Source organism: Ursus maritimus, unplaced genomic scaffold (assembly GCF_017311325.1).
Source record: "Ursus maritimus isolate PB19 unplaced genomic scaffold, ASM1731132v1 scaffold_19, whole genome shotgun sequence".
NCBI lineage: Eukaryota > Metazoa > Chordata > Mammalia > Carnivora > Ursidae > Ursus > Ursus maritimus.
This window is the reverse complement of record NW_024424341.1, coordinates 44,908,154-44,976,853: the sequence shown is the minus strand read 5'-3', so window position 1 is coordinate 44,976,853 and position 68,700 is coordinate 44,908,154. Positions and strand designations below refer to the sequence as shown.

The 68,700-nt window shown below is 51.3% G+C and overlaps 4 protein-coding genes and 1 long non-coding RNA gene across 7 annotated transcripts in view; 2 read left to right on the top strand and 3 right to left on the bottom strand.

The window, feature by feature from the left end:
- Window positions 1-2,287: 2,287 nt before the first annotated feature.
- SBSN (suprabasin) lies at window positions 2,288-6,389 on the bottom strand. The gene is made up of 4 exons (XM_008712105.2): window positions 4,958-6,389; window positions 3,439-3,504; window positions 3,288-3,332; window positions 2,288-2,406 (listed from the first exon to the last, which is right to left on the bottom strand). Exons 1-4 carry the CDS (start codon window positions 6,386-6,388, stop codon window positions 2,383-2,385), a joined length of 1,566 nt encoding a protein of 521 aa, XP_008710327.1. The 5' UTR covers window position 6,389; the 3' UTR covers window positions 2,288-2,382.
- Window positions 6,390-10,884: 4,495 nt separating this feature from the next.
- GAPDHS (glyceraldehyde-3-phosphate dehydrogenase, spermatogenic) lies at window positions 10,885-20,042 on the top strand. The gene is made up of 11 exons (XM_008712221.2): window positions 10,885-10,951; window positions 13,353-13,509; window positions 14,262-14,358; window positions 14,535-14,641; window positions 17,033-17,123; window positions 17,216-17,334; window positions 17,684-17,765; window positions 18,073-18,224; window positions 18,384-18,546; window positions 19,593-19,690; window positions 19,775-20,042. The coding sequence occupies exons 1-11, from the start codon at window positions 10,885-10,887 to the stop codon at window positions 19,845-19,847; spliced, it is 1,206 nt and encodes a 401-aa protein (XP_008710443.2). The 3' UTR covers window positions 19,848-20,042.
- A 119-nt stretch (window positions 20,043-20,161) lies between these two features.
- On the top strand, window positions 20,162-21,928 carry TMEM147 (transmembrane protein 147). Its single transcript, XM_040632881.1, has 7 exons — window positions 20,162-20,358; window positions 20,427-20,496; window positions 20,933-20,992; window positions 21,078-21,214; window positions 21,353-21,437; window positions 21,525-21,646; window positions 21,730-21,928. Exons 1-7 carry the CDS (start codon window positions 20,282-20,284, stop codon window positions 21,851-21,853), a joined length of 675 nt encoding a protein of 224 aa, XP_040488815.1. The 5' UTR covers window positions 20,162-20,281; the 3' UTR covers window positions 21,854-21,928.
- Window positions 21,929-24,811: 2,883 nt separating this feature from the next.
- ATP4A (ATPase H+/K+ transporting subunit alpha) lies at window positions 24,812-37,012 on the bottom strand. Its single transcript, XM_040634385.1, has 22 exons — window positions 37,001-37,012; window positions 36,767-36,907; window positions 36,621-36,680; window positions 36,060-36,263; window positions 34,851-34,964; window positions 34,390-34,642; window positions 33,922-34,190; window positions 33,111-33,309; window positions 32,611-32,720; window positions 32,397-32,531; window positions 31,733-31,925; window positions 30,803-30,978; window positions 29,581-29,717; window positions 29,341-29,491; window positions 29,086-29,254; window positions 28,842-28,996; window positions 27,694-27,817; window positions 27,132-27,277; window positions 25,765-25,898; window positions 25,404-25,505; window positions 25,221-25,312; window positions 24,812-25,036 (listed from the first exon to the last, which is right to left on the bottom strand). Exons 1-22 carry the CDS (start codon window positions 37,010-37,012, stop codon window positions 25,008-25,010), a joined length of 3,105 nt encoding a protein of 1,034 aa, XP_040490319.1. The 3' UTR covers window positions 24,812-25,007.
- Window positions 37,013-66,100: 29,088 nt separating this feature from the next.
- LOC121103327 overlaps window positions 66,101-68,700 on the bottom strand; it is a 35,700-nt gene continuing 33,100 nt past the window's right edge. Inside the window, exons 3-4 of one of the 3 annotated variants that reach the window (XR_005835489.1) lie at window positions 67,120-67,206; window positions 66,101-66,683 (exon numbers count right to left, since the gene is read on the bottom strand). This is a non-coding gene — a long non-coding RNA (uncharacterized LOC121103327). Of the gene's footprint in view, window positions 66,684-66,846; window positions 67,207-68,700 lie in introns of those variants that run through there. The other 2 variants (XR_005835487.1, XR_005835485.1) reach the window with 2 other exon arrangements.

The following is a 68,700-nucleotide window of genomic DNA, read 5'->3' as shown; positions in this document are numbered from 1 at the left end:
GAAGGGGAAACCAAGTCTGCTCAAGGCAGTAGCCTCCCCTTTGTTAGTGGCCAGCCATCTGTGCCTGGCCTTGGCCTCTCCTCTTGAATATGTTAGTCTAGGGGGAAAATGGACATTAAATGAGTAAATACATAATTACACGTTGTCATAAGCACTGTGAAGAAAAAGATCAGCGTGCCAGGACAGAGAATAGCAAAGGCGGCCCTTCGTTTGGGTGGTGTGGTCAAGGTAGCTGCCACCTGCAGGGTAAGGAGGGGCCTGCGCAGGGGACAAGAGGGACAGGGAGACTATTCCTAGCAGAGGGAGGGGCACACCAGACCCCGAGGCAGGAGTGAGCCATGCCTCTTTTACCCTTGAAAAAGTTCTTTTCCAAAAGCCTCCCAAGATTGACAACCCCCAACACACGGAGGATTATCCCATATCTCTTTGGCACTTTCAGGAACCCCATGCAAGTAAACCCAGCAAGAAAATGTGCATACAAATAAAATCGGTGAAAGCTTTTACTTGAGAAAAGAAGGATTCCCTTGAATATGCCCTTTCCAGAAGGGACTCCTCCAGTTTGTATGAAACGAGTTCCAGCACAGAGCAGACCCTCAGTAAATGTGTGATATGAATGAATGCTTCCTGTTTATTAAAATGCGGGAGACAGACAATTGCCATTTACTTTGAAATGCATCAAAAATGTGCATGACTAGATGGATAGATACGTGACGTGAGATCAAGCAAGGAGAATAAATGTTAATGGTAGACTCTAAGTGGTGGCTACGCAGTATTCACTATAAAACTCATCTTTATGGTGCATTTGAAATAGTTTTAAGTTAAAATATTGTAGGGGAAGGGAAGGACCATAAGTCATAAAAATGATGGTATTCTACAAATCAGGAAAAATGCAGTAAATGTAACGTCTTGGGAGCATCACCTTTATTGTACACACGCAGCCCCCACCCCACCCCCTTCTGGTGGCAGTTCTCATCAATATATTGCTTCGTATTTGTTTTTATATTCTGTTTATGCGCCTTGTATCCCCTGGAAGCCTGTAAATTTCCCAAGGGCAATTTTTGGCCTCTTATTTTTGGTCCCACAATTGATGGAATTTTGGCGCTGGAAGCCATGTTTGTAGTCCTCTCCTGCATGTAGCCCTCCCCCCATATATAGATGGAAACTGTGGCCCCTAGAAGGGAACTGCCCACAGGTACATGGTCCTACTGGGAATCTCCCAGCACCCAGGCCAATGCTTGGCAAGCCTTCCAGAGACTCTTTAGGCAACTGTGAAGGTAAGGTTCTGGCGTGGACAGCCAGTGCCCTGGCCCCTCTGAGCCTCCATTTCCTCATCCATACAATGGGGATCACAAGAGGGCTTCTGCCTTTGGGTTGTGGGAGGCTTAAATGGTTTTAGCTCTTCACACAGTACTGGAAGCTAGCTAGTGCTTAGTGAACAGTCGCCGCTATTATGCATCTGAAAACCGGGCCTTCTGTGTCCCCATTCCTGTCGTTGTAGAGAGGCCCACCCTCCTGTCCTCAGGGTGCCGTCCCCCCCTCAGCCTTTGGTGCTCCTCCCCATGCAAGGACCTCCCACATGCATTTCTGTCCTCTCCCCTCTGCACGATTCCCCACTATGGGATGCCAAACAAAGACTGTACGTTCAGAATATGCTTTGTAGCTCTGAAGTCGTTTCTCCACTTTCTGACTGTGTGAACTTGGTCATGTTTCTTAACCTGCAGGAGCCTCCATGTGCTTCTCTGTAAAAAGGGGCAGTAGCGGAACCTCTTACCTAACTGGGGCGGGGGGCGGGGGGCGGTTGGGAGGATTCGGTGATGTCATGCGTGGAAAGCACCCAGCAGGGAGCCCAGCATTGTGCAACAAATACAAGTTACCATTGTTATTCCCTTGGTGCCACACCCCCCAGACGAGGATGCTACCCTCTTGGGCTGCGCCTAGGTTCCCGCCACTCTCTTTGCAGGTGCTTCTGCCCCCACTGCTGGCCTGAGGTGGCCTTCTCTGCACAGATGCTGCCCTTAGTGCTGAGCACGCATGGATTTTGCCCACTAGCGAAGCCTGGCTTGTCCCCGTGAGCGCTCTCTCGCCCTCTTACATCTTACATCTGACCTGCCTGAAATCTCCAGCTCGGCCCCCCTGTGCATCAGTCCGCGGCTCCTTCCGTAAAATAGAGAAAGAGAAGCCTCCCCCCGCCCACCCCTCCTCGGGGAGCAGAGTGGACCATGATGAGAGTATAAGGTGTCATATTTATTCACAAATCCCAGTACAGCCCGCTCCCGGGACTCAGGAATTCTGCCCCCCCGCCCCGGCCCCCAGCTCCTCTGGGTCATTTCAGCTAGTATGACAACAGGATGTCAGTCTGCTGAGCGAGGCCAGTGCATCAGTTTAGGGAATGATATCGGCGACGCTCTGGAAGAAAGGAGAGAGGGAATGAATGCAGGGAACACAGCCCTGAGGGGACCAAGACCTCTGCCTTCACGTCCCCTAGAGAAATGAGGGGGACATCGACATTAGCTTCTCGGGCCTAGGAATTGCTTATGTTCTGCAGAATGTCTTCAGGAAAGTGGCTCCTAGATTCAGGGAGAACAGGGCACCAGGCCTCCCAGGCAGAGGTGACAGCGGCCTGTGGAGGAGCCAAGAAGCCTCATCTGTTTTGTCTCAGAGGGTCCCCGGCACCCCCATTGCTCAGGAATAAACAAGGCTGTGCCTTTGGGTTCCGGGAACAGTCCACAGGGCTGTTTCACACCCTCATCCTTTTGCCCCAGGCTCATGCAGCCATGTGCTACATGCAAAGAGAAAAATGCAAAGCTAGGACTTTGGTCTGGGCCCAGAGTAGGGACCAGGGTCCCCCAGGAGCCTTTCTACTGGGGGTTCCTGTCAGCCAGGGAAAGGACAGAGCCCAGAGACTCAGGCTTCCTCCCCCCAGCATACCGCCCCGTAAGGCGGCCCATGGACCTCCCAGTGGACTGAGGTAGGGAGGGAATCGGAGGGAAGATGATGAGCAGTAGTGAGCACGTGGAGGGGATGGTTTCAGCAGCACCTCCCTCGCTGGCCCCTGGGGGTCGTTTTGCCAGCTTGTGTTTGCCTCCAAGGGAACGGAAAGCAGCCAGAAGAGGAGAGCAGGGTATGAGGGACAAAGAGCAGGTGAAGAAAGAGAAGGCCAGAGCTGGGAAACAGATTGGATGGTTTCTGCAAGGCCGAGAGTCTGTCCACAATGAGCTTGTCCGTGGGAAGGGAGTGTGAGACTATCTCCAGAGACAGCAGAAAGTTGAAACCTCCTGGGCACTCACCTTCCACAGAGCTGGAAAGCTGATGAAGGGCTTGTTGACCGAGGCCTGGAATTCAAGGACAAGAGGGTTGGTCACCAGCATCCGCCCCACCGCCATCCTAGGAGGGCCCCCCCACCCCCCACCCAGGCATTGCTGTGCTTGGGAGACTTACTCCAGATGTCAATGTTGTGGTTGCGCCCCCTCCGTGCTGGCCGGTGGAAACGCCTGGATGAGTGCCCTGCGGACCAAGCCCAGACTGTCATTACAACTCCTCAGCCCTGAGGGTCTCCCAAGTTCCTCTTCCCCAGTGACCTGCCACCCTCTAGGGTGACTGGAGCCAGGGTGGGAGGCAGAGGCTAACCTCCTACACCCTCATTATCCAGAAAGAAAACCCAAAGCCCATGTCGCTGTGGGAATTCTGTGAGATGGGAAGAAAAGCCTGGAAGGATGCCTGCCCCTACTGACTAGTCTTCCCCCAATTCCCTTTTATTTCAGTGAGTGAAATTCCCTTAGTCACTGAGAAGGGCCTGACTGGAAACTGGAAAGGGAACCCAGAGAACCCACGCAAATCCTAGGACCGTAGTTTAACCTCAGCCTGATCTCAGCTCTACCCCTGCTCTACACCCTCTGGCCTGGTCCCTAACTTCGGTTGATCCCTGTCCTCATTTTACCCCCCAGATACTCAGCCATGCCTCTGCTGCTGCCGTGGCCAGCTCTGAATCCCATAACAAACCTCCCCCTCCTGACTTCTTCGCAGTGAAGACTGCCCTCTGCCTCAGAGCCCATTCCTCTACTGTGCACACTTTCTGCAGAGTCCCTTCCTTCCCACCCACCCATCCCTGGTCCCTGCCTGTGGCCCAGGTGGCTCTCGGTTTCCAGGTCTGAGCCAGTCCTCAAGATGGTGTCCCAAAGACACCTCATGGAGATTGGAGCGTAGGGAACTGAGGCAGGCACGGGTCAGCCTTCTCCTAGTCCCCCTCCTTGGTGCCTGGTCCGCTGTGAATGGCACCCCTTGTCTCCGCCTGTCCTCCAGTATTTGTTCCCTCTACAGAAATGTTTCCTCTACAGAAGTCCTCCAGGAGACCTCCCCCAAAAGGGACAGTGTGGGGGAAGAAAAAGAACCCTGACCTGTGATTCACCAGACCTGCGCACCAGCCACCTGACCTTGACAAATCCCCTTAAAACTTCACTGGGCCTCTATCTCCTTATCTGAGAATCAGAGAGTCAGCATCCTCACCCTGACTACCTCAGAGGCTTGTTACGAAAATTAAACAGAACAGGGCTTATCTCCCAAAGCCATTCCTCATGCTTACTCTGATGCTCTGGGTTTTCTCAACACTCACTCTGTTTGCACTGCACAAGATCTTGACTCAGTAATTGTTTCCTGTTCCCCAGGAGAGGCTTCATGTTCCTCTCTTTACACCTCCTCAACGAGCAGAGCAGCTCCCTTAAGTGTGAAGGCTCTCTCTGTCTGATCTAGGGCTTTGTGGGCAAGATAGTTTGATCCATCTCACCAGCTGAGCACCAGCTCCTTTGTAAGGAGATGGAGAGGAGGAAAGGGAACATGGTCATAGAGCTCCCCAAGCTTCTTTCACTGAACAAAGGCTACATGGACTACCCAAATATCCCAAGGGCTTAACCTCTCCCTCCCCCAGCCCCTTCTTCCCATTTCCCCACCCCTGTTCACCTACATTCAGCAGCTGGTTGGCCTCCTTGCCGGCTTGGTTGACCCCATTATGAACATTCTGCGGCAACCTGTCCACCTCCTTCCCGGCCTGGCCAGCAGCATGGTGGACACCTTGGCCAAGTTTCTCCGCTTCCTTTCCAGCCTGGCCAGCAGCGTGGTTGACCCCTTGGCCAAATTTCTCTGCCTCCTTCCCGGCCTGGTTGACCCCATCGTGGACCCCTTGGACCACTTTGTCTGCCTCCTTTCCAGCCTGTTCAACAGCATGGTGAACTCCCTGGCCAAAGTGCTCCACCTCCTTCCCAGCCTGGTTGACCCCAGGATGGACCCCTTGGACTATTTTGTCTCCCTCTTTCCCAGCCTGCCCTGCAGCATAATGAACATCATGGCCAAACTTCTCCACCTCCTTCCCAGCCTGGTTAACTCCATGGTGGACCCCCTGACCAAACTTCTCTGCCTCCTTCCCAGCCTGGTTAACCCCATGGTGGACCCCTTGACCAAACTTCTCTGCTTCGTTCCCAGCTTGGTTAACCCCATGATGGACCCCTTGACCAAACTTCTCTGCCTCCTTCCCTGCCTGGTTAACTCCATGGTGGACCCCCTGACCAAACTTCTCTGCCTCCTTCCCAGCCTGGTTAACCCCATGGTGGACCCCCTGACCAAACTTCTCTGCCTCCTTCCCAGCCTGGTTAACCCCATGGTGGACCCCTTGACCAAACTTCTCCGCCTCCTTCCCAGCCTGGTTAACCCCATGATGGACCCCCTGACCAAACTTCTCCACCTCCTTCCCAGCTTGGTTAACCCCATGATGGACCCCCTGACCAAACTTCTCCGCCTCCTTCCCAGCCTGGTTAACCCCATGGTGGACCCCCTGACCAAACTTCTCTGCCTCCTTCCCAGCCTGGTTAACCCCATGATGGACCCCTTGACCAAATTTCTCCGCCTCCTTCCCAGCTTGGTTAACTCCATGATGGACCCCCTGGCCAAACCTCCCTGCCTCACTTCCCGCCTGGTTGACCCCATGATGGACCCCCTGAATCACTTTGTCTGCCTCCTTCCCAACCTGTCCAGCAGCGTTGTTGACCCCATGGGCAAACTTCTCTGCCTCCTTTCCTGCTTGTCCGATGCCATTGTTGATCCCATGGGCTACCTTGTCCAAGCCGCTGTTGAGCCCCTGGACGCCTTTGTCCAGTTCCTTGCCGGCCTGGCTCCCCATGTGGCTAAGTCCATTAAAAACTTTCTCCACTTCCCTTCCAGCGTGAGTGATTCCATTATTGATGCCTTCCAGGGCCTTGCCCACCTCTCTCTCTGCATTGCTCAGCCCTCGGTTGATTCCTTCAATGACCTTCTCAATGGGGTCATCATTGGCTGCCCATCCAGGAAGGGTCCCCAGTAGCAGTAGGAGGGAGCAGGAGCTGACCAAACTGGCAAGGTGCATGTTGTTGGCAGGGTGGGGAGGATGCAGAGAGGAGCCAGGGAAGCAAAGCTGCTATTTATACTCTACCTCCCTCTCTCTTCTCCACCCCTCATGACTCAATTACCCCTGTAAGGCACTGACTTGGTTCCATCAGGGAGGCATTTCCCAGGGAGCTTTGAGTTGAGCAATGAAGAGGAGGAGGAAGAGAAGGTGAGTCATGAATGGAGAACACTCACGTGGCATCTTTGCTTCTTGCCCAGCTCAGGCCCTCCACCCCAAAGCCCAGATGGATGCCCTTTCAACCACCTCCTCTTTTCATTCCTCATGCACTATCCAGGCCTCCTCTCTCCCAACCCCACCTTCAATCACCTCCATCCCCAGGACCCAGGCCTGGTTCTTTACTCCTCAGGGAATCAAGGATCCAGTTTCCCCAGCAGCAAGAGTCTGGGAAGATGGGAGGCTCAGTCAGGGGGAGGAGAGCACTCCCGGGGAGTTGAGGGAGTCATCAGACCTGGCTCTTACTGTTCTTGTTGACACTCCCCTACGCTTACCACCTCCCAGCCCCACAGGTCTTCGCCCTGGTCCTCAGACACACCAGGCTCATTCCTGCCTCATGGCCTTTGCACATGCTGTCCTCTCTGCCTGGAAGGCAGAACTCCCATCATCACATGGTAGTTTCTTTCTTATTCTGTTCTTGGTTCAAATGCCACCTCAAAAAACCTTCCCTGGCCATCCCTCAGTTATACTGGGTGATATCATCCTTTTGTTTTTATAAGCACTTACCATGATCCAAAATTATCTTTTATACTGTCTACCTCACCTATCGGATTGTAAACTTCCAGAGGACAGGGCTTTTGTGTTGGTCACTGCTATATCCCCAATTTTTAGAACATTGCCTGGGGTTCAATAAATATTTATATATTGAACAAATGGATGGATTAAAAGAAGCACTCCCAAAAAGTATGTGATGTAAGTAGTGTGCTTGCTAAGGAAAGCCCAGGGAAGACAGGCTAAGCCTGAGTCTCATAGAGTGCTGGAGAGAAGGGTGCCTGGGTCCCCAGAGCAGCCTGGGGCCCCTCGGGGAGGGTTACAGATTTTGGAGCCAGGACACATTTTCATAACAGAACCTGGGCCTCCTGCTTCCCAGCCCTGGGGCAAGGGCAGGGGACCGATTGCCATGAGCTGGGACAGGACGCAGTGTCTCCTGAAAAGCCGGTTGAGGCAGCCACGGGGAGGGGCTGAAGACCTGGGGCAGCAGGAGACTGTCAGCCAGAACCTGGGCTGGAGACCAGGGCCTCATCCTCCCTTTCCTCCTCCCCCTGAGGCCTCCTCCATCACAACCTAAAGCCCCGAGCATTGACATGGTGACACGGGATGAAGGGGAACAGCTGGGAGTCTACCCTGGGCGTGAAGAGGGTCATCAGAAGGAAGGGCAGGTGGTGGCTGGGCGGTCTGTGGCAGTGTAGCTATCTGGGGCTAGTTCAGAGGCAGGCAGAGACCAGAAGAACAAGAGCCAGTGGGTGGGTAAGTTGGGTGCAGGGGTGAAAGATATTTGGGTCTTGGTGCCAAGGGAAGAGACAGAGAGGGGGTGGGGGTGGGATTGCAGGTGGGAAGGCTGGCGGGAAGGAATGTGTAGGGTGTGAGCCAGTGGGGGTGGCAGAGTTATGTGTGTGGGCGCCCGGGTGTGGTGAGAATCTGCACGTGTTTTCAGGCTCTGCTCAAACGACGGTGACTAGGCCCACTCCCCTCGGTGGACCCATGCTTCCACCCCAGGTCCTGGACACCCAGGCCCAAAGACCTAGGAGCTTCTGCCATTTCTAGGCACTGCCTATGGAGGGTGACTAATCAGGCCACCTCTCCAAGCTTGAGCTCATTAAATCTGTTTCCCGGTTTCACGCTCTCGGGACAAAGCCAAATCCCTGGGCAGCCTCAGGTGTGGCTCTTCTGCGCTCGGCCAGTGCCTAAATGAGGGAGTTTCCCATGCAGGAGATTGCAGGGTGGGGAAGGGTGGGCGGTGAGCTGCAGAATCCTAATCCGCCCTGAGATGGAGAGGTGGGGTTTCTCCTTTTGAAACGTACTCCCATCTTCTCTTCCCACCCCTCTCTGCCCATCCCATCATCTTCCGTCAGTCGGCCCCAATCCCTCTCGGTCCCATTCCCATTGGCCACTAATTGATTCAGGACTTTGGCATCCATCCCCATAAGAGATTGGCCTGGAGTTGTCCTTTCTTTGCCGCCCTCCACTCGTTGGGGTAAAGTGAGCCTGCTGCTTTTCCAGAGGCGGCAGAGGTGGTCTCCGTGCCCCAGCGTCCGGCCCTCCCGCAGAGCACTCCCAGGTTGTGTGCTGGCCAGCTGCGGGGCCTTGGGGCCTCGGAGCACGTGCCCTGCCCAGAGCCTCTGTTCGAGGGAGCTGCCACCCAGCCTCCCTGCTCTGGTTGGGATCCGCACCAGTTCCTGCGGGCTGGCAAACATTAGCTCCCGGTGCTTTTTGGCAAATCCTGCCCATAAAGTCATCTGGATCTGAATCAGCCTTGGGGAGAATAGATCTTAATTCCGGTTCTTCTCTTGTTATTGGCCTACTCTGATTTGCAGAGCCTCTGTTCGAGGGAGCTGCCACCCAGCCTCCCTGCTCTGGTTGGGATCCGCACCAGTTCCTGCGGGCTGGCAAACATTAGCTCCCGGTGCTTTTTGGCAAATCCTGCCCATAAAGTCATCTGGATCTGAATCAGCCTTGGGGAGAATAGATCTTAATTCCGGTTCTTCTCTTGTTATTGGCCTACTCTGATTTGCACCTTTATATTTTCTTTTTTTTTTTTTTTATAAAGATTTTATTTATTTATTCGACAGAGATAGAGACAGCCAGCGAGAGAGGGAACACAAGCAGGGGGAGTGGGAGAAGCAGGCTCATAGCAGAGGAGCCTTGATGTGGGGCTCGATCCCAGAACGCCGGGATCACGCCCTGAGCTGAAGGCAGACGCTTAACCGCTGTGCCACCCAGGCGCCCCTGCACCTTTATATTTTCTAAGAAAATTTTTAATTGCATCTAGCTTTTCACATCTGTTATTATAAAGTTGTACAAAGTTGGCCTCTTTTCCGTCCTGGTTTTATTTGTGTGATCTTCCACACCCTGCATCCCCCCCCAACCCCCATCATATGTGTTAAGTTTGTCCCCCTTTGTTTAATTAATACCTGCATTTTGGTCTTGGGTCATTGAAATTCCCCATCTGTACACCCTTTATTTTCAGTTCCACCTCTCTGGACCATCTAAGCAGGAGCGCCTCACCCTCACCCTGTCCCATTGCAGGTGCTTAGCGAACTGAGTTCCCGTGAAGACTTAGGGAAGGAAGAGGTTACGTCATTCTGCTCCTTCTTGCTTCCACACCTCTGTCTGGGATGATGACTCCTTCCTGGCCCAAACCCCCACACCCCCAAAATCTTGGTCACAGCTGTGTGTCAGCCAGCCCTGCAGGTGAAGGCACCTATCTGTGAATCACAGATGTGCAAATAAGCCCCCACCCCCAGTGCGTTAGAGGAAAGGAGCCATCTGTCCTGTTCTTCCCCAGAAGCTGCTTTGTGCCAGGCGTAGTTCTAGGTGGCGGCGAAGGCCCCGCAGTGAACAACGGGACACCCTGAGCAAGTAAATCAATAAGTTGATCATGACAAACCACATGAAAAGCCACAAGGAGAAGAACGGGGTGCAGTGAGAGGGTCTGGCTTGGAGGTCACTTAAATTTAAGATTGGTGGTCAGAAGGAATGGGAGGCGGCCATATTTATGTTCGCATTCTGGCGTTCATTGAGTGAGCACCCGTAGACACCAAACCTTCTAGTCGATGGGATACAAAAGTGAAGGCAGACAAGCACTCCGCCCTCCGAGAGCTTACACTCTGGTGGGCAGAAACAACTGGCAAGAAAACGAATACACAGGATGATTTTTAAAGAGAGGCATATGCTGTGAGGAAAACAAAAAACGTAGAGAGCATAGCCATGGAGTAGCTTTGCACACTGAAGCATCTAACCCAGGAAGCGAAGTCACACGAAGCTTCTAGAAGATGAGTAGATTGAGGGGGTGAGGGCCATGGCGACAGTGACTGAGGAAGGAGAGAGCTTTACATGGAGAGTTAGGAGGGCCCCTCTTAAAGAGTGGCACCTGAAGGAAACCAGGACGCCCCCTGAGCAAGGACAGGGCAGGGCTTTCCAGGCAAGAGAGAACTGCTAGGGCAGCTAACTATCCAGAGGAGGGCCAAAGAGCAGCACAGAGCCAGGGAGAAGGAAGGGAAGGGGGAGAGACAAGGGCCTCGAGAACCAGTGTAGAAAGCTGGATTCTTTGCTAGATGCCAGTGGTGGCTGGGGACGGTGAGACTCGGCATGCAGACGTCACGCGCTTTGCCACCGCCTTTGTGACATCACTGGGCACTGTGACGTCCCGGCGAGAAGCTCCGGCCCCACTAGCCCGGGCGTCCCGCGCCGCAGTAACATCGCGGCGGTCCCCGAGCGGCTAGGCCATGAAACCTTAGGCCATGTCGAAACGTGACATCGTCCTCACCAATGTCACCGTTGTCCAGCTGCTGCGACAGCCGTGCCCGGGTGAGGGAGGCGACGGGGCAACCCCTGGGAAGGGGAGACAGGGCGGTTGGGAGCCCCTGCGGCCCACGTGCCCGCCTCGCCCTGCGCTCGAGTGAGGGGGCGGAGACGGACTGCCGCGCGCCTTCCCACCGGCCCCACCCTCCCTACCCCTGCTCTGGGAGTGGTTTCTANNGCAAGGGGGGGGGGCAGGAAGCGGGTCCCCACAGGCCTTGGCGCTGTGAAGCAGGGGCCGGAGCCGCATCTACGAGGGCACATTTCTGGGGATGGATGCTCCCATCGCCCAGAGCCAAAGGCCGTTTGGGGGTTGGTGGGCTTTGTCCTCTTGGGCGCTAGCAACCTGCCAGGGCCATGCCAAGCGCCTTCCAGGCGTGAGCGCACTGAAGCCTCACAACCGCCCCCCCTGCCCCGCCCCGGGGAGGCCAATGTGTTTACTGTCCCCACTCAGGAGCGGCCATCAGAGGTGGGAGAGCTTAAGCCGCCTCCCTAGGTCTCTCAGCACGGGAATAGCAGAGTTGGGACTCGGAGTCCCCTGCTCACTCCCACTGGGCAGCCCTACCCCATCCAGCCAATGGTGCACACACACTCCAGCCAGATGAACCCAGGTCGGCCCGAAGGGCAGCCCGCATTCCCGCGCTGCCTCCGCACAGGCCACGGGCCGGGGTGGGCGGGACGCCAGCGGCGGGTCAGTGGGAGGGACCCCCAAGAAGCCGCCCCGGGCAGGTTCTCTGCTGCCGCTGCGAACTTCCTCCCTGCTCAGCACTCGCTCTGCGACCTCGGGCCTCGGTCTCCCCTCTGTACGGTGGATTTATAGTGCATGCCTACAGCACTCAGCGCGCACAGGACCTAGCCCATGGCGGCGCCCAGGAAATGGGAGCGTCATCCTAATGAGGAGAGCGCGCGCCTGTGCCCTTGTTTCACCTACTAGGTGATGCTTCATCACAGAAGCTCCTTCAGGCTCTTCCTTCCTAGTGCAGCCTTCCTAGCCCAGGCACCCCACCCCTCGACTGGAGGGGAGGAGAAAGGAAGCCTGGGCGAAGATGGGAGAGGAGAACCACCTGAGTTTGCTTTTAAAAGGTCGAGGAGTGGGCTCAGATTCCCACTCAACCCCATGGACAGATCTCCCCCTCTCCTGATAGTGGAAGCAGAACCCCCAGGAAGGCAAATATCCTAGGGTCACCAAAACCACAGGGTCATTGCCGCAAATAAGCACTCATCATAACTTTAAGAACTGGTATTGCCACAGGAAACCCACAGCCCAGGCTCAGGCCACATGGTCTGCGGCAGCCCCTAGAGGTCAGGAGGACCACACACAGGCCAGCGGACCCATGGCTTCTAGCCCTACCACCTGTCTCTGTGCCTTTGACTCTGGCACCAAGAGCAACGGCCACCTACCTCCTCCAGCCCCACTCTAACCTCTTCTACCTTTCTTCACAAATACTCTTAGTAGCAACCTCCTTCCTCTGTTGACGTCAGCACCTGCTGGGTGGTGAGATCTGAGTCCTCCCAGAAGCCCCCAGACAGAAGGGCAGATGTGGCACCAGCAAACAGGCCAGAGAGGTCATTAACTTGCTCAGGACTACACAGCTGGCAGGCAGCTGAGCGGGGCAGGGGGGAGAGTCAGGCCTGATTCCCAGCTGGAAACCCTCTGCCAGCCTGGCCCCCTGACTGCGGCCTCCACATCTCCCCTCCTGAAGCCCTTATCGGCAGCCTGGCTCTCACACCCCCAGCATGGGGGTTTTCAAATGCAGTACGGGAGTGGGAGTGTGTGCCTTTGGAGAGGTGGAAGCTGGTGTGGGTTTCCAGCCATTTCATGTTATGATACACCTCGATTTCCTAACTACTCTGAGGATAAGAATCACCCAGAGTGCTTTTAGAACCAGGATTCCTGGGCCTCAGTGTAGACCCACTGAGTCAGATTTCCCTGGGAAGAGGCCTACCCCCAGGGTTCTTATCATAACAGCTTGGGGTCCGCTGGGTTAGAGCAATTATCAGACGAGTTTGGGAAACAATCTTTGAAATACTCATGTAAGTGGACTGTTTCCTAGACTCTCTCATAAGCCTTACATCTATCACCTTACTTAATCATCACAGGGACTCTCAGAGAGACATACTATCATCTTCCTTTTACAGAGGAGGAAACTGAGGCACAGACAATATCACCCCAAGTGATTGTTAAAAAGACACGTGCACTGAGTTAGACTCTCCAGGGAAGGGGCCCTGACATTGATATTTTAAAGCAAGCCCATTCCCTGCTCATTGTGTGGATCAAGTAGGTTGGAGAAACAGCTAGATGGTTGGCCGCCAGGGGCCAGGAGCCAGCAACGGGTTCTGGGGGGCCAAAAGTGTTCATTCCCTCCCACCGGGCCCGCGCAGCTCATTGCCCCCACCCAACCCCCGACAGTGACCAGAGCACCACCCCCGCCGGAGCCCAAGGTTGAGACAGAGCCGGAGCCGCAGCCTGAGCCAGAGCCCAAACCTGAGCCAGTCAAGAATGAATCCCCACCTCCTCAACCTAAGAAGCCTTCTGTGGTTCGAAAGCTGACAGTGGGCATCAATGGGTGAGGTGGCCCCGGCCTGAGCCATTCCTGAAGTATTAGGGCCCAGCCTTTCCTCTGGTTGCTGCCTGGGGCATCTCCCCATTTCTCACCATCAGTGCTTTCATTCTGCCCACCCTTAGGTAACAGGGAAAATGTAGACAGGGCTCCACCCTCAGAGAGCTCACATTCCAGTGGGAAGGCAGCAATCGAAGAAGGAACGTGACAGTTGAATGATGTGTGTTGTGAACAGTGTGGAAGTCGGGTCCTGTGAGACTGGGGAGTAGGGCAGTAGCCAGCTCTGAGACAGGGGCAGCTCAGTGCGCTAAGAACACTAAGAACACGCAGGAAGTGGAGTCAGGGTGTGGAGCAAGCAAGGGAGGAAGGGGGAGGGAGGTGGGAAGCTGGCAGGGGCCTGGCAGGCCACAGCACGGTATGCAGTCTGGATCTGTTTTACTGACTGAGGGCCATGGAGGAGTTCAGGCCAAGTGACATACTCAGGCCTGCAGTTCTAGGGGATCCATCCAGCTACAAAGCCAGGAATAGGAGGGTGCGATGGGTGGGTAGAGGAAGCAGGAAAAGCAGTGAAGAGGTTGGAGAGGACATCTGGGCAAGAGAGGACAGTGCCCACACTTTGTCTTCTTTCCCCAGACTGAGGAGTCCCACCCAGCCCCCTAGAGTGCACCTCCTCTGTTATCCCTTTCCCTCCCATCCCCTCCTCTGCCTGCCACCCGAGGATTCTGAACACAACCCCCACCACCCTTGTCCCTGGACAGCTTTGGACGCATCGGTCGCTTGGTGCTCCGGGCCTGCATGGAGAAGGGTGTGAAGGTGGTAGCAGTGAACGATCCATTCATTGACCCGGAATATATGGTGAGCAGCAGGCAGAGGGGAGACCTGGGAAAGGCGGGACCACAGTGGGGAGGAGAGCTCCATGCAAGGCTCCCAGGTGCCATGTGGAACCCTCACCAAGGCGGGGACTCCCTAAGGATGCTCGCTTCTCCACCCTTGCCACCCGACACGGGAGCCATCCTGTCTGTCGCCCGCAGGTGTACATGTTTAAATATGACTCCACCCACGGCCGGTACAAGGGGAGCGTGGAGTACAGGAGCGGAAAGCTGGTCGTGGACAACCAGGAGATCAGTGTCTTCCAGTGGTAAGCGTGCTGTCTGACGCATGCCTGCGGCGTATTAACGCGGGAGCTGTGGTGAGGACCAGAATGGGAGTCCAACCTCCCCCACGGGCTCAGAACCCCCCCAAATTGTGTGTGTGCGTGCTTCTGGGTCCTGGGTCAGAGAAGTCCCTGACCCCTAAAATGGTTAAAAAGCACTGATCTAGAAAGGTGTCCCACTCTACTCAAAATATTTTTAACACACATTGACACGTTTTCTCACAGGCATGTCAACTCAGTATGTTTAACACTCAACCTCTGATTCTCCTTCAACCCCCAAACCTAGTCACCTCCCTCCGCAGGAAGTGGCACCGCCATCTAGCCAACGCTTTCCACTCGGTTCCTACACAGTAGCCACAGAGGCCTTTTAAAAACATCAACTGGACTCCGTGACTCCCCTACTTAAACCCTCCAAGGGCTTCCCAGCCCCCCATGAATAAAACCCCAGCTCCTGTTGGGGCCCCCAACACCATGCGCTGCCCCCCTGCCTTTCCATGTCATCCCAACCACTTGGCCATCCACCCCCGCCCCCGGGGGGGGATCCTAAACCAGTACCTCTTACCCTGCCCCCCCCAATGCTGACTACTTAGTACCCATTTCACATGGTTCATACTGATATTAATACCCTTTCTGTCCATCTAAGGATATGTTTCGAATCTGTAAATCAAAAGCAATAATGTTAGATGTTTTAAATGCTTCATATATAAACTGTTATGATAACAAAAAAACTTTAAAAATGTACAAAAGGGGAACCCGGAACCGTCCTTCAGCTTTCTAATGTGAATTAGCAGCTACCGCTGGCCCCGGGGGCGCCTTGAGACTTTCCCACGCACTCACCCTGCGCTCAGCCCTGGGGCACAGCCTCTCCCAGCCCCGCGGCTTGTTGGCTTGCACATGTGGGGCAGGAGGGCTTGTGATGCGGTGCTCAGCGCTGGGTGTGGGGGTGGGTGGGTGGGTGGGTAGAGGGGGGAACGGGAGACTTGGTGAGGATGAGAAGCTGCCGGACCCAAGCTGGGAACCCTAACACCAAACACAATCCCAGCGGAGCAGTTGCTGTGCAGCCATCCCGTCCTTTCCTTACTCGGCCTGGCACTGCTGCCACCCAGGGCATTCTCCCTGCCTTCCGGGTCCCCACACAGCTGTCCCTTCAACGGACACCCGGCACCCAGGTGCTGCCTTCCCTGGTGACTCCAGCAGCCCCTCCCCTCTGCCCTGGGGCTGGCTCCTTGGAGAAATGCCAGTAACGGTACTTACTCCTTAGGTTTCGGGGGTCAAGGGGTCAGTACAGGTAGAGTACTTAGAACATGGGCATGAGGCAGGTGTTTGGTAAACGTGTACAATGGTTAAACAAAACCCACAAACATCGATTGAAACCCTCTGATGGGAGCAGGCTCAGTAGCATAGAATGGTCTAGAAGACAAGACAGGTGCTAACAAATCATCACAGAAGAACGTACCACTGTTGTGATAAACCCTGTGAGGGATAAAAAAACAAAAACAGTATACAGTTCATTCACTTACTGCTTGTTGGCTAAAGCCAAGGAGAAAACAGCAACATCTAATAGATGTTTAATGTTTCAAATACACACATTTGATATAGAGTAGAAATGTGAACTTCTCAAACAGGAAGCAAAATCTTTTTTTTTTTTTTTTTTTTTTAAGATTTAGTTACAAGAGAGAGACAGACAGAGCGAGCGAGCAGGGGGTAGGGAGAGAGAAATCCAAGCAGACTCCGGGCTCAGAGGGAGCCCAACATGGGGCTGAATCCCATCACCCCGAGAACATGACTCCAGCTGAAACCAAGAGTTGACCACCCAGGCGCCCCTCCTTTCCCTTTCTAAAGTAAACCACGAGCTACTGCTGGCCCGGGGGCTGCCTCAGGCTTCAGTCCTCCCCTGGGAGCGGGGATGCAGTGTATCTTCAGGGAGCTGCCCAGCCCCCGGCAGCTGGCTCCTGGTGCAGGAGCTGCGTGGTAAGGAGGGGCGAGGAGGGCCGTGGGGAGGTTGCTAGGGCCGGGCACCAGAAGCAGCAGGACAGGCCTCACCTTCCTGGGGTGCATTCTGGGCAGCATAGGTAGAATGGGCCTGACCTGGCTGGGAGCAGTCAGGGGGGGTTGAGGCTTGAGTCAGGAAGGCAGAAGCTTGTCCCCAGGCACAGCAGGGGTGGTCGAATCAAGACAGAAAAGTGGCCTGCAAGGTGGAGTCAGTGATGAAATGGGAAACCAGCAGGGTGAAATCCATCAGGACAGCTAGGATGTTGGGCTGGAGGGGGAGAGACAGGTGCAGGCCAGGCAGGAAGGCGTCTGGTCAGCCTTCGGAACAGTGAAGGCCAGGCGGTGCAGGAGGAGACTGACTCGGGGGCTGCCACCCCTCCACAGCAAGCAGCCCCGAGATATTCCCTGGAAGTCTGTCGGGAACCCCTTTGTGGTGGAGTCCACAGGCGTGTACCTGTCCTTAGAGGAAGCTTCAGTAAGTGGGGGACAAGTGCCCGGGGCTGGGCGGGGGGAGGGGGTGTGGAGGTAGCCCCCGAGGGCCCCCTGACACCTGTGCTTCTCCTCCAGTACCACATCGAGGCAGGTGCCACGCGTGTGGTCATTTCCGCACCGTCACCCGATGCACCCATATTTGTCATGGGGGTAAATGAGAAGAACTATGATCCTGGCTCCATGAAAGTTGTCAGGTAATGGTCAGCAACATTCTCAAGTGTGTGAGTGGCACCCAGAGGACATGCCAGCCTCACCCTCTTTGCTTCGCACCGCCCTTCCCAAAGCCTTCACGCCATCGTGTTAACGTTTCCCTGAAACTACCTGTTAGAACAGCAGGATTCCTGGAGAACATGCTTGGCGAGCTCCCCCAGCCCTAACTACAGCGCCTCCTTCAGCCTGAAGGGCACCGCCAGTGATCCCCCTCATCCCTATCCTGACATCCACAAAACCAGGCCTGCGTGCATGACCCGAGAGGGAGGGGAGGGTGCAGGGCTGCCTCTGCGACTCACCGCACAGCGCCCTTTCACACCTGTGCCATTTCAGCAACGCATCTTGCACCACCAACTGCCTGGCCCCCCTTGCCAAGGTCATCCACGAGCAATTTGGGATCGTGGAAGGGTTGATGGTGAGTTGGAGAGAGGGGCTGAGGCAGGAGGGTGGCAGGGAAACTCTACTTCTTCTTCCCAGGACTTACTTAGTGTGTGGGGTGAACAGGGAGAGAGGGTTTCGGGAGGAAGAGCCAAGTGCTGAAGTTTCTTAAAACACCAGGCAACTTGCAGAAAGGCTGGACCCTGGCCTGCCCATGACCTCCTGTGGTCTGTGGTGGTGGTCCCACCAGCCTCCACACCTGGGTCACCACTTCAGGCCTGGGAAAAAGAGGCAGCGGAGCTTAGGAGGAGGAAGGGCTCACCTCGGCCTTCTTCTTCCCCAAGACCACAGTTCATTCCTACACTGCCACCCAGAAGACGGTGGACGGGCCATCGAAGAAGGCCTGGCGAGACGGGCGGGGTGCCCACCAGAACATCATCCCAGCCTCCACAGGGGCTGCCAAGGCCGTTGGCAAGGTCATTCCAGACCTCAAAGGGTATGAGGGCAGAAGCTGCAACCAGGGTTGGGGGTACACCCCAGGAGGACTGGACTGGCCCCCAATCCCTTAAGTGTATCGAGGGGAAAGCAGAGATAATGTGGGATGGATGGAAAGGTCCTGGGTTCTGACTCCCACCCCTAATGTGGGATTCTCCAGGAAGCTGACAGGAATGGCGTTCCGGGTGCCAACCCCAGACGTATCTGTTGTGGACCTGACCTGCCGCCTGGCGCAGCCTACCTCATTCGAGGCCATCAAAGATGCCATAAAAGCAGCAGCCAAGGGGCCTATGGCTGGCATCCTTGCCTACACCGAGGATGAGGTAGGGGCTGGGGGGGACCCTGGGAGGAGCCCTCTGGAGAGGAAACGTGATTTTCCTCTTGCCAAAGAGCTGCTCACAATGTATCATGACAGGGACTGCAGGGCTGCGAAGGTCTGCTCTTCCTGCCTCAGGGTCTTTGCACTTGCTGTTCCTTTGGCCTGAGTAGCTTTTCTTCCCGGTGGCCACAAAGTCTGCCCTCACCTCCTCCAAGTCTCTACTTCAATTTCTGTCCTAAGATACTCTTTCTGGCCCTTTCCCTTACCTAAAATTTCATTTCATAGTCACTGTTGGCCCTGCTAGCATGTGCACCACAAGAAAGTGGGAACTCTGGGAATCCGTGGCTCCAGCCATTGTCCCAGGGCCTGGCACCCACGCAGGTGCTCAATAGGAGCTTAGTGAGTAAGACAATGGCTCCCATTTTTCAACACTTGTTCAGGGCAGGCCATGGCCAGGGGCCTTCCCTGCAGAGAAAGGACATCAGCGTGCATTTGCTCCCCATCGTGCCATCTCTGCACCTCCCCCTCTGGTGCTGTCTCTGCTTAACTCCTATGGCTCCGCTGTCACACAGCCACCGGGCTCTCCTGTTGTAAGGAAAGCAGATCACATCCTCCCACTGCTGAAAACCTTCCTCTGTGGGCTTACACCACACCGCTAGGGCCAAACCCTCAGGGCCTCTGTGCTGAGGCTCCTTCCACCTCAGGCACTGCGGAGGGCCCGCGGTGACCAGATCCTCCTAGACATCCAGACCCATCTCGCCCTGCGCCCTCAAAGGGCCTCTCTGCTGGCCTGCCATCACGATGGAGGCCTGCATCACTGCCAGCAAGTGACGTGTGTTGGTGCAGCAGCAGAGTGTCTGCGGTCTTCGTCCCTTGGCCGCAGGCAAAGCCCCCACGTGCCTTCCTCAAACCGTCCCCAGAACCTGAACACAGCAAGGCTCCACCAGATAGTGTAGATGAAGGGCTGGCCCATGTGCCTGAGTCAGAGCCTGGGCTCCTGGAGGACCTTGATCCGCGACCCACACTTATCTCTGAAATTCGGACGCCCAGGTCGTCTCCACGGACTTTGTGGGCGACACCCACTCGTCCATCTTCGATGCTAACGCCGGCATTGCGCTCAACGACACCTTCGTGAAGCTCATTTCCTGGTGAGGGGGGACGGGTCCGGGAGCGTGGGGGGCGGACCAGGAGCGGTCGGGAGGGATCCCCTGACCCGCCTCCTCCCTCGCCAGGTACGACAACGAATACGGCTACAGTCACCGGGTGGTGGACCTCCTCCGCTACATGTTCAGCCGCGACAAGTGAAGCAGGATGGCCCCTCCTCTGCTCCCCCAGGCTCCGGGACCGGAACCCGCACCTCCCGTTCCCGCTCTCGCCTCCCCCGGGGAAGGAGGGCGCCCCGCTGTGAAATAAAAACACAGAGTGCTCACAGCCGCGCCCGTGTCTCTGCGCCGGTCACACGGGGTCACGGCGCGCCCCGCACTGAAAAGCACTCCACCTGCGCCCGCGGGACACCGCGCCCCGCCTCCGAGCCCGGCTCCGCGCCGGCGCACTGGGGCCGCGCAGGCTCCGGGGACCGGCCGCGGGCCGTGACGTCAGCGCGCCGGCGCCGGCCGGCCCCCCGCTCCCAGAAGGCCGCGCGGGTCGCGGCGGAGGCAGGTGGGCGCCAGGCCAGGGTTGGGGCGCTAGGCAAGCCGAGGCAGGGCCCCGCGCTCCGGCGGGCCCCGGCGGCCGGCGCCATGACCCTGTTCCACTTCGGGAACTGCTTCGCCCTGGCCTACTTCCCCTACTTCATCACCTACAAGTGCAGCGGCCTGTGAGTGCGGGGCGCCCGCGGGCGGGAGGGCGCGGGCCCGGGCTAAGCCTCACCGCCCGCTCCTGCAGGTCTGAGTACAACGCCTTCTGGAAGTGCGTGCAGGCCGGGGTCACCTACCTCTTCGTGCAGCTGTGCAAGGTGAGGGCGCCTGGGTACCCCGGAGAATACCCTGGAAGACGTGCTCCGGAAGGGGTGGAACCTGGGGAAAGGTCTCCAAGCAACTTTTGTATAGCACTTGAGTAAAATTGAGAAAACTCAGTTGTGTGGTGGAGCGTTTTGTACTTTTAGGAGGCGCGAAGTAACCCCAGGGTCCACACGGTGCTGCTAACACTGCTGGGGTAGCTAGCCCCAGCTCTCATGCCTGACCCGATAGCCTGGGATCACCACAGAACCCAGACTTCAGATCCCTACCCTCTATCTACCCTGATCCTATAATCTCGTCCCCCTTCTGGTGGTCCCTCTCCCCAAGGGTCCCCTGAACCCCAGAACCTTATTCTCCACATCCACACTGACTTCCTACATACTCCACTTTGTTTATTCCCTCCCCTTGCAATGATCTGTTTTCTGTTCTCAGATGCTGTTCCTGGCCACTTTTTTTCCCACCTGGGAAGGCGGCATCTATGACTTCATTGGGGTGAGTGGGGCAAGGGAGGGGGAGGGAGTGCAGGAGTGGGGCCCCCTGCCACCTGTGCTCACTCAAGCTTCAACCTGACCCACAGGAGTTCATGAAGGCCAGCGTGGATGTGGCAGACCTGATAGGCCTAAACCTTGTCATGTCCCGGAATGCAGGCAAGGGGGAGTACAAGATCATGGTTGCTGCCCTGGGCTGGGCCACCGCCGAGCTCATTATGTCCCGGTGTGTGCAGCAGCCCAGAGCCCAGAATCCTGAGAAAGGACACGTGGGTTCTAGGGAGGTGCTAGGGGAGGGGAGGCTCAGATTCTGAGTGCTGAGGGTGTTTGGGTGCTGGAGAATCCCTCCCTTTGCCTTCCTCAGCTGCATCCCCCTCTGGGTTGGAGCCCGGGGCATTGAGTTTGACTGGAAGTACATCCAGATGAGCATTGACTCCAACATCAGTCTGGTATGCAGTCCTGCTCTCCCACACACCTTTTTGCCCTTGTCTGTGCTCTCCCCTGAGGCCTGGGCCTGACTGCCTGCCTCCCTGCAGGTCCATTACATCGTCGCATCTGCTCAGGTCTGGATGATAACACGCTACGATCTGTACCATACTTTTCGGCCAGCGGTACTCCTACTGATGTTCCTTAGTGTCTACAAGGCGTTTGTCATGGAGTGAGCTGGGTGGGGTTTGAGGTTGGGTCCAGATGGGGGTGGATTATCTGTTCTCCTTCTCTCATGGTGATGTTTCCCCACAGGACCTTCGTCCACCTCTGTTCCCTGGGCAGCTGGACAGCACTGCTGGCCCGGGCAGTGGTGACAGGGCTGCTGGCCCTCAGCACCCTGGCCCTCTATGTCGCCGTTGTCAACGTGCACTCCTAGGCTTGGTGCCCCAGACATTCACGTACCCGTTCCCTGCCTCCAGGTTTCAGTGAAGTAAACAGTATTTGGAACGTTGTTTCTGCCTCCATCTCTCTCTGGAACTGTCCACCAATACCACGCTCACTGGGTTCTAGAGGTTCTGGTTCTGGCTTTGAAGCCAGGTAGATAGGCTGGGAACCTGGCCAGCACTGGTTTGTTCTGTGTTCTGCAGCAGTTCCCCGGCTCCTCATTTTCCCAGGATAGAAGGGCTTGGAAGAGATCATCTTTGAGCAGTTGCAGAGACCGGGGCCCTCAGGGAACAGGTGATAGAAGGTAGCTAGAATCCAGGGATACAGTTCTTGGAGGCTTTTCCTCAAAGCCTTAACCTGGCCCTTCCCTGGCTGTTTACCTCCTAGGCTCTCAGCCCCAACCTCCCTTCTGATCTACCCTTCATATGGGGGCCAAGGGCATCTGTCTGTTATGCCAGTTTTATTAGTGCAACCTCCTTGTCTGCAACCATCTGAGACTTCCCATTGCACACTGAACAGTCCAGCCACCTGAACTGTGGCTTTTGCTCTTGAGGGCAGGATTCTGAGCGCCTCCGTGCTTTGGTTTTGTAGCCCTCACATCAAGTCCTGGCCGGAGTCTTAGGGTGGGGTGCAGACACCCCTAGCACAGTAGCTGTGCCCACCCACTTGGATGTTGTCCTAGTTGCTGCCCTCCCTACTTCTTGTTCCACAAACTCCTTGGGAGCTTCTCAGGTGCAATCAGAAACCACCCCCATTAGCCAAAGGGCAGAGAGGAGAAAGGCGGCCACTCCAGGTTGGTAGGTGGCAGGTTTAAGAAGCAAGGGAACTCTTCAAGGCTTTTCTTTGGGTTGCAAGACAATTAGATCTCTGCACCCACCTGCCAAATCTTAAAAGTTTAGAATTGGAGCCTTAACTGGGTTCAGTCACATACATCATCTAATACTATGTCACTGTCCCAAGGCTATATCCAGCATCTGGGGGGGGGGGCGGCGAGTGAGAATGCACATTCCAAGGACTGAGGAGGTGAGGAGCCTCCCAGCTGACAGGTCAACCTGTCAAGTTCATGGGCTCTTCATATCCCCCAACACCACCCCAGCCCTTCCCTGTCCTGGTGGAGCCAGCCACCTGCCCCATTCCCTCCCCCTCCCTGAGGGGCACCTGTCAGAAGCAGGGCTTTGAATGTCATGTTTATGCTTCACCTTGGTGCAAATCCTGTCACCCAGGAAGGTGCTCCCCAGCGCTGGTGGACCTCCCAAGGCGCTCGGGTTAGGGCAAGTGCCCCTTCCCTCCTTCCCTCCGTGCTGTCAGGTTCTATCATCCTGTTGCTTAACCCTGGGCTAGAAAACACGAAGCACAGCTGTACTGTGAGTCTTGGTGTGTTCAGAGGGAGCGTTTACCCTCAGGTAGGGCAGCCCACCACCTAGCCCTGCCCCCTTTCAATTGTCCCTCATCAAGACAGGGTCCGCAGGTGTCTTGGGGAAGGGGTGACAAGGCGAGCGACTGATTGGTCACGGAGTATATGGGCACTCCCCCAGCCCAGTGGGGTGGGCCTGTGATAGGATTGCTCTCCCACAACTCCATCCCATGCCCACCTAGCCTCGGACCAGTATGGGGACAAGTGAAGGTTGCGGAAGTGACTTCAACAACTATTTGCTGAGCTGGGACTCCGATCCGGGCCCCTGCTGGTGGCCAGCTGTGTGGAACAATCCCACATATGGGGCTTAGGGAGACCAGAGCGGTTGGGGCTGCCATGGAGGGAGCACAGGCCAGATCAGGGATGGGCTGGGGGGCCCAACCTGGGGGACAGGATGTGTTCCCTGTGAGAGAGGAGATGTAAGCTGAGACCTAAAGGATGAGCTATTGGAGCGGGAGGAAAAAGCAGGTGGCAAAGCCTGTGTAAAGGCCTTGAGGTCAGAGAACAGGCCTGGCTTTTCCAGTGACCCAAGAATTGGCTGGAATAAGATCTGGCTTGTGAGATTGGCAGTCGGCAGGGGCAGGATGAACCACAGAGGATTCTGGGCCAGGGAAGGACAGGGAGTCCAGGGCTCACCACGTTTCCCAGGGAGAAGGAAGCACGCTGATGGGACAGTGGAAGGGAGCGGGTTTGGAGGATGATGCAGAGGCTACTGGGGATCCCTGGGATATGCGGGGCGGGGGGGCTGCTGCAGAGACAGAACTGAGGCCATGGGGGCAGCAGAGGGGGGCTGTGGTGAGGAGGAGGAGAAGCCTGGGGTCCTACCAGGGAGGCTCATACTAAGGAAGAGAGATGAAGAAGGGGCTGGGGCTGGGGATGGCGGGGGGAGATCGGGGGCGTCAAGGCAGTTTCCAGCAGTCGGGGAGTTAACTTTTCAGGGACGAGGGGTGTGAGGAGGAGACCTGGGACTGTAGCCTCCAGACTCAGTCCCACTGCAGCAGCAGAGGAGCAAGCGAGTGGAACCAGAGTGAGACACCCGGGGAAGGGAGGCCGGTGGGGGCTGCTTGAGGCAGGAAAGCTTCTGACAGCCCCTGTCAAGGAGGCTGCCGAGGGGAGAACAAGAACGCGCCAGGGAGAGAGGCCACAGGTGGTGTCTAGGCGAGTGGAGCGGTGAAGGCATGGCACCTGAGGGTGCCTGAGAATGCTGTCACCCCAGGCAAAGAAACGGGAATTCAGTCCCCGCAGGAAGACTTCGTGTGTACCTACTATGCATGAGGCTGTGTTCCAGGAACTGAGACACAGCCCTGAACCAACAGCTGCTGAGCTGTAGGACGGGGGGAGATCAAAGGGGATCAGTAAGGACACTCAGGACAGGACCCGGCACCAAATGACAGCATCGTCAGTGTGAGCTGGTTTATTACTGTCACGCAGCACAAGTGCGTATGTGAAGAGCCCCAGGCAGCCCTCCCACCCGCCTGGAGTGCGAAGGGCAGAGCCGAGAGCTCCCACCCCCTGCCCCAGCCCCCCTGCCCGCCCTCAGAGCACTGCGCCCAGGCACAGCTCTGCGGGGCGGGGGGAGGTCCCTCCAAGGTTGGGTGCCGTGGGCTGCAGGAGCAGACACAGGTGGTGCTGGGGCTTGATTGCTTAGATGTTGAGGTGGCCTCCGAGAGGGTCCCATGCCCCCCACCTCTGCTCTGGGGGGCGCAGGGATGGCTTGAAGGTGGCAGTCCCTCTAATAGTAGAGCTCCTGATCCCACCAGCCTGAGAGAGAGAGAAAGGAGCCTCAGGGCTGCAGGATGTGGATCATGGGCACCAGGGGCTCAGACGCAGGGATCAATGGAGGCTAGATGTGGAGAGTCAAGAGCTCAAAGGTCAAAGGTCAGGGCAGCTGTTCTGAGGATGTTCCAGCCCCCCACCCCCCCAGGCCCTCGGTCTCCACACTCACTCCCTGGGCAACAGCGAACTCCAAGTTTCCGAAGCTCATCATAGACGAAGATGAGGAGGCCAAAGGGCATGGGGACCAGCCACCACTGGTACCTGAAGACCCAGGTGAGATGACAAGGTGAAGGCTACCCTCAAGTCTGTGTTCCCATGCCCGTCCCGGCACTCACAGCTCCCGGCCCCTCACCGGATGGGCATGAAGTTGAAGATGTTGGGCATTCCGGGGCAGTAGCACAGGAAGCAGCCGATGCAGACCTGGAACACGATGGCGATCACCAGGATCCTGTTCCTGCAGGCGGGCAGGGTGGGACAAGGACAGGCCGTGAGGAGCTGGGGACCAGGTGGAAATCAGGGTGCTGGGCCAAAGGAGGCCAGATGGCATCAGCAGCAGGGAGACGCGTCAACAGTGGATGCGGGTCCTGTCACATCTCCCCTTTGGTGGAAGGAAACAGAGGGGCCGGGGGGAGGCAGGTGGTGGGAGCTGGAGCAGGGCTTGGGGGCTGGAGGACAGAGGGACGGGGGTGGGGGGCGGGGCTGGCTGGGTACACCTGAAGAAGCCCTGCTGGAAGGCGGAGAGGCGGCGCGTCTTGCGGATGAGGACGTCCGCGATCTGGCACATCTCGATGCTGATGAAGAACACGGTGTAGCAGGTGTACTGCTGGTACAGGCGCTGCCCGAATGTCTGCGGGCCAGAGGGGAGCAGAAGCGGCCTGAGCCCGGGGGGAGAGGGCCTGGGGCCGTGAAGCCCTCCCATCAGAGGCTGGAGCGGGGAAGAGGAGAGAGACACCCTCTGCCAGGTTTGCAGGACCCTGGGGGGGTGGGGGGGCTGGAGATCTTGGCCTTGCAGAGATTAGGTGTCAGCGCCTGGGCAAATGGCGGGTCGGGCCAGTTGCCTTCTCGAGCGAGGAAGGAGGGATGCAGACTTTCCCACACACCCACAAGAAGTCCTGGGAAAAGGGAGTCGGACTCCTAGGGCAGAATTTGCAAAGTCCAGTGACTCCGGTGCCCGGGCAGATGACAAAAATGAGTAACGTGGCCCAGAAGGGCCTTTGGGGAACAGGGCACACGCCCCCATTTCAAAGGGGCAACCACTACTCAGACCATTTCTTCAATGTAACTGTTTATAATACCAGCTCATTGTGAGAAACACGCACTTGGCTTCAGGCCCGAGTGTTGCACACATATTATCCCACCGAATCCCCCCAGTGACCCTCTGAGGAAGACGGGGGTGCCCAAACTTCAGCATCCTCAGCACCCTCAGCCGGGCTGGTTAAAACAGACGCCCAGGCCTCACCCCCAGGGGTCTCTGGTGAGGACTGAGGATTTGCATTTCGAATAAGTTCCCAGTGACGCTGCTGCTGCAGGTCTGAGGACCACATGGTGAGGTCACTGAGGAGACAGCATCTCCACTACAGATGGGAAAACCGAGGCACAGAGAGGCAAAGCAACTTGCCCAGGGTCACCCAGCTGCTGAGGAATGCCGGCAGACCACGAGTCCAGGCAGCCTGGCTCCACGGTCTGCATTCTCAACCGTGACAGTGACTGTTCAAGGGGAACGTCCCGGCCTGTCTCACTGCAGGGCAAACTAAAGACACCCGCTAGCCAGATCGAGCCTCTCTGGGCCCCAGACCCTCATGACAGCTGGCCACGTGGGCAGACACTCTGTGTGAGTGATGCTGTGGCCCAGTAACGGCATCGGGGTGTGGCTCCGCACCGGACATGACGCGCTACTGGGGGCAGGGGGACCTCCTGCAGCCGTGACCATCAGCAGCCGCAGCGTGGAGCTCAAGATGGTGGTGGGAGAAGCCCCTGAACCGGCAGAGAGTCCAGGTACCGGGGGTGCTCCGGTTGAGCTCTGTCACATGTGGACGACTGGAAATGAGGGAGCCACGGGAAGAGGGGGGCAGGGGCTCACCCACTCCTGGCCATAGCTGTCCTGCAGATCTTGGAGGTGGTGGTTCTCCCAATATGGTCGCAGCCCCACACACAGCAGTGGGAACCAGCCCTCCTGGGCCATGGCCGTAAAGTAGTCAGTGAAGCCAGCAAATGACTGGATGGCACCTGGGGGACAGGCAAGGTGACACGGGGAGACAGAGATGGAGACCTAGACAGGGACATGAAGAGAGACAAGGACATGGAAAGATAGGGACAGAGAGAGATACCCAGAGACAGAGGGTCAAGGACACAGACCGGCACACAGACGGTGAGTGACGGACATGGAAAGACACAGAGACAAGGATCCCAAGAGAGATCAACTGGGACGCAAGAGACAAGGCAGACAGAGAGAGACAGAGACACGCTGAGAGACAGAGAAGGGACACGAGGATCACAGCAGACGCGGATGCAGAGAACAACAGAGATCCAGGATCAATGCTGACCCCGGGGTCCAGAACCAGCCAGAGCCCCGGTTAGAGATGCCAAGGCAGGCGAGCAGCCCTGCAGGGAGCACAGGGCTCCCCAGCCGCAAGGGCCCTCACCGATCTGGAAGTAGGAGTAGGCAGCCAGGGGCTCGTTGACCAAGCGGTCACGCTTCGGGTTGCGTGGACGGAGATGCATGATGTCACTCTCTGCCTTCTCATATGCCAGGGACACAGACGGGAACTGGCCACAAGCGGAAGGAGCCAGGGTTAAGGGTTGGCCTGTCCCCTATGTGCCGGGTCCTCCTCCCCCTGGCAACCCCCTCCCACTGGGTGGACAGAACAGGACTACGGTTGGTGGGCAGGTGACCGTGCGGGCACACTGGCCCGGACAGCACAGCCCAGCTGGCCCTCCAATGAGGCTGTGTTACCATGTCCATCTACAGCTGTGTCTCATCTGACCGGCCGTCCATCTCCACTGGAACATCTGCATTTACCTCCACTACCCACCCCTCCTCTCCCTCTTATTGTGTTTTTTCTGTCCCTGTCTCTGGTCTCTTTCTCTGTGACTGTTTCTGCTTTTGTGTCCCTGTGTCCTGTCTCTCCCTGTCACTCTCTCTGCATTTCTTCAGTCTCTGTGCCCCCGTGTCCTTCCTTCCCCCACCCCATCTGTCCGTCACTGCAGAGCAGCCGCAGAGTGGACTGGTCAAGAGCAGAGGCCCTGGGGCCCTGGACTGCCTGGACTCCAATCCCACTGTGCCACTTACTGGCTGTGTGACCTGGGACAAGCCGCTCAACCTGTCTGTGCCTCAGTTCGCTCATCAGTAAAACAGGGGTGATACATAAATAAAGCCCATCCCATAGAGTGCTTATGAGGACAAAAGTAAGTAAGTTAATGCCTGTCTGGCCCAGAAAAGACACTATGTAAGTGCCGTTGAATAAGAAAGTCGATATGGCCACGCACCTGGCGACATTCATGCCTGTATCTGTGGTTCTTTGTCTGTCTGTCTGCCTTGGGGCCTGACAGCATCTGTCCAAGTCTGTTGAGGGATGTCTGTCTGTGATCCAAGTGTCGCCAGATGTGTGTGTGTGTGTGTGTGTCTGGGGGTCCTCATCTGAGTCTGCAGGTCTCTGCCAAGCTGAGGGTCCATCTGTGCGTCCATGTCTGTAGTTCTGTCTGGGACCTGCCTGCCTGTCCCCACCTGTGGGCCTTGGCGCACTGCGCGCACGGCGCCTAGGGCGGGCGGGGCGCGGGGCTGGGCACTCACGATGTCGGTGCAGAGCTCTATGAAGAGGATGGTGATACACCCGAGGGGCAGCGGCACGCTCACGGTAATGTAGATGAGGTAGGGCGTCAGCTCGGGGATGTTCTTGGTCAGCGTGTAGGCGATGGACTTCTTCAGGTTATCAAAGATCAGCCGGCCTAGGGGACAGCGGGCGCCTCAGCCTCCTCTCTGCCTGCGTCCTCCTGGGCCCCCCCACCCCCTACGCCGTCTCCGACCCAGCCCGGACCCTGCTCCACGCCGGTCACGATGGAGGCAAAGTTGTCATCCAGCAGGATCATGTCCGCTGCGTTTTTGGCAGCATCCGAGCCGGCAATGCCCATGGCCACACCGATGTCAGCCTTCTTCAGGGCTGGGGAGTCGTTCACGCCATCCCCCGTCACAGCCACAATGGCGCCCTGCAGGGCGGGGGACAGGGGTGGTCAGGGAGGGGCCTACCCCAGGCTGCCCAGCCCACTGTCCCACCTCCGCCAGCAGATCGTACCAGTCGCTGGCAGCTCTCCACGATCACCAGCTTCTGCTGGGGACTGGTTCGAGCAAACACCATCTCTGGGTGAGTACGCAGTGCCTCGACGAGCTCTGACGGGTCCATGTCCTTCAGCTGCATGCCATTGATGACGCAGGCACGGGCATCCCTGGGAAGGGAGGCGGGGGGAGGTTATCACCAGGGCGTCAGGCTGCACAGGGTGTGGGAAGAACCACGGGGAGGATGGCAGGGGCTTACTTCCTATTAACTTGGTCCACAGGCACACGGAGGCGGGCGGCGATGTCCTCCACAGTCTCACTGCCTTCTGAAATGATACCCACACTGGCCGCAATGGCCTTGGCCGTGATGGGGTGGTCACCCGTCACCATGATCACCTGTCGGGGAGGGGACGGACCATCAGACCCTTGATGCCTTCAGTGCCGCTCACTCTCCCCGTCGTCCCTGCTGGACACCTACTGATACCCACTCACTTATTCAACCACTGCATGTCAGGGACAAAACAGACGAAAATCTCTGTTCTCGTGGAACCGACCCTCTTGCATGGGAGACAAAAGAGACACAAACTAAGGGGACGAATGATACAGCACGTTAGGAGAGTTTACTCAAGCTGAGTAAAGGGGATGGCAAATGTTGGGTGGAAAAAATGGTGTCGATTTTAAGTGTGTCTGGGGAAAGCCTCATTGAGAAGGTGACACCTGAGCGGAGGTCTGTAAGAGGTGAGAGTGTTGGCCACATGAAAAACGGAGGGAAGAGTGTTCCTGGCAGCGGGAACAGCCAATGTGACGACCCTGAGGTGCAAATGTGCTTGAACTGTTGGCGGAGCAGTGGGGAGGCCAGCATGAATGGAGAGCAGTAAACGAGAGGTGGGGAGCTAAGGAATAAGCTTAGAGGCCAACTCTTATAGGCCTTGGAGACCATGGGGAGGACAAGGGTATTCTTTGCCCAGCCTTGGCTCCCCAACTCTTGATTTGTCTTTCAAGAACCAGGGTTGAAGTGAGGTCTCTGGCCAAGAATGGGCAAGTAGGCCCAGACCTGGTCAACCATGGCATCCCACGCCCCTGCCACAGTGACTGTTCAGAGAGGAATAGGCGACCCAATCTGGGACAACAGCAGAAGAGCACTCGTTTTTCTGTGGGGTGGCTAAACAGGTGGGATGTAGGTTGGAGCTTCTGGGGGTGGTCATCTTTCTCCACCAAAATGGAGGGACTACTTGAGAATAAAGCCATCAGAGAGAAAAGTAGAACCGAGACATGGAGAAAGGCAAATTCCTAATGACACTCAACTCCTAGATCCAGCTATACCTGAAACTTCAGTCCCCAGAACTTTTCAGTTTCATGAATTGACACTCCTTTTTTGCTCCAAACCACTTTCATGGAGTTCTCTGTCCCAGGGTTCCTCGCCCCCAAATACTGCTACCCTCTGTCCTCACCCCTGCCCGCCGCTCTCCCTGGCTGCATACCCGGATGCCTGCCGTGCGGCACTTGAGCACAGCGTCAGGGACAGTGGCCCGGGGCGGGTCTATCATGGATACAAGTCCCGCAAAGCACAGGCCACTACTTGGAAAGTTCATGGCCTCCACGTCGAAGGCATAGCCAGGAGGGTAGTCCTTCTCACTCAGGTAGAGCTGGCAGAAGCCTGACCAGAAAACAGGGAAGTCAGTGAGGAGTCCTGGGCGGACCCTTGCCCAGCAAGGCCAGGTGACGAGTAAAATAACCAGGCCCCTCACACCAAACCCCTATAGATGCCTGACCCTGTGCTGAATCCTTCACATGATGTGAGGCTGTCCTCACAACCAACCTGTGAGGCTATCAGCCTGCTCATGTTGCAGATGGGGAAACTGAGGTCTAGGGAAGGGACATGTCTTGCCAGCGGTCCCACAGCAAGTAAGATGAAAGATTCAGAATTGAACCACAGGTTTGTGCCTTCCAGAGTTGAGGCAGGGGTTAGAGAAGTTAGCAGTCAGGACAAAACGTTCAGGGAGGTCAGAGGTCAGGACAAGGACTGGGGAGTCTCGAGTTGAGGCAGGGGCTGGGGCAGGTCAAAGGGTCAAGAGGAGGACATTGAAAGGTGGAAGTAAAGCAATGGCAGGTCAAGGCTGGGGCAAGAGCTGGGAAAAATCAAGGGATGTCAGGTCAGGACAGGGAAGGTCTCAGGGAGGACAGGTGGGGAGGCGCTGGGTCAAGGTAGAACAGAATGGACAGGGGTCAGGACTGAGACAGGGGAAGTCAAAGGTGACTGTGTGCACTTGGGCAGGTTAGCTGTCAGCCACGGACGGGAAAGGTCATGGTCCGGGCTCGGCCGGGAAGGACAGGCAGGGTCTGTGCTAGCCCCTCCTCGCCCACAGGTTTACCACGGACTGTGGGAGTTCACCGAGCCCAGGGGGTCTCACCAAGCACGCGTTCACCCAGGCCTCCCAGGCTCAGGTAAGCAGTCTGGAAGGCCTCACGCCATTGCTCGTCCAGCGGCAGCTCCTGGCCCTTGATGAGGATGGAGCTGCAGCGTTCCAGCACGCGCTCGGGGGCGCCCTTCATCACCAGCACGTGCCGGGGGTCCCGCGGGTCCTCCAGGGTGTGGATGGACAGCTGCGGGCGAGGAAGCCCACTGCGTTGAGGGGGCGGGCCTTGGGAGAAGGGCGGGGCTGACGGCTCGAAAGCGCCCCTGGTAGAGACTTGGGAGGGTACTGTGTGGCTGGGGTTGAGGGGCTGGCGTGCTGAGCAAGTCCTTGGTGGCGGAGCAGTAAGGAGCCTGGGCTTTGGGAATGGACAGAATTAGGGTCGGATTTGGGCTGGGGCGGGATTTGGATTGCGAGCTACCCCACGGAAAGCCTAAGAGCTGGCGGCGAGTCCCCAGCGAAAGAACTGTGGGTATGGCCTGACCATAAGGGGGCAGCGGCTGTGGGCGGGGCGAGAGTCGAGGGTGGGGGGTTGGCTTCCTCCCACGGAGAGGGAGGAAACAGAGAGAGAAGCCCCGCGATAGGCCAGCCCTGAGTGTGGGTGGGGCCTGAAGTGGGCGGGGCCGCACCATGAGCCCGGCGGGGCGCGGCAGGCGCACACCTGGAACTTGTTGGTAGAGTTGAAGGGGATTTCGCAGACTTTGGGGAAGCGCTCGCGGTAGCCCATGGCATTGCCCAGCGTCAGCTCAGAAAACTTGAGCAGCGCCGTCTCGGACGCGTCCCCGATCACGATGCGCTGGAAGCAGGGCCGGTGTCAGGAGCGACCCTGGGTGAACCAGGCTCCTGGGTTTCCCCGGAGTCCCCTGGGGTCTCACCTTGGGCACCGGCACCGCGTCCTGGCCGGACTTGAAGGCAGCGCGGTTGCACAGGGTGAGCACGCGGCATAGCGCCCGCCAAGTCTCCGAAGACTGGTCAAATGTCTGCCCTGGAGGCCAGGCGTGCAGGCTGGGGCCGCGCGGGAGCTCCGCGCGGGCCTCTGGCCCGGGAGCAGCTCTCTCCCATACCAGAACCTAGCCCCTCCCTCTAGATTCAGGACAGGGTCCTCTCCCAGAGGACCTGGGTGGGACCCAAACCTCTCATCATACCCCGGGACGGGACGGAGCCTTCTCTCCAGACCCAGTATTGAGTTTCCTAGGACCCCTGGATACCAAGCCGCTTCACAGACCTGCAGCTTCACAGGCCGTCTCCCCATCGGGAAGGAGCCCCTCTCCATTCAGGCAGAGCCCTCCCCAGGCTGCCTTCAGTAACCTCAGAGCTCCCTTCCAAATCTACCCTCTACCGGATCCTGCCCCAGCCCGTCTCCCCACCCCCACACCTGACTGGTCTTCCGTTGTGTCCGCCGTGTGGATGTGGTTGTCGAACCAGAGATGGGACACAGTCATGCGGTTCTGAGTGAGGGTCCCTGTCTTGTCAGAGCAGATCACTGACGTGGAGCCCAGTGTCTCCACGGCTTCCAGGTTCTTGACGACGCAGTTCTTGCTGGCCAGCCGCTTGGCTGTCAGGGACAAGCAGACCTGCCAGAAGGGGCGAGAAGCACAGTTAGGCACCCAATCCTTGCTTCTAGTCCTCCTTCCCTTCTCTCACAGCGCAGGGAGCCTTGACCCCAGCCACTGTGCTACGTACACAGCATCCCGCCGCAAAACCCATGCTTTTCTTGCCTCAGTGTTTTTTCCAGCCTGTGCTTGCCACCTGGGATGCCTCCCCCATCGCCCCAGACGAACGTAGCTAGGCCCCTCACTAGCTGCCCAAGCTGAGGTTCTGTAAGTCCTCTTATCAACACAACCACACTGGGAAAACAAACATCGTCTGAGCTGTCTCTGGGGCTGGTCTTGCCCTGGGGGCTGACTGCCGAGGGCGGCCGGCACTGGACCTCAGCCTCCTCTGGTCAAGGACGAGGCCTTTCACCTGTGAGGCCTCAGCTTTCGGTATAGGGTGTGGCCCAGAGTGGCCTCGGTGAGTGGTTGCTGAATGGATGGAGAGGTGGAGAGATGGGGGGTTGGGACGAAGGCTGAGGGAAGGTGCATGGGGGGGAGGTGAGTGGGTGGAGATGGCCGGAGATGATGGAGGCAATCCTAGATGAACGAACAGACAGCTCTCTGCACCTCTCTTCCGTCTCCCCCACTCACCGTGACAGTGGCCAGCAGCCCTTCGGGCACATAGGCTACCACGATGGCCATGAAGAAGACCATGGCCCGCAGGAATGTGTAGCCAATGCACATGGCCACCACGAAAAACGTGGCGCCGAAGAGGATGGCCAGGCCTGCGATGATGTCCACAAAGTGTTCGATTTCAATAGCGATGGGCGTCTTCTCATTTTCTACTCCCGAGGCCAGGGACGCAATGCGCCCGATGATGGTGCGGTCACCCGTGTTCACCACCAGGCCTTGTGCTGTGCCTGCATCGGGGCCAAGAAGGCGCCTCAGGGCTGGGCGGGCGGCAGCGGGGATGTGCACGCCATGGGAACTGAAGGGGGGGGGCAGTGATGGGAGAAGCCTTGAAGGCAGATGGGGGGCAGCATGCCCTGAAGAGGGGGCGTCATGGGAGGCTGGGAGGCGGTGTGGCTCAGTACGGGGGCGGGCAGGGGCCTCACAGACCCTCAAGGCACATGGTGGAGAAGAAGGCGATGTTGCGGGTCTCCAGGGGGCTCTCGTGTGTACACTCGGGCGAGCGGGTCTGTGGCTCAGACTCTCCAGTCAGCGAGGAGTTGTCCACCTTGCAGCCCTGGGCCTGGAGGATCCTGATGTCGGCCGGCACTCGGTCCCCGCCTTTCATCTCCACCAGGTCGCCCACCACAAGCTGGTCCGCGTTGATCTGGAACTTGTCCCCATCTCGGATCACAGTTGCTTGCTGTGGGTTAGGGGCACGGGGTTGAGGTGGGCAGGGTGCGGGTGGAGGTCACGGAGTGCAGGGGGAGGTAGGGAGGGGCACAGGGGAAGCCGGGGGCCACCGGTGCAGAGCAGCTTGGGCCTGGTGGGAGATGCCAGGAGCCTCCCCATGCACCACCCCCCCGCCAAGTTCAGTCCCGGAACTGAAGTGGCTGGGCTGCAGGACCCACCTGGGGCACCAGGTTCTTGAAGCTGGCGATGATGTTGGTGCTCTTAAACTCCTGGTAGTAGCCAAAGCAGCCGGTGACCACGACCACGGCGATGAGGGCCAGGGCCAGGTACAGCTGCGTGGAGGTGGGAAGCGGGCCAGGTGGATGAGAAGGGGCCGGAAGCTCCCTGCACAAGGCCCCCCGCCTGCTCCCTGTCCCCGATGTTCTTGGGCTCGCCCCTGGGGTTTTCCCTGCTCTGCTAGAAAGCCACACGCGCTGTCCCTGTGGCCTGTGGCCCCCGTTCCTGTGTTCATGTCCCATCCTCAGCTTCCCTGTATTTTCCATGTCCTGTGTCCCTGTCCCCTGTGTCCCATAGTCTCTGGGTCCCGGACCCTACCTCCCTCATGTCCCCATATCTTGTGGCTTATGCCCCGTGGCACGATGCATGTTTTCCTGTGTCCTCCAAGTCTTGCACTCTGCATGTCACTGTCCTTTGGCTCATGTTCTCACGCCCTGTATCCCCTGTGCTCCAGTTTTCATATTCCATGCGGTCATCGTCTGTTTGCCGTCCTCTGGGTGCCCTAGGCCGTGTCCCCATCTCCATGTTCTTGTGCAGTCCATCCTATGCTTCATACTCTGTGGGCTCCACGGTCATGTTCCAGATTCCAGGTGCCTATGTCCAGTGTCTCCCCATGTCTGTGTGCCCCTAAGTCCCCATTCTGTGTCACATGTCCTGGGACTTTCAAACCCCTGTCCAGTGCCACATGTCCCTAAGTCCCCATGTCCCTTGTTCTGACCTCTTGTCCTGCATCTCAGTGTTCTCTGTCTCTGTGCTACCTTATCTGTTTTCTGTCTCTCCAGGTACCGTGTCCTGAGTCTTGTGTCCCCTACGTCCTTCTGCCTTTGCGTCCCATATCTGAGTCCCATGTCCCCTGTGCCCTTAGTCTGTCCCATGTCCTCTGTTTCCCATTGTCCTATCTTAAGGATCCCATTTCCATGTCTTTGTATCCCCACCTTTGTCCTCCATATCTGAGACACATTCTCCAGGTCCCCTGTGTCCTGTGTCATTGGGGCTGCCTCACATCCCAGTAGCCTTCATCCCCCATGACCCATGTCTTGACTGCATTTCCATGTCTCCGTATCCCCATCCTGTGTCCCTTGCGTCCTGAGTCCATGCTCAATGTCCTCTATCCTCCAGATCCCTGCGTCCCTGCAGCATCCGCCACTCACATTGTCGTCAGTGGTGAGGTCACCCTCGCTGGCCTGGATGGCAAAGGCAATGAGGCAGATGGCAGCAGCCACCCACATGAGGCACTGCAGGCCACCTGCCAGCTGCCGGGCGAACTTGACGTACTCAGGGGTGCCACGCGGCGGCCTCAGAGCGTTGGGCCCATCCCGCAGCAGCAGGTCGGCGGCCAAGCTGGCAGACAGGCCCTGGGGATGGGGCGGGTGGTAGCAGTGGCCGCACCACATGCTCCCCCGTAGGGGAAGCTCTTCTGTCTCCTTCCCCTCTTCTCCCCCTCTGTCTTGTTCCTCTTCATTTCTGGGTCCGTCCTCACCTCTGTCCTGCGCCTTCCCCCTGCCCTCCACTGTGTCTCTCTCATCTTTCTGCCTGCTCTCTCTCCCTGTTGTCTCTGCTCTGTTTCTCTCTCTTACCTGTCTCTGTCTGCCTCTTTCTATCTGCGTCTACTCCATCTCTCTCTCTGTTTGGCCCTTTCTCTCTAATACATTTCTCCCTTCCCCTACCCCTCCCCTTCTCTGCACGTACCCCTCCCTCCGCGCCCAGCTCACCTTGGTCGCACTGGTCTGGTATTTCTGTTCCAGCTCCTCCACTGACAGCTGGTGGTCATTCTGTGTGGTGGGGGCAGGACACTCACTGTCCAGCTCTCACCGGCCACGCTCCTGCCCCCCACCCAGCCCCGCAGCCCCATGCTCACAATCTCCATCTCCTTCTTCATGTTCTCCAGCTTCTCCTTCTTCTTGCCTCCTCCCTTGCCCCCCTTCTTCTTGCTCATCTTGGCGGCCATGTCCCCACCAGGGCCAGGACCCAGCTCTACCGAGTACATCTCGTAATTCTCCTGGGGATGGGAAGAGGGGGAGGCATCAGATCCCACTGGAACTCCTGCCTCCAGCCTCCATCCCCCCAACTCCTGACTCCAGGCCCCACTCACTGCCTTCCCCATGGTGTCCGGTGCAGCCACCCTCCTTTGCCAAGACGGAGCCTAGGGTTTGGACCAGCCCTGATATACCCAGGGAGGGAGGAGGTGGAGCAAGACTGGCCCAATTAGAGCTGATTGCGGGGCTCCTTGGGGTGACCTCCAGGCCTAAACAGCTCAGGGCTTACCTACTAGGCTGCCCCAACCTGCCCAGACCCATTTCCATCCACCACTGAGATCAGGGGACCACTGAGTAGGTCCACAGTAACAACAAGAAGAATAGCAAACATATGGTGCTCATTATGTGCCAAGCACTGGGCTGGGGGCTTTCCTGTATTAAATAATGGAACCTCCCAACAACCCTCTGAGGTGAGTATCATTCTTACCTCCCCTTACCATACTGATGGGGAAACTGAGGTGCAGGGAGGTTAAGTCACTCACCTGTTGTCCCCAAGCTAGGATGGAAAGAGTCAGGACTCAGAACCAGGTAGCTGGACTGCCGTGTCCTCTTCCAGGCCACATTGCCCATGTCTGACTCCTGGAGGGGGAGGGTGCTCACAATGGTGGCTCTAACGGCTGTTGTTTAGGGAGGACCTCCTATGTCCCAGGTCTGCCCAGGGAGCTTTGTGTGAACGTTTCCTTAGCTCCTCACCACAGTCCTTTAGAAAGTTGTGTTCCCTTATTGGCCCCCATTGTACAGATGAGGAAACCGAGGCACAGAGAGATCAAGGCCTTGGTCTAAAGTTGTAATGACTGGGACCCATGGGTGGCTCAGTGGGTTAAGCATCTGCCTTTGGCTGGGGTCATGATCTCAGGGTCCTGGGATCAAGCACCGCGTTGGGCTCCCTGCTCAGTGGGGAGCGTGCTTCTCTGCCTCTTACTCTGCCTCTCGTCACCCCCGCTTGTGCTCGCTCTCTCTCATTCTCTCTCAAATAAATAAAATCTTTATAAAAAATAAATAAATAAAGTTGCATGACTAAATGTTGGGGACAGGATTCCAGCCCAGGTCTGACCCCAGAGCCTGGCTCTCCCATGGGGCCCCTGACAAAAGAACTCAGACCTCACAGCAGCCATGGCGAGTAGGCTCCAGGCGCTGCACACATGACCTCTGGGGTCCCTGCAACAAACCCCTGTGTGGGCGGCACTATCATTCCTGTTGTGCACAGGGGGAAACCAAGGCCTGGAGAGGTTCAGGGAGGGTCCCAGAGGTGCCCCCACACTTCCAGCTGTAGCCATCTCAGCTCTGTCTTTCTTGTCTCCACCCCAACCTGCCCAGATGGGGAAACGAAGGTGCAAAGTAAGGGAAAGATGTGTCCAAGGCTCCTGGCTCAATCTTGGTATTGGTGCCAGGTTAGAGGTCCCCCAGGCAGGGACCTCTGTGGGTAGCAGTGAGGGGCTGGACCGCTGGAATGGCAGGTTCTTGAGTTCTTGATATCTCCTGTGTGAGCTGCACAGGGTGGACGTGTCTGATAAGATAATTGCCATGGCAACGTCCTTCTCTCCTGGAGCAGGTCACCTGGGAAAGGCTAAGCTACTGAGCAGTCCAAGCTCCTTCCCACAGCCACCTAGCTGGTCATCCCAACCTGCTACAGAGACCCCCAGAGAGGAGGCAGGTGGGGTGAAGTCACACCGACAATGAGTCTGCCCTTACAATGAGTCTGCTTGCGTGAGGGGCTTCATCTCTCTGAGCTGTACATGTGAAACACCATGTGTCCCATCACTCCCCTGCTTACAACCGTCCAGGGGCATCCCTTCCCACTCAGAATAAACTCCAAAATCATTCCTGCAAGATCTAGCCTGGCTCACCTCTCCTGGCTCAATCTCTACTACAGTTCCACTGGCATTGGCCTTCTTGCTGTGCTTCCTAGAGATCAAGGTCATTCCTGCCCCGGGGCCTTTGCACTTGCAGTCCCTTCTGCCTGACGCTCTCTTCTTTAGATACCTGCATGGCTCTTTCTCACTGTGAGGTCTCAGTTCAAATGTCATCTCTTCAGAGAGTCCTCACTTCTAATATTATACCCCCATCAGGCCCCATCCCCTTCACCCTGCTTTACCCATACCCCTTCTCCCAACCTGACACTGTATTTTATTTTCATTTGTTTGGTGTCAACCTTGTCACACTAGAAGGAAGACTGGGAGTTGGTTGTGTTTCCTGCTGTATGCATAGCACCCGGACCAGTGCCCTAGACACACCACAGATGGTCTAGACACTGTTGGAGGTGGAATATTCACTAACAACCTGGAGCACAGGGCAGGCCCTCGGGAAATCTCCATCACTGGGAGCTCCTCAAGTGCCTCTAGCTCTCTCTAGCTCTTCCACCCTGCCCCCTAGCCCTCTACCCCTGAAAGCATCCAGAGCCTGGTGTAAATATGGGGTGTGTCTGCACAGATACGGGAACTCCACAATCTAAGTCACAGTGGGGAGACTGAGGCACCATCACTGGCAGCAGGTGTATGTGCAGACCTCTGTCAAAATCGGGGACTGTCCTTCTCTATTCTCTGCCCCATTTGTGGTTCCCCCCTCTTTTTTTCATTTCTTAGTTTTATTATGTTAATTTTCAATGGTTTATTTTAAATATTTCAGACCCACCAGTTACAGGGGTAATAAAACAAAGACCCGCCTCCCCTTCAGCTAAATTGAATGATTTTCCCAATTTGTGGTTTCTAGATAGTTGAGAGATGAGAGAGAGAACAGATTTTTTTTTTTTTAAGCTCAGGCTGACCCACTTGTGAGTGAGTTGGAGACCGGATGCTTGTGTCTCCATGAATACCTAGGCATGGGTCTCCCGTGAACAAGGACACTCTCTTACATAACCACAGTCCAGTGGTCAAATCCAGCACATTCACATCGATCGGACATTAGGAACTAATCTGGAGAATGTATTTGAACTTCCCGTTTCCCGGCTCGTGTCCTTTTCTTGGTCTGGGATCACACTGCGCACTTAGTCAGCATATCCCCTTGGTCTCCTCCCGTCTGTGACGTTTCCTTACTCTTTCCTTGTCTTTCATGACCTTGGAATTGTGGGAAAGTATCAGTCAATTGTGTTGCAAGAATTCCCCTCAGTTTGGCTCCACCAAGGGTTCATGGTCAGATTCAGGTCACACACGATGGGCAGGAACACAGCAGTGATGTGCGCCCTTGTCAGGGCTTCCCGGCAGGACAGGCCCCATTTCTGAGTCTTCAGATGGTCTGGAACGGGGCGGACGTTTGGAGGATATGCGGAGGCTTAAGGAATGACCAGAGGGCTATTCCGTGATCTCTTTACTTTCTATTCAAAACAGTCACAGAAGCTCCTGGGTGGCTCAGTCGGTTAAGCATCTGCCTTCGGCTCAGGTCACGATCTCAGGGTCCTGGGATTGAGCCCCACATCAGGCTCCCTGCTCAGCGGGGAGTCTGCCTCTCCTTCTTCCTCTCCCTCTGCCCCACCAACCCTGAGCTCTCTCTCTCTCTCTCAAATGAGCAAATAAAATCTTAAAAAGAAAAAAAAAAATTAATGGTCAGAATTGAATTTTTCTTTTTCCTGAGAAAGAGAGGGCAGAGGACAGACTTAAATGGCTGGTGAATATTGAGTGGGTTTTAAGGGGAATCTAAACAAGAGTCTCCTGGAATCATGAGCACACACTTTTAGGGACTCAGTGCCCTACAAGTCCCGATGGGATCAGATTCCTGGCTGTGCCGCCCTCCTGTGCCCTCCCCTGTCATGCTTTGGGATGAAGCTCATGCAGCCCTTCTGTTTATCAAAACTATCATTTCAAGATCTTGGCCGGTGGAGCTTCCTCTGCCTGAAACACTCACCCTGCGTCCTCCCCACATTCAGCTACTCCTCATCTTTTGTGCTCTCACACAGACATCCCTTTCTCCAGGAAACCTCCTTGGACCATGGACCAACTGGGTCAGGTACCTCCCCTGAGCTCCCACAGGCCCCTAGGCTTCCCTATCCCAGCCCTGACCCCTCTGACCCATAATTCCTCCATCACAAGCCTGGCCACTCTGGGCAGTCACCATATGCTGATGTCCCATTGCCCCCCCCCTCCCCGGACACATGAGGACAGGATCCAGGATGTCTCAGTCGCCGCTGTGTGCCCTGTATCACCCAGCCCAAGGAGTGTTTGCTGAGTGAAAGAACTCATTGTGAGCGTGACTTTTGGTTTGTGTTTGGATTCTCTGATAAGATAGTGGATTCAGCAATGCCCTTGGCCTCCTGGGCAGGTTACCCGTCCCCGCCATCACCAGGCCCTGGGAAGCTTGAAGAGAGAGGCAGGGCAGGCAGGGACCTTGCTTCCCCCTCCTTAAGCTGATAAAGGAGCAGGCAATGGGTCAAGGAGTCAGGGCCAAGGTCTGGCCCCAGCCTGGCTAAGACGGCAGCCAGGTCTCCAGTGCTCTGCTCCTCTCCCAGCTTCGTCCAGATGTGGAAAGTTCAACCACCCTCAAGAAATTTGCCTGGCTGTCCTGATCTGGGATCTTAAAATCATCCCTGGAACCCAACCAGCTCTCCCTCCTCAGGTCCCACCCTGGTTCCACCTCCATCCCTTCTGGCCCGGACATCACAGCAGCCTCTCCCCAGTCTCCCGTCCTTGCCCCCCTGAAATCCGCTCCCCACCCTGGGGTCTGGGCTCTCCTGACTCAACCCTCCCTTAGCTCCACCTGACTCTTGAAAGCCAAGTGAGCACGCTGGTGCCCAAAGCCAATGGTCTGGCCTGTGGCCTCCCAGACCTCTCCTCCTCCCACTGCAGCCATGCTGGCTCCCTGCTGTGCCTCAGCCATAGCAAACAGCCTCCCGCCTGTGCCTTTGCCTGTGCCCTTTTCCCTCCTCTTGGAATGCTCTCCTCCCCACACCTACATGGCTCCCTCTCTCCCTCCAAGTTCTTCACACAAATGTTGCCTTCCCAGTGTGAGCTCCTTGACTGGCTGATTTAAAACTGTGACCTGTGGGCCCCCTGCACCTCTGTCCCCATGATCTTCTCCCATACTGGGTCATTGCTCTTATCTATTGGGTTCCTTTGTTTTCTGAATCCCTCAGGACAGAATGTGAGCTTTGCAAGGGCAGGGATTTTTGCCTGTTGGTTTTTTTTGTTGTTGTTGTTTTGGACTGATGTCAAATTGCAAATAATAGGCACTCAATGAACTTTTGTTGGAAGAAATAAAATAAATCTCAGGGTCCCCGAGACCCTCCACAGCGTGCAGCAGCAATCCAAGCCACAAATCCTGAGATGGACGTGTGATCCTGCCTTGGGGTGATGCTCTTGGTCCCCCAAAGACACACTCCCCCAACCTAAAGCAGAAGGACGGGCTCAGACAGACACAAGGACAGGAAGCCCATGATGGCAGTGACATTCATTGAGAACTCGCTGCCCTCAGCCCTGTTATAAGCGCATTACTTGTGTGGGCTCGTTTCATCCTCACAGCCACCTTATGAGGAAGGTAGTGTATTTATCCCAGTTTTACTGTGAAGAAACTGACGTCCAGAGAGGTTATACGACTGGCCCAAGGTCACACACCTAGTAACGGGCAGAGCCAGGACTTGAATCCAAGCAGCCTGGCTAGAAAGTCCTCCTGCGTGAGTACACCCAGACACCATTTCACAAAATGGTCTCCCATTAAAACTAGACTCCGTTCCATGATTTACAGAATGTTGATTGAGCATCTGCTATGTGCCAAGCTTTTTGTTAAGCCCTGGGATTTGCAGGGAAGAAAACAGTCATGGTCCTGCTTACACTCCATCGTCCCCAAGTAATCAAACAGATGAATCTTTACTGGCAAATGAGAAGAACATGAAGGACAATAACAGGGTACTTGAGGAGAGAGGCAGAGGAGAGGAAGCTGATAGACTAGGGTATTGGAGAAGGGGCTCCGAGGAAGTAACACTTGAGCCGAGGCTTCAAGGATGAGGAGACAGCCAGGAATAATCCAGAAGGAACAGTGAGAACAAGCCCTGAGCTGGGAACCAGGTGACAGTGAGGGTCAGCAAGGAGGGATGGTGCAGGGGCTGGATAAGATTAGTGAGGGGAGGGTGACACGACATGAAGGTGGGGGTCAGTTCGTGTGGGACCTTGTGGACCAGGGGGAGGAGTTAGGATTTTAGTCTAGGAGCAGCTGAAGGCATGTGAGTTTGGGTCAGAAGAGGGGCATGGTCAGGACTGAGTCTGGAAGATGCCCCTGGCTGTCATGTGGAGGACACTCAAGGGGGAGGCTGAGATTAGAAGCCAGGGGAGGAGGCTGGGTGAGGCCTGTGGGGGGAGAGGAGGGGAAAGCTGGGGGAGGGAGGCTCAGGACATCTCCTATGGGGACATGGGCTGGGGCAGGAGGTATCTGGCCTGGGGTGGGGGAGGCCTCCCCTGGGATGGGACCCAGGAGGAGAGGTAGGTTTGAGGAAGGGCTACAGCCTGTGTAGGAACTGGAGAACCAGGAAGCTATGGGACAACTATGGGTCTTGGAGCTTCTAGAAGAAGTTGAAATTGGGAACAGTGAGGCAGGCCTTGTCAGTGCAGAAAGGGTAGAGTGAGCTAGGGGAGGTAAGAGCCTCTGGCAAGGGTGGGGAGAAGAGCAAGGAGGGGAGCCATTGCTGTTAAAGAAGATAAAAGCAGTCTGAAAGGTATAGGAAGAACCAGGAAGGGGTGGGGGTGGGGAGGATCAGGAGGCAAAGGAAAAGGGGGCTTCAAGAAGTTGGGTAGGTTCAGCAGTGTTTTGCATTCCTGAGTACCCCCAGTGCCCAGCACTGAGCCCGGCACACAGCAGTTGGCTCACTTACTGCTGAATGACGGCACGCATGGGGGAGCTGAGACAAAACTCAGGTAACAAACTCTGAGTCCTCCAGGGCCGCATTTTATGACTAGGGCAGGCGGCCAACTCCCCCACTCCCCACCTCTGGCAGGGAAGCTTGAGAAAAGTGGAGTTAGAAAAGGTATCCTTGGATGGAGACGTATGCAAAAGCTCAGAATGGGGCTCAAAAGCCAAGAATGAAGGTGTGGAAGGTATCAAGGGAAACGTCATTTAGAATGGCAGGCCAGAAGGGGGAGCTTTCCTGCGGTACCGCTCCAGGTTAATTACGGAAAGACGTGTCAATTACAGACCCGGACGAAAGACTCCTCAACCGGAAAGAATCATCGACTACAGGCGTCAAGGGGATAAGAATGTACGTTGCATCTCCTACAAGAACTCACTCCCCCCGACCCCCGCAACTCAGCCAATGAGAGCCAACATCATCCTGGACTCATGCTTTTTTTCCAATGGACTCTGGTTCAAAACAACCCCTCCAGGGGCGCCTGAGTGGCTCAGTCCCTGAAGCGTGGGCCTCTTGGTTTCTAATCAAGTCTTGATCTCAGAATTGTGAGATGGCACTGGGCTCCGCCTTGGGCGAGGAGCCTGCTTAAGACTTTTTCTCTCCCTCCCCGTCTGCCCCTCCCCCCACCACAGGCACTCTGGTTCTCCCTCAAAATAAAACAAACACATAATCCCTCCCAACTTCTTCCTCCTTCTCCATAAAATAACGGTCCTCTACTTTGTTTACCAGATTTGCCTATTGTTTTGTCATTGTTTGCATGTCCCAAACCATAATTCTCTGTTATTCCTGAATAACCCATTTGCTTTGGTAAAATAATGTTTTATTTTTAAGATTAACAAGAGGTATAGGTCTCTTGATCCCGGTCCTCCAATCCAGGAGCCAAAATTCATAGGTGGGCGGTTGGGGGGAATGGGACTTCTTTGGTCAAAGTTTCTTCAACTTCCAGCCAATTACAAAGGCAGAATCAAGAGGTGAGGCTGGACCAACCTAATCAAGAAAGTAAGAAGGTCTCTATCCACTGTCAGCCAGTTGGTAAAGAAGAACAGGGCGGGTGGAGTGAAACTAACCAGGACCCCCTCCCTGTTCACTGTCAGCCAATCACAAAAAGAGAACAAAATGAAGGGGCTGAACCATTGGCTTCCACCCAGGGCAAGTTCCTAGGCTAAGCCCCTTGGTTTTCTTTCTTTTTTTTCTTCCCTTTCCTTTCCTTTCCTTTCCTTTCTCCTTTCCTTCCTTCCTTCCTTCCTTTCTTCCTTCCTTCCTTTCCTTTTTTCTTTCTTTCTTTCTTTCTTTCTTTCTTTCTTTCTTTCTTTCTTTCTTTCTTTCTTTCCTTCTTTCTTCCTTCCTTCCTTCCTTCCTTCCTTCCTTCCTTCCTTCCTTCCTTCCTTTCAAGATTTTATTTATTTATCTGACAGAGAAAGAGAGAGAGAGTACAAGCAGGGGGAACGGCAGAGGGAGAGAGAAGCAGGCTCCCTGCTGAGTAGGGAGCTCGATGCGAACTTGATCCAGGACCCCAGGATAATGACCCTAGTAGAAGTCAGACGCTTAAACAACTGAGCGACCCAGGCACCCGGGATTCCTACATTCTTGCCCACATTTGATGACAGTCTTTTTACTTTTAGCCATTCTTTGGGTATATAATTGTATCCCATTGTAGTTTTAATTTGCATTTCCTTGGAAATGCAATTGCTTAACATTAGGATGTTAAGCACCTTGCACATGCTATGGCCATGTGGAAATTATATTTTGTAAAATTCACGTTCACATCTTTCCCATCAGAAAAAAATTGATGGCCTGTTTTTGTCTTATATCAATTTTTTTTTCAATTTGTGACTTGCTTTTTTCATAAGTTTTAAAATCTGTAAAATCCAATGATCATTTTTAAATATTATGCTTAGGTTTTTTTCTGTCCTGTTTAAGACATTTTTGTCTACCTATCCAAAGGTTACAAATAGACTCTCTTACGTTTTCACATAGAAGCTTGATAGTTTTAGCTTTCTTATTTAGGTCTAGGAGCCATCCTGAATTAATCTTGTGGCCACCATCCTGGATAATACAGTTCTAGGTTGAGATTATGAAAAAAATAATAAGATATGAAATAAGAAAGGGTCCAAGATTCATTTCTTCCTATATTGATATACAGTTTCCTTAGCATTAACGGACAAGACTATCCTGTCTCCACTGTATTGAATTGGTACCTTTGTCTTGTTAAAAAATAAACAACAAACTCTAGGTGGAGCCACTTGTGCTAAGCCCCACATCAGCAAATCAGGACTCCATACCTAACCTGATTGTAGTTTCAGCCTCTCCCAGGAATGTGACTTTTAACCAGTCATTCTTGCCAACCGGCCAGTTATTTTACCAGCAAAAATGGGTTAATTCAGGAATAACAGAGAATTGTAATTCAGGACAAGCAAGCTAGGACAAAACCATATGCAAGTCTGGAGAAGAGAGGAGAGGAAAGCTCTTTTACAGAGAAAAGAGGAAATCTGGGGAGGGGAGCTGTTAAAAACAAACTCTCCTTTGGAGTTCTAAGTACAGTAGCTTTTCTTTTCTTTTTTTTTTTTTATTTAATGATTTTTTATTATATTATGTTAGTCACCATACAGTACATCCCCGGTTTCCGATGTAAGGCTCGATGATTCATTAGTTGTGTATAACACCCAGTGCACCATGCAATACATGCCCTCCTTACTACCCATCACGGGTCTATCCCATTCCCCCACCCTCCTCCCCTCTGAAGTCCTCAGTTTGTTTCTCATAGCTTTTCATTGGCTAAGTTGTGAGCCTCTCATTGGCAGGGCTCTTGGCAGGGGAGGAGGAAACTTTTCTTCCTCCTGCCCAGATAGTCAAGTAGTAGCTAAGGCAGTATTGATTTCCAAGGTACTTCTTTTCCTGTAGGGCCTGCAATTGACAAGGACAATTGACAGAAGTAGGGCATGAGAGCTCCCCCTTCTGGCCTCCTGACTTCATTCATTCATTCATTCATTCATTCATTCATTATCAGTTGTCTGTCTTTCTTTCTTTCTTTCTTTCTTTCTTTCTTTCTTTCTTTCTTTTTTACATTTTATTTATTTGTCAGAGACAGAGAGAGGGCACAAGCATCGGGAGAGCCAGGCAGAGGGAGAAGGGGGCTCCCTGTAGGGAGCCCGATGCCAGACATAATCCCTGGGATCATGACCTGAGCCGCAGACAGACGCTTCATGGACTGAGCCACCCAGGTGCCCCTGATTCCATTTTAAATGAAGTTTCCTTTTATTAATTTTCACACCACTTAAGAAGGGTTCCTTAGTTCTAGAATGCAGTTCCTTTAGACTTCTTTGCATCCACAGCTGTTTGCTGTCTTTAAAAGATATGAACTTTTTGTTTCTCTTCCCCCCCCACTAGCTATTATGGAAGGAGACTGCAATAATATATTGTGATTTATAATAAGAAAAATCTTCGTCTTCCATCCATTCCTGGCACTGAGCTCCTAAAACCCTTGAGTGTCCTATGATAAAAGCAATCAAGGTATCTTTTGTTATGTTCATAAGGTGACTTTTGGAAAGCCCTTAGGTGATGTAAGGATGGGGGCTGGTTGGAAGGGAAGCAACTCTGTGATTAGAGAGTTGGAACTTCAGTACCTCCCCCCAACCTCCAGGGAGGGGAGAGGGGCTGGAGGTTGAACCAATCACCAAAAGCCAATGCCAAATCACAACTGTGTCATAAAGCCTCCATAAAACCCCAAAAGGCCAAGGTCAGAGAGCTTCTGGGTTGAAGAACACACAGAGATTTGGGAAACGGGGCACGCTCAGAGAGGGTGTGGAAGTTCCACAACCTTTCACCATACTTTGCCCTATACAGCTCTTCCATCTGGGTGCCCCTGAGTTTTATCCCTTTATAATAAACTAGCAATCTGTGTTTTTTACTAGTAAGTAAATTGTTTCTCTGAATTCTTGAGCCACCCTAGCAAATTAATCAAACCCAAAGATGTTGTAGGAGGCTCTGATTTTTAGCCAGTGGGTCAGAAGTACAAGTTAAAACCTAGGCTTCCATCCGGCCTCTGGGACAGAAGGCACCCTTGCAGGACTAAGCCCTTAACCTATGGAGTCTGAGGCTATCTCTGGGCAGACAGCATCAGAAGTAAGCTGAATTGTAAGACACCCAGCTGATGTCCAGGAATTGATTCCACACGTAATTGGAATTAGTACTGGAACCCTCTTAGAGATCTTTTACATTCAATTTAGACATCAAACTCAATCTTTTAAAAACAAACCTGTGTTCTCCCTGTTTACTACCTCTAAGGACTTCACTTCATACTTAAAAATCCAACCTTCCTCCTGTGGCCTTCTGAGCTGTGACTTGCCTCCTGCCCATCCTCTGACCTTACTTTGTAGTACTCCCCTTGCTCACTCCAGTCCCACTAATCTTTTTCTTCCTGGGACAAGCCAGGCTCCTTCCTGCCTGAGTTTTTGCACTTACTGCTCTGCTTAGAACTCTCTTCCAGATGTTTCTGTGGCTCTCCTCACTCCAGGTCACAGCTCAGATATTAGGTCCCCAGTGAGGGCTTTCCCTGAGCCACTCTGTCATAAGCCCCTCTTCTTGCTCCCCCAATTTCATCCTGGTTTTTTTTTTCCATAATGTTGACCACCACCTAGAACTGTGCTGTCCAGGACAGCAGCCGCTAACCGCATGTGGCAAATTTAATCTAAATTAATTATAATTAAATAAAAAATTGAGTTCTTCAGGTGCACTAGTCACCTGTGCTCCTTCCGAGTGCTCACTCAGTAGCCACATGCAGCTAGTAACTACCATATTGTATAGAATGGCTTACAGAACATGTCTATCATTGCTGAAAGATCTATTAGAAAGCACTGACCTACAGCTACGTTGTTGCTTTACATTTTGCTTTTTTTCTGTGTCCTCTTAATATACTGTAAGTTTTATAGAGGCAAATACCTCATTTATCTGAAGCAGCACTGAATCACTAAGGTCCGAAACAGTGCCTGGCACATGATAGTAGTTGCCCAATAAATGTTCACAGAAAATATGGATAAGCCCTGTGGTACTCAGCGAAGCGGACACACAAAAGCATGTGAATACATGTGCATTTGAGCAGAAAGCAGAAGCCTCCTCATAAATTTTATTGCTCTTAACAAATGCTAATGGAGGGGAGACTTCCTCCAGTACAGGTAGGTTATTGATGTCCAAATTCAAAGGCTCCAGAAGGTGCAGTTCATGATTCTCTGAGGGAGGTGAGCTTTTAGTATGATCTCATACTTTATGTTTCAGAACTCCAACTACAATGGAGCAAATGATCATAATGGAGCCCACCAGGATGCTTGAGATGCTGAAGCCCAGGGCCAGACTGGAATTGATCTGTGCTTTCCTCTGATTCCCATGAAAGTTGGCTTGCCGGGTCTGTGGAGATGAAGGCAAGGCGGTGGGAGAGTTTCCAAGGGGGGAGGGAGATGGGGAGGGACATCCCAGGGGGAGGTGGGAAATGCAAGACCAGGAATGGTGGTGTGAGGGAGGTAAGGGCAAGGTTCAGTCCCCCAGTGGAAAAAGGAAGAGGAACGGTGAAGGGGGTTCTGGGGAGGAACAAGGGCAACTAGATGGTGGAGGAGGGAGTAAATTCTCCAGGAAGAACACGAAGAGGTCCCTGGGGAGGAGTAGGGGGATGGGGAGGGACGGAGGAGGCATATCTGGGAACGGTGGGAGTTGGTGGTAGCCAGATGGTGCCCACCTTGAGGGAGAAGAAGAGGGCTGGGATTGCCAGCAAAATGAAGAAGAAGAAGGAAATGATGGAGAGAAACAAATAATCATTTTCTGGGGGATTCAAGGACATCAGGATGACTGGCTGCGTTGGTGGGACCTTGAACTCCAGGTTCCTGGGCTCAGTCATAGTAGCCATGGACCTTGGCCTGAGGAGGAGACGCTGGTGGGCAGAATCTGCAGACAGGAAATGGGTCTTGGCCAGGGAACATCTAAATTCCCAAGAAATGAAGATCACTGCAAACGGACACTGCCCCAAGCCAGAACCCACGACACTTCCATGTTCCTGTATAATAGCCTTACTGGCCCTCTGACAAAATCCAACCCTCCTCTATCCTAATTCCTCTCTCTACCCCCATTACACCCTCCATGTCTCCCTCCAACTGCTTCACTTTTTTCTTCTAAGCTCTCCCCACCCCACTCCACCCACACATACGTAAACTCACTGCTCTTTTCTGATTATCCCATCACAACCCTAGTTAATGGCCCTAGGACTTCCCTTGGCTTCTTAGTTCCTGAGGCTTTCCGGGCGATTTACATCATGGGGTAGGGGCTTCCCTACTGGACACCACTTCATTAAGATTAGGGGCTCAGTTTAGTCATGTCTCAAGTGCTCAGACCCAGCTTTTGATTGGTTCAGCGTGCGTAAGGGGTATTACCTAGCCACTTCCATTTCTTCCTGCCCTCTTAATCAATTCAGTGAATAAGGGGACGGGGTTAGTCCCCTACCCTTTTTGTTGTTGCCCCCAGCTTGAACTCCTGACTGGCTCAACATATGGCGTGTGGGCCTCACTTCTAGACTGGATCTAAGTGCAATGAGCAAATTTACTGATAGTCCTACAAGGAGCCTACGGTACACGAGGTCTACACTGGGCTCTGAGGGCCATGTGGTGACTAAGGCAGACAAGATCACAGCTCTCCTGGAATCCACAGCCCATGAGAGAGAAAGAGGGAAAACATCCAAATAAATAAACGATTTAAGGGAGAACAAAGGGCTCCAAGAAATAACTAAAAGGAGAAGGAAGAGGGGATGTGTGCTATGCACAAAAGAAGACATAAGGGTCGCAGATATTTATGTAGTGAACTACAGATCAGCTACATTGTGAAAATGAAAGCAAGAAACAAAAAATTTTTTAATAAAGCCACTAGAAATACAAGGAGAAATGTATAAAACCACAACCTTAGTGTGAGATCTAAATATGCCTCTTAGAAAATGTGAAAATGAAGTAGAAAAAGAATGCAAAAATGCATATAGGATTTGAATAATTTAACTAGTAAGTACAATTATAGAGTTATTAGAATGTTACACCCTAAAGTAGTTACTGCACTTTCTCTAGTTATATCAAAGAAATATTTACAAAATTCACCAAGAACCCAGCTACAAATAGAAATTGCAAAATGTAGAGTTCCTTAAATCATACCAAAAAAAAAAAAATCAGAGGTAAACAAAAAGGAGACTTAGAAAAATTTCTTTTTGCAAACTAAGAGACATTCTCATAAATAATTGTCATAACCCTCGGAGATATTGCAGGTTGGATTCCAGACCACTACAATAAAGTCAATATCACAATAAAGCAAGTCAAATGAATTTTTGGGTTTCCCAGATCACATGAAAGTTATGTTTACAATATACTGTAGATTATTAAGTGTGCAATATCATTATGTCTGGAAAAAATGAGGCACACACCTTAACTTTCAGATACTTTATTGCTTAAATTTTAAAAATACTTTATTGCTAAAGAATGCTACCATCATTTGAGCTTTCAGCAAATCATAATCCTTTTGCTGGTGGAGAATCTTGTCTCCATGTCCATGGCTACTGACTAATCAGGGTGGTGGCTGCTGAAGGTTTCCATAACTGGCAATTTCTTAAAATAAGATAAACTCAAGTTTGCTGCATCAATTGTCTCTTCTCTTCATGAATGATTTCTCTGTAGCATGTGATGCTGATTGATAGCATTTTACTCACAGCAGAACTTTCTTCAGAATTGGAGTCAATCCTTGGGACGCCTGGGTGGCTCAGACAGTTAAGTGCCTTTGGCTCAGGTCATGATCCCAGGGTCCTGGGATCCAGTCTCGAATGGGGCCCCTTGCTTAGTGGGGAGTCTGTTTCTCCCTCTGCCTGCTGCTCCCCGCTGCTTGTGTGCTTCCTCTCTCTCTCTCTCTGACAAATAAATAAATAAATAAATAAATAAATAAATAAATAAATAAAATCTTTCAAAAATTTTTAAAAAAAGAATTGGAGTCGGTCCTCTCAAATTCTGCTGCTACTTGATCAACTAAGTATATGTCACAGTCTAAATCCTTCATTGTCATTTCAACAGTCTTCACAGCATCTTCACCAGGAGTTGATTCTATCTCAAGAAACTGCTTTCTTTGCTCATTCATAAGAAGAAGCTCCTCATCCCTTCAGTTAGATCATGAGATCACAGCAATTCAGTCCCATCCTCAGGCTCCACTTCTAATTTGAGTTTTCTTGCTGTTTCCACCACATCTGCAGTGACTTCCTCCACTGAAGTTCTGAACCCCTCAACATCATCCACGAGGGTTGGAATCAGATTCTTCCTGTTTATGTTGATATTTTAACTTCTTTCCATGACTCAGAATGGCATATAGAACAGTGGATCCTTTTCAAAAGGTTTTCAATTTATTTTGCCCAGATCCATCAGAGGAACCACTATCTATAGCAGCCATTGCCTCATAAGATATATCTCTTAAATGAGACCTGAAAGTCACAATGACTCCCTGATCCATGGGCTGCAGAGTGGACATTGTATCCGCAGGTGTGAAAACAACATGAATCTCATTGTCCATCTCCATCAGAGCTCTTGGTTGACCAGGTGCCTTGTCCGTGAGCAGTAATATTTTGAAAGGAATCTTTTTTTTTTTTCTGAGCAGGTCTCAACAGTGGGCCTCAAATATCAAATAGATATGCTGTCATCTAGGCTTTTGTTTCATTTAGAGAGTCCAGACAGAGTAGATTTAGCATCATCCTTAAGAGCCCCAGGATTGGGGGGATGGTAAATCAGCGTTGATTTCCACTTAAAGTCACCAGCTGCATTAGCCCCCAGCAAGAGAGTCAGCCTGTGCTTTGAAGCCAGGCATTGAATTTTCTTCTCTAGCTATGAAAGTCCTGGATAGTATCTTCTTCCAATAAACTGCTGTTTCACCTACAATGAAAATCTGTTGCTTAAGCCTTCACAAATTATCTTAGCTCGATCTTCTGGAGAACTTGCTGCAGCTTCTACATCAGCACTTGCTGCTTCACTTTGAGGGTTTTTTTGTGTGTCATGGAGATGGCTTCTCTCCTTAAACCTCATGAACCAACTTCTGCTAGCTTCAGACTTCTCTTTTGCAGCTTCTCCACCTCTCTCAGCCTTCATAGAATTGAATAAAGTCAGGGCTTTGCTCTGGATTAGGTTTTAGCTTAAGGGAACGTTGTGGCTGGTTTAATCTTCTATCCAAACCACTAAAACCTTTTCCATATCAGCAATAAGGCTATTTTCACTTTCTGATCATGTGTGTGTTCACTGGAACTTCCAGAATGTTTCCTTTGCATTCATAACTTGGCTGTTTGGCACAAGAGGTCTAGCTTTTGGCCTAGCTCATCTTTCAACATGCCTTCCTCACTAAGCTTAATCATTTCTAGCTTTTGATTTAAAAGCCATTTCACTTGAACACTAGGAAGCCATTGTAGGGTTATTAATAGGCCTAATTTCAATACTGTTGTGTCCCAGGGCATAGGGAGGATGGAGGAGATGGAGAGAGGTGGGGGAATAGCTGCTGGCTGGTAGAGCAGTCGACACACACAATATGTACCATTAAGTTTGCCCTCCTATATGGGCACAGTTTGTACCAAAAGCAATTACAATAATAGCATCAAAGATCACTGATCACAAATTACTGTAACAAATATAATAATAATGAAAAAATATGAAATATTTTTAAGATCACCAAAATGCAACACAGAGACATGAAGGGAGCAAATGCTGTTGGAAAAATGGAGTCAATAGACTTGCTTGATGCAAGATTGCCACAAACCTTCAATTTGTAAAAAAAAAAAAAAAGATATTTACAAAGTACAATAAAATGAGGTGTGTCTGTATACAATTCAGTGGCTGCTATTATAGTCACAGAGTTGTGCATCCCTCACCACATGGTATTAGCATACCAAAGGCCTTGAGAATTGAATTATGGGGTAACCCATTGCCCAGGTCTCAGTGCTATTTAAATCTCACCCCTAAGTGGTGAATACATTAGGCAAGATTAAATAGCACTGTAAAAGTTCTAAAAGCTGAGCTTACATTGGAATCAAAGCCCACAAAAAAACCAGATCTGAACTTGAAGAATGAATCTAATTGGATCTACTATCTGCTAAAACAAACAAAAAATCCATGTAATCTAAACAAAATGTCCAGAATACAATCCAAAATTACTCTACACAGAAAAAACTAGGAAAGTCTAACAAATTATCAAGAAAAAAGGCAATCAATACACATTAATCCTAAGATGACCCAGATGTTAGAATTATCAGACAGATTTTATAACAGCTATATTACCATGCTCCAAAAAATAAGCGTGAACAATCTTGAAATAAAAGGAAAGACAGAAAGTCTATTAAAATAACCAAACAGAAATTTTAGAACTGAAAAATGCAAAAACTGAAATTTTAAAAAAAGATTTTATTTATTTATTTGAGTGAGAAAGAGAGATCACAAGCAGGGAGGAAGGGTAGAGGGAGAAGCAGACTCCCCGCTGAGCAGGGAGCCCATTATAGGATTTGGTCCCATGACCTGGGATCATGACCTGAGCCGAAGGTAGACACCTAACTGACTGGGCCACCCAGGTGCCCCAATAGCTGAAATTTTTTTTTTAAATCACTAGATGAACTCAATAGCCAATAGAGATGACAGAGGAAAGAATCAGTAAACCTGAAGGTAGTTAAATAGAAATTATCCAGTTTGGGGACATCTGGGTGGCTCAGTCAGTTAAACGTCTGCCTTCAGCTCAGATCACGATCCTAGGGTCCTGGGATTGAGCCCCACATCAGGATCACTGCTCCGTGAGGAGTCTGCTTCTCACTCTTCCTCTCCCTCTGCCCCTCTCCACCCCCCGCCACTCATGTTCTTTCTCTCTGTCTCAAATAAATAAAATAAAGTCTCTTTTTTTTTTAAGAAAGAAATTATCCAGTTTGGGCAATAGAGAAAAACAGATTAAGAAAAATTAACAGAGCCCCAGAGACCTGTAGGACAATTTCAAAACGTCTAACATTCATGACATCACAGTTTCAGGACAGGAGAAAGAATGCTATTGAAACAAACAAACAAACAAACAAATCATAATGGCTGTAAACTTCCCGTTTGGTGAAAGACATAAACTTATAGATTTAAAAAGCTCAATGAATCCCAAATAGGATAAATCTAAAGAAATCCACACACACAAACATGATAATAACACTTCTGAAAACACAGAAGAAAATCCTCATGACCGGGATTAGATACAGAGTTCTTAGATGTGACACCAAAAACACAGTCATAAAAGGACAAATCTGAAACTGGTTGTTGTTGAAACTGAACATATTTGCTCTGCAAAAGAAAAAAAAAACTGAAAAGACACGTAACAGCCTGGACAAAAATGTTTATAAATCACATATCTGAAAAAGGACTTGTATCAGAATTACAGGAAGCAAACCAACAATGTAATTTTAAAATGGACAAAAGATTTGAACAGATTCTTCACTAAAGAGACTATAAGAACATCAAATAAGCAAAGGAAAAAATATTCAAAATCATCAGCTATTAAAGAAATGCATATTAAAACTTTGACGACATACCACTACACACCTATTAGAATGGTTCAAGTAAAAAAGGCTAACAATATCAAGTGTTCGTGAAGACATGGAGAACTGGAACCCTCATTCATTGCTAATGGGAATGAAAAATGGAACAGTGTTCTGTAAAAACAGATTGGAAATTTCTTATAAAGTTAAACACACATTTATCCTATGACCCAGCAACCCCACTTCTGGGTATTTACCCTAGATAAATGGAAACATGTTCACACAAAGTTTTATGAGAATATTTACAAATACTCTATTCCTAATCTCCAAAAATGGAAACAACTCAAATGTCCCTCAATGAGGGGGTGGATAAACAAATGGCATAGACCAATACATTGGAATATTACTCAGAAATTAAGTGGAACACACTGGTGACACACTCAACAACTTGGATACATCTCAAAGTCAATAGGCTGAGGGAGAGAAGCCACTCACAAAAGGTTATATACTAAGAGTAATGTCCATGCAAAACACAGAGTAAGGAACTTCAAAATCCCATCCCTCCATGAAAACAGTGAATAAACTAACAAAAACTGTCAAAACCAACTCTATCAGCATCAAGGATTTACAGCAACCAGTCAAATGCTTAATCAAGAGGAAAAAAAAAAAAGAAACCCACCAGTGTCAGTAAGAGAGATTTGTGGTGTTTTAACTTATCCTGGAACCATCTCCCACTCCCCACTTCAGTTGTAGCCTTGAGGACAACAGCCCACATTCCTAGTACAAGTTCTTAGTACCTGTACTTAGGTCCTAGATACAGAATTCATTCTCAAAGAATCATGGTTGTTGCTTTGACCTGTCTTGGTGGCGCCCTTAAAGACCAGCTCAAAAGGCTTGCCTTTATTTCCTCTAACTGAGAACAATCCTAGGGGGAGGCAGCTACTAGAGGCAAGTGAATTAGCTGTTGCTACCTAGACTAAAGGGATAACAGTTGGGGCAAATCACAGACAAACCAAAGAGCTTTGGAGGAAAAGCTGGGGAATGAGATGCTTGGGAAATGAAGGTGTAGAAAAGCTCCCATGTATTCCTGGGAATCTAGAAGTCCACGTGTTTGTCCAGGGCTGGGTGCATGCTCAGAAGGGACGTGAGAAGACCCTCAGTTCTCACCTCTGGCTGACCTTTGGGGCTGTATAAGCAATGAGTGATGGTGAAGGCAGAGCTGTAAACTTCCTGCCTGAGTGTTGAGGGCATGCACCAACACGCACCTAGAGCCCATCTGCTGAGACTGGGAGATTTCTGATTTCTTTGCCTTCAGGTATTTAAGAAATCTCTGTCTAATAATTAGCTGACTACTACGCTAATAGAATAGAGACTTCAGGGGCCACACACAACGAATACACTTAAAAAACTAGCGCAGAAAAGTCACTAAACAAACAATATTACAATAAGCAGCAGCAATAAACCACGGGAAAGGGGAGAATTTGATTTCAAGATTTGTCACATCATGATATCCAAAAGATCCAGTTTTCAAGAAAAAATGATGAGACACACGAAGAAAGTATGGCTCAAGCACAAACAAAATATAAATTAATAGGGGCACCTGGGTGACTCAGTCAGTTAAGCGGTCGACTCTTGGTTTCGGCTCAGGTCATGATCTTGGGGTCTTGAGATCGAGCCCTGCATGGGTTTTTCTCTGCTTAGGTTTTCTACTTGGGTTTTTCACTCTCTCCTCCTGCCCCTCCCCCTCCCTGAGCACATACATGTGTGTGCTCTCTCTAAAATAAATAAATATTTTAAAAATTACTTAGTTAATTAATATGGGGAGCCTGGGTGGCTCAGCTGGTTAAGCATCTGAATCTCTCTCTCTCTTTTTTTTTTTTTTTAAGATTTTACTTATTTAGTTGTCAGAGAAAGCGCACAAGCAGGGGGCAGGCAGAGGGAGAAGCAGGCTCCCTGCTGAGCAAGGAGCCCCATGTGGGACTCGATCCCAGGACCCTGGGATCATGACCTGAGCCGAAGGCAGACAGTTAACCAACTGAGCCACCCAGGTGCCCCTAAGCATCTGACTCTTGATTTCTGCTCAGGTCATGATCTCAGGGTCATAAGATCAAGCCCTGTGCTGGGCTCCACACTGGGCATGGAGCCTGCTTAAGATTCTCTCTCCCTCTCCCTCTGCCCTCTCCCCCACATTGTGCAAGCATGCACACATGCTCTCGCTCACTTAAAAAAAAAAAAGAAAGAAATTAATAGACACGTCACTGAGGAGATTCAGACATTAGATTTATCAGCTAGAGATTTTTAAATCAACTCTTTAAAATAGACTCAAAGAACTATAGGAAACCATGAGAATGTGAAATACACAGTATTAATACAGAGAAATCATAAAAAGGAACCAATTAGAAGTTTGGGAGTTAAAAATACATTATCTGAAATGAAAAATTCCGTGGAAAGATGCAAAAGCAGAATTGAGCAAACAGAAGAAATAATCAGTGAGCTTGAAATAGATCACTTGAGATTATCTAGCTGAAGAGCAGAAAGAGAAAATTACGAAGAAAAATGAACATAGCTTAAGACACCTGTGGGAGCCCACCAAATGTATCAATACATGCATAACAGGAGTCTCAGAAGGAGAGGAGAGAAAGAAAAGTGAGTGAAGAATATGTGAAGAAATAATGGCCAAAAAACTTCCCTAATTTATTAATCTTTTTTTAGGGGGTAGGCGGGGTGTCTGCTTGAGATTCTCTCTCCCTCTGCCCCTCCCCCTGCTCATGCTCTCTAAATAAATAAATGAATAAATAAATAAATAATTAAAATCTTAAAAAAAAAAAAAGAACATGCTCTAACTATATACTGTCTACACTTGAGAGCCAAAGACATAAATAGGTTCAAGGTGAAAGGATGGGATAATATATTCCATACAAATAGTAACCAAAAGGGACCATGAATAACCAAAACAATCTTGAAAAGGAACAACAAAGTCAGAGGACTCTTATTTCCTGATTTCAAAGCTTTGATTAAAGCTACAGTAATCACAAAGAGTACAGCATTGGCATAAGGATGGACATATAGATCACTGCAGGAGAACTGAGATAGAAATAAACCCATGCATCTATGGTCAATTTATTGGTGTACCAAGGGTACCAAGTCCAGGGATCCAGGGACATCTCACCACCAGGGTTCTGCGGCATGACCTACAGGGCCTAGAGGACAGCAGATTGAGGATGACCACGGCCAGGGAACGGGTCTCAGCACAGTGGCCAGAGGAATGGACAGCAGAGATCTCAGTGAATGGAGACCAGGCTGAACCAACTCTGCAGGTCAGAGGAGCTCTGAAAGGGGCCATCACCCCAAGGTGGGGCAGCATGGCCCTCCACACCACCCTACTGCCCCAGTATGTTTCCATGCTGTCCGCTTTCTAGAATGCAATTGGAGATGCCTGATTTCCTTCCTTTCCTGATTTATCCTTCCTGTCCCCCACAACCCTCCTTGACACCCAAAGGCCCCGTCCCTGTCCTCCGTAACACTGTTTCTGTCCCCAATGAATTTTCTGTCCTCGTTTAAATCCTGTCTTCCCTTAATTTTTTTTGTCTCCTTATGACCTTGCCTTTTGCCACTATGATGACACTGAATCCTTATAACACCCCATCCCCACTACTTTTTATCCCCCTACATAAGCTCCCCCATTTAACCTGCAGTGTGTCCCCTATAAGCTCTCCCAGTCCTCCTGTAACCCTCTCCCATTTCCCCCTTAACCCCCTTCTCTGTCTTACCCCCTACCAGCCCCCTTCCTTTATCCCCTAACCAGCTCTCTTTCCTCCCCACCCCCTCTCTGTCCACACATAATCCTACCCTGATCTTTAACTTCCCCACTCTTTCTCCACAGCGCTCCACTTAACCTCACTAAGGAACCAGGGCCTGGAAGTCGTCTTGGGGGGAGTGACGTCACGGGGCGTGGTCTCTGCTCAACAATACTCCCTTTGCCCTTTATTTCCTCGATGTGATTGGCTGTTAAAATAGTAAGGGTGGAGTCCCAAGTGTTTAGTTCAGATTTCTGCTTCTTTCCCTTAAAAATGAGGCTGTCACCTAGGAAAACCTCTTCTGCTGAAAGAATTGGGTGAGACTTTAGTTATTTGCATTTATCCTCCAGCTTGAACTCCTGATTGGTTCAACGTGTAAAATATGTGGGTCTCACTCACCGTCAGGTATATTCGTGATTGAACCTCTGGTTGGTTCCATGCATGCAGAGGACAGGATTTATGAATTCATTAAACACATTTTAATTAGGAGCCTACTGTGTGTCAGGCCCTGTGCTCAGTCACCAGGGAACAGTGGTGACCAAAGCAAACAAGGCCATGGTTCTTCTGGAGTTAAAAATTCATGGGGGAAGAAAAACAGCCAAATAAACCAGAGGACTTGAGAATGGACCAGTGACTATGATCGTAATAGTTAGAAGGAAGGAGGGAGACCTGACAGAAGAGGGAGGCACCCTTTGAGTTCAGATGTGCAGGATGAGCTAGCCAAGAGCAGATCTGCGGGAAATGAAAGAGTTCCAGGCAAGGCAACAGGGGAGTGCAAAGGTCCTGAGGTGGGAGTGAGGTTTGTGTGTTCCAGGAGCAGGAACAAGAGCACTGTGGTTGGAGTGGGGGAGTCACGAGGGGAGGATGTGAGGAGGGTAGAAGGCAGACTAAGCAGGGTTTGGACATCTGAGTGAGGGTTTGGATTTGGTCCTAAGAACCACAGGAACCTCCTAGAGGCTGTAAATCTGGGAGAGATGAGATGTGATATAGATTGTGGAGAAGCTCTGGCTTCCCTGAAAAGAATGAAAAGTGGGAGGCAGGTTCTTCATTTGCCAGTAACCTCAAACCCTCACAAAGCAGAAGCTGGGTTGAGGGGTGAGCAGGGCAGGTGTCAGGGAGGTGCCCCCACTTCCAACCTTCATAGGAGGATTCTTTGAGATGAGGCATGACTGGCTATGGTCTGTCTGCTTTCTGGTTAGTCTAGGTCCCTCTCCTGCACCTGCTCAACCAACTTTGGTGTAGGTCCAGTGCCTTCCCCAGGAAAAGCAAAGTCCTCTCAACTCTTATCCTGGGGTCTTAGAGTCACCTTATAGGACACACTTCTTCCCCCACCGTATAAAACCCTGTATTACCAGGCCTCTGCAGACCTCACAAACCTCAGCCCTACCTTCTCTCTTCTGACTTACTTCACCCCAAACTAAAGCTCCCAGAAACTAAAGCTCCAATTGCCTAGGCATTGGAGCCAGGGGCGAAAGGAAAAATGGGTACCCTATTATATACATGTTTTTAACTGGTCAGTTTTTTTCTCAGAATATGAAAGTAGTTAAAAAATATATTTTAAAAAAGAAAAGTAGTTCTATTAAAATACAATTATTTTTAAGTTTACATATTTTACTTATACTCTCATAACTAATTTGTTATAATCTTACTTTCCTAGCTTTAATGAAAGCAAACTCATCAGCAATATTTTCAAATTTTCTTTCTTTGTTTGTCTTGCTTTCAACTGAGAGAACTGTCATATTGACAATTTCTCTTGAAATAAATAACTTAAGTAATTTTAAAATAACTTTAGCTTACTGAAACATCTTTATTTATTTTTTTAAAGATTTTACTTATTTGAGGGACAGAGCAAGAGAGAGAGCACAAGCGGGGGTGCTGCAGAGAGAGAAGCAGGATTCCCTGCTGAGCAGGGAGCTGGATGAGGGGCTCGATCCCAGGACCCCGAGTTCATGACCTGAGTGGAAGGCAGACGCTTACCAGACTAAGCCACCCAGGCACCCCCTGAAACTTTTATAGGACATCACGGTATTGTTAACAAAACAAAACAAAACAAAACAAAAAACCAACTCTCAATTTCACTTTCAAATTTGGATAAGATTGTACTAAGCAAAATTTGTGCATTAGGTTTAGAAGATCCAAACCTGACACTGATAAGACGAGTTATTGCTATACCATACTGCTTCCAACTATTTCAGATTAAATTTCCACAGTACTTGAAACACCAGAATATTTAGGATCCAAATCAGTAGCAGATTAACTTTTCTGTGGGTAAAAATTTAAAATCTTTAGACTCTGGGGCACCTGGGTGGCTCAGTCAGTTAAGCATCTGCTTCAGCTCGGGTCATAATCCCAGGACCCTGGGATCGAGCCCTGGGTCGGGTTCTGCGCTCAGAGAGGATTCTGCTTGTCCCTCTGCCCCTCCTCCTGCTTGTGCACACACACTCTCTCTCAAATAAATAAATGCAATCTTTAAAAAAAATTAAGACACTTTGTTTAATTTTTCATATCTCCAATTCAATGTAAAACTAGGATGTCCATAATCTACTTAATTTGTATTGATTATATAATTACATTATAAACGTGATGAGCACTTTTCCTATAATAATTGATATTCTCTAGTGATTAATACATTTCCAATTTTTTTACTTTTCTTCTTTGGTTATATTCAAATTTGGCACATCTGTTCACGTCTCTTGCCGTTCCTCCAACATATTTTCAAAGTAACTTTCATTTATTGTAAGCAAAAGACTCGACCTTCTATTAGGTGTAGAGTTTTATATACAGACATGCTTTTTAAATTGTGGAATTTTACTAACCTTTCTACCTGTTCAATAAATTTTCCCATACAGAGAGATAGCATAAATACTTGTAATCTATTTGCACCAAGATGTTCCTGATTTCAGCATAATGTATTTTGTCATTTGATCTCATATCTTTTAACAAACGTCTTTAATTTTTGTGCAGTGCCTTGATTTCATTTGATCTTGATGGTCACTGGGTATCCATAAATGTTTTTACAGCAGTTTTTAGCACAGAAGTAAGTATATAATCTTTTGTACAATTCTAAACAAGATTATTGTATTTAAATTCACTGAAGCAGCATTTTTGCATATTAAATTAAGAGTATAAGCTGAGAAGGATACATATGGGCAGAATCATGTTTTGGGGAGATACTGATTTGTACACGTTGTACATATTTGCTGTTATCATACCCTACTTTGCACTTAACTGTCATGTCTCCTAGGCCTTCTCTGGTCTGTGAGATTTCTCCCTTGTTTTTAATGACCTTGGTGTTGAGGTCAGGTATTTAAGAGTAAGATCCCACCAAGCAGGGAGCCCGATTCTGGGCTCGATCCCAGGACCCCGAGATCATGATCTGAGCCAAAGGCTGACACTTTCATCGTGTCACATAATTACTATGTTTTTTGTGGTGAGAACATTTAAGATGCACTCTTTCAGCAACTTTCAAGTACATAATAGATAGATAGATAATATAATGTGTAATATAAATATAATATATAATCACTATATTGTACATTAGATCCCCAGAATTTATTTACCTTCTAACTGGAAATTTGTGCCCTGGGAAGGCTCAGCTCTTCACTAGCCCTGCTGACAGAGGAGGGAGGTCGGAGGTAAATCTTAGGGCTGCTAGCCTACCTCTCATTGCCTCCTGGGTGGGGGATGTCATAGCATCTCCCTGCTTGGGCCCACGGATACTGCCCCTGCTGGACAATCAGAGTGTCGTCATCTGCTTGGGCTAGGTGAGGGATGGAAGATGAGTTCCCCACTCAGCTCCAATAAAACCATGGAGAATTGTGTGTAGGGGTGGGGGTGGGGGTCTTCTGTTGGTTTGGCTGCAGTAGGGCAGGTATTGCCAAAAACATTTCCTGTTGTTAGGCCCCCCTTTTCCTTGTCCTTTGGCTACGGGAAACAGCTTTTCTTTGGAGCTCCTTACGTCTGTGCTTGTTGGCAGCTCTGGGTTGGAAGCATCCTGTGCAAGGTATACGGGGAGAAATAAACTCAGGAGACTCACCACTGTGGGGTTCCTCCAGTTCTGAGGTCACTAGGCTGTCCTCTTCCTCTATTACCCCTCTCAGAGTCTTTCTATCCTTATTTGTTGGGCTATGTCCAGAGATTTTAGACGTCAGAGGGAGGACCTGGGAGGAAGGGGGCTTCGCCCTCTTAGTGGAACTGAAGCTTCTATATTCTTGCTTTTTAAAAAGATTTATTTTTAATTTTTAAGTGATCTCTATACCCAACATGGGGCTCAAACTTACAACCCTGAGATCAAGAGTCACATGCTCTACCAACTAAGCCAGCTGGGCACCCCTATATTTCCTTTGTATATCAGCTGTTCTACTCTTTTGCCCATTTTGTAATTATGTTGTCTAACTTTCTGGGATATGTATGTATGCATTGATACAATTCACATACCATAAAAATCACCATTCTGAAGTGGATAATTCAGTGGATTTTAGTACATTCACAAGGTTGTACAGCCATCACCACGGTCTAATTCCAGGACATTTTCATCACCCCAAAAAGGAGCCTCATATCTATTAGTAGTCACTCCCATTTCTGCCCCCACCTCCACCCCTGGCAAACACTAATCTACTTTCTGTCTCTATGGATTTGTCTGTTCTGGACATTTCATGTCAATGCAATCATGTAAAATGTGGCCTTGTAGGTCTGACTTCTTTCACTTGGCATGTTTTCAAGGTTCATTCATATTACAGCACATAACAATACTTTGTTCCTTTTTATGGCTGAGTACTATTCCATCATATGGCTAATACCATATTTTGTTTATCCATTAATGTGTTCATAGACATTTGGGTTGTTTTCACTTTTTGGCTCTTATGAATAGTACTGATGTGAATGTTTGTTTTCATTTCATCTCTCCTAGGACTGCAATTGCTGGTCCATCTGATAACTCTTTTTAAGGAACTGCCAGCTGCTCCTCTGCAGCAGTGTATTAAGCATGTCTTTTTATTTTGATGCTGTGACATCTTGGGCCCTTGCAGACCCTGGAAAGACTTCTTCTCCCAGAGCTAGCTACTTCCTGGAGACCGCAAATGACTTCCCTGTGAGCATGCCTTTCATACGCAAACCAACCAATCCAGAGCCCACCCCAAATCACCTCCCTTAGACCATTATCCCTCTACACTCATCACCCCGTCACCCTGGGGCCAGGTACCAGACGACTAGAGACAGCCTCTACAGCCAGAGCCCACTGAAATTATTCAAACAAGTCAATGTTTAGCCTGCTTACCCCTCTTTGCCCTGCCTTTCCTGCCAAAACCACTAGAAAGGCTTTTGCCCATGTCTTCCCCTCGTCTCCTCTGTCTCCTGGCTGACCTTGGCACTTCTCCTACTGCCCTGCATGGTGTGGTGGGCCCCTCCTCTTAGGAAAGATGAGTAATGATCTATCTTTTCAATGGCCATCATCTCCTGATCTGTTGGCCCCGCCATACCTGAATAATAATAAAGCCTACATTTTATTTATTTTTTAAAAGATTTTATTTATTCATTTGACAGAGGGAGAGCACAAGCAGGGGGAGCGGCAGAAGGAGAGGGAGAAGCAGGTTCCCTGTGGTGCAGGGAGCCCAATGTGGGACTCCATTCCAGGACCTTGGGATTAAGATCTGAACTGAAGGCAGACGCTTAAAGGACTGAGCTGCCCAGGTGCTCATAAAGCCTATATTTTAAAAGAAGAAGCTGCACCATTTCACATTCCCACCAGCAATGAATAAGAGTCCTCATTTTTCCTTATCCTTACCTACACTTGTTATTTTTCCTAAAAAAAAAAAAAAAGGATTATTAGAGCCATCCTAGTGGCTGTGAAGTGATATCTCATTGTGGTTCTGATTTGCATTTCTCCAATGACTGATGATGTTGAATATCTTTTCAGTGCTTTTTAGTCATTTGTATATCTTCTCTGGAGAAATGTCTATTGAAATCCTTTGCTCCTTCAAAAACCTGGGTTATTTGTCTCATTGTTGAATATCTTTTTTAAGTAAGGTCTATGCCCAATGTGGGGCTTGAACTCACAACCCTGAGATCAAGAGTCACACACTCCACCGACTAAGCCAGCCAGGTGCCCCAAATATCTTTTTGTTTTTAAGGTGTAGATACTCTACATGTTTTTTAGGTATAGGTCATTGGCCATTAATATACATAGCACAAGTATATTTGCCTATGCTGTGACTTTCTTTTTTCACTCTCTTAATGGCATTTTGGGAAGAATAGAAGTTATTCATTTTAATGTAGTCCAATTTATCAACCTTTTCCTCATGTTTAGTTTTGGGTCCTATTTAGGATATCTGTGCTTTGTCTAAAACCATGAAATTGTCTTCTACTCTCTCTTCTAGAAGTTCAGCTGTTTTATATTCCACATTTGTATCTGTGATCATTCTGGAAATTATCTCTGTATATAGTGTGAGGTTGGGTCTAGATTAAATCATTTCCAGGGACACCTGGGTGCTCAGTTGGTTAAGCGTCTGCCTTTGGCTCAGGTCATGATCCCAGTTGAGCCCACATCGGGCTCCCAGGGAGCCTGCTTCTCCCTCTGCCTCTGCCCCTCCCCCTGCTTGCACTCTCTCTCTCTCAAATAAATAAAATCTTTTTAAAAAACATAAAAAACAAATTATTTCCATATGGATATGCAATTCACCCTGCACCATTTATTGAAAATTACATCCTCTACCGACTAAACTATAGTGCCACATTTACCATAAATCAAACGACCACATATATGTGGGTCTGTTTCTAGACTCTGTTGCATTAGCCAACATGTCTATCCTTACACAAATACCACAATGTTTTAGTTACTATAAAATTCTAGCAAGGCTGGCTATTTGTTACTGTAAGTCTTCCAACTTTGTTTTTCTTCCTCAAGATTGCCTTGGCTCTTCTTAGGGCTTTGGATTTCCATATACATTTTAGAATTAGCTTAACAATGTCCACCAAAAAAATAAAAATGGTTTTATAGGTCAATTGGGAGAGTTGACATCTTTATCATATGGTCTCCAATCCATGAACATGGTCTAATCCTTCCTTATATTTAGGTCTTCTCTAATATATTTCACTAATGTTGTATAGTTTTATGTGCAGAGGTCCTAAGGGGTAAGAGGTCATAAGAACCTCCAACTTGTAGCCAAGTCGGGCAGAAGGTGTGGGTAACCTGGGGGGGGGGGGTACCTACTACTTGCAGTTGGCATGTGAAAAGAAGCAGCAGTCTTCAGGGACTGAGCCCTTAACCTGTGAGATCTTATACTATGTCTAGATAGACAGTGTCAGAATTAAATTATAGGACATCCAGCTAGTGCCACAGAATTGCTTGCTGTCAGAAAAATCCCTACACCTTTGGTGACCAGAAGTAGAGTATTCTGTTTGAGTAGTAAAGGAGGCAAACAGAAGGAAATACTGGGGTTTTCCTTACACAGATGTAATTTGCTTTTTTCATCCTCACTTTCTCATGAGTATACAGAGTTTTGCAAGGGCTCCATGATGTGTGATACACAGCGACAGCCTGAATGCAGAAGCAGGTATGAGATTCCAGTTCTCTTCTCTTCATCCAGACACTAAAGAAATTTGCAAAAATGTAAAACAATGCCACTCTGCTCACAAATGTTTTGGAAAATATAGTTATTTTCATGACAACACTGTTATTTGTATTAACATGGGAAGGTTTTTTATTGTTATTTTAAAATTAATAAATATTTAATTTTCAGCTTTAATTCTGATATAGAAAATACCAATAGATACAACTCACATAAGCAAAAGCTTTTGGGGGGTTCTCAAAAAATTAAAGGGTGAAAGGGGTCCTGAAACCAAAGACTTTGAGAACTGATGATGTTTTAGAGTCATCATCAGCGCTCCGTTGGGTCCTGCTCCCCCGCCGGTCAGTAACGGCTCTCCTGTGCGCCCTTGCCTGCCTGCAGTGCCACACACTGGAGATCGGAGGAACTGCAGGGCATCACCAGCTTGTGGTCCTAATACCTCCCCATTAGGATGTACCTTATCTTCAGAGGTCTGAGCATCAGCCACGCAGCTCCGCCTTCTCTAAGTCCTGTAACACCACCTCTTCGTTTTGTCCTCACAGCTCTAGGAGTAGGAATGGAGTTACCTTAGTCTACCTTTTGCTCTTACAGGATTCCAATCCCTGCGTGGGCAACCTCTGTTTCAACCCCCCCCCCCCCGCTGCAAATACCTATGGTGTCTGTTGTCCTGACTGAACTCTGTTTGATATGCCTGCAATACTAAATATTCTTTCCTTAGATACCTCTGAGAGGGCCCTGTAGCCCTACAAGAAGTTTCCCTTCTTTTTTTTTTTTTTTAAGATTTTATTTATTTATTTGACACAGAGAGACAGCCAGAGAGAGGGAACACAAGCAGGGGGAGTGGGAGAGGAAGAAGCAGGCTCCCAGCAGAGCAGGGAGCCTGATGTGGGGCTCGATCGCATAATGCCGGGATCACGCCCTGAGCTGAAGGCAGACGCTTACGACTGCGCCACCCAGGCGCCCCAAGAAGTTTCCCTTCTTAAGCTAGTTTTGGGGATGTTTTTTCTTTACAACGAAACTATCTGTGATTAAGGCTTCGGGTTCATAAATATCCTGCCTGCATCCACACACATTCCATCCCTCCTTCCCAACATTCCAACCCTCCTTCCCAACACGAAGAGGGTGAAGGATGGTTCCCACATGTTCTGAATCCTACTCATTCTTCTTCTTCTCCCCCCTCCTCCTTCTTCACCACCACCACCATCATCATCATCAACATCTTATATAATACTATGTACCAGGCATTTTACCTACATTACATATATTCATTTACTTAATCGTCATAATTAAATGAGGGAGAAGCCATTATTATCCCTATTTTAAAGATAAGAAAACATGCCCAGAGAGATTAAGTGACTTGCACATGGCAATACAGCTAGTTAGGGGCATGGCAGAGATTCAAACCTAGGTAGTCTGGTTCTAAGACCCAGGCATGTTGATTCGGTCCACATTTATTGGGCAATTACTTTGTGTCAGGTCCTGTTCTGATACTGAGGCTACAGGGAGAACAAATGAGTGTCCTCAGCCCCACTAAATCGTCTCGCCCACATCTCCATCCTCTCTCTCACTGGCACATTGTCTATCTCATCTTTCCCACCAAAAACAACAACAACAAAAAAAAACTCACTCCCTGTGACCCCCCAGCCCTCTCAAACTATGATTCTGGGTTTGTTTGTGTGTTCATCCCTAATTCCAGAGACAAAAGGAGAGCCAGAACATGGGACCATGTACTATCTTTTCATCATCTCCATCCAGTGGAATATGCCCAAGTCTCTCCCATCTTAAAAAAAAAAAATCACTCTCACTCCCCTGCTCCTATCCCAGTCCTGCCTCTCTTGGCCCTTCATCAACAAACTTCTTGAAGCAAATGTGTATATCATTTCCACTTGCACACCTCACACTCTGAAATCAGTCATTGGCCCTCTAGTGCCCTAGAAATTGGAACCCACATTCTTCTCAGCCTCTCCTTTCTTCTTCACCTCCAAAGTTTCAGAAAATGTTATCTACACTCTGCCTACACTCCCCTCTTCTTGTAAAC

Coding starts and splice junctions, on each gene's coding strand:
- SBSN (XM_008712105.2), bottom strand. CDS start 6,388: ATGCACCTTGCCAGTTTGGTCAGCTCCTGCTCCCTCCTACTGCTACTG. Junction 3,505..4,957: donor AGGCCAACCAGCTGCTGAAT/GTAGGTGAACAG, acceptor CTTGGTCCGCAG/GGCACTCATCCAGGCGTTTC. Junction 3,333..3,438: donor CCACAACATTGACATCTGGA/GTAAGTCTCCCA, acceptor CTTGAATTCCAG/GCCTCGGTCAACAAGCCCTT.
- GAPDHS (XM_008712221.2), top strand. CDS start 10,885: ATGTCGAAACGTGACATCGTCCTCACCAATGTCACCGTTGTCCAGCTG. Junction 10,952..13,352: donor GCTGCGACAGCCGTGCCCGG/GTGAGGGAGGCG, acceptor AACCCCCGACAG/TGACCAGAGCACCACCCCCG. Junction 17,335..17,683: donor GGCTCCATGAAAGTTGTCAG/GTAATGGTCAGC, acceptor GTGCCATTTCAG/CAACGCATCTTGCACCACCA.
- TMEM147 (XM_040632881.1), top strand. CDS start 20,282: ATGACCCTGTTCCACTTCGGGAACTGCTTCGCCCTGGCCTACTTCCCC. Junction 20,359..20,426: donor ACCTACAAGTGCAGCGGCCT/GTGAGTGCGGGG, acceptor CCGCTCCTGCAG/GTCTGAGTACAACGCCTTCT. Junction 21,438..21,524: donor TTGACTCCAACATCAGTCTG/GTATGCAGTCCT, acceptor GCCTCCCTGCAG/GTCCATTACATCGTCGCATC.
- ATP4A (XM_040634385.1), bottom strand. Junction 36,681..36,766: donor TGAAGAAGGAGATGGAGATT/GTGAGCATGGGG, acceptor CCCACCACACAG/AATGACCACCAGCTGTCAGT. Junction 27,278..27,693: donor CTACTCCTACTTCCAGATCG/GTGAGGGCCCTT, acceptor CCTGTCCCCCAG/GTGCCATCCAGTCATTTGCT.